We start from the raw sequence: 66,482 nt of genomic DNA on the forward strand, positions 1-66,482 counted from the left end.
TATCTTAAAAGACTACAACTATAAAAATTGTTTTATCTCTTCATGAGTCCATAGTTTAGCAAAACTTATTTCTCTTCCGAGTTCTAATATATATTTTTCTAAAATATAAGAACTAATATAAAATATTAACACAAATATACGGACTAAGGTTTGTTTATAGATCAATTTTTCTTTTTTTTTTAATTTTTTTCTTTTCGAGAAATTTACCTAAAAAATCTTCTTTTATATTGGGAAGATAAAAAAAAAACTAGCAAACAGATTCTGAGAAAGAACTAATAAGTTTGAGAATGATTAACAGATACCCTGATGATGAAGCAGGCGAAGTGCCCATGGCGTTTGTTGTAAGACAACCTCAAAGTTCTCTTGGCGCCGCAGAAGTTGTCGATTTTGTTGCCAAACAGGTCCTTTTCCCTTCTGCATTACTTGCTTTCTTCTGCACATTCAAATTTTAATCTATTAAGATAGATTCTCACAAACTTCCACCATTTATGAAAACAATAAATAACAAATGAAAGTGAGTTGGGTACCCTATTTAACACCTGCAATAATACCTGTCAAATCTTATAATGAATTTATTAATCACAAATGAAACTCACTGATGTATCACCTTAACAATATAATAGAATGACTGTTTATTAAAACAGTAATGATACTTAGGGTTTATTAAAACCCTAACCCTAATAATACTTACAACCTAATATATAATTGTGATTAATGATATAAAAAAATATTTTTGTCATTTTATGTAAAAATTGAAATTTAAAAAAAAATTAGACTTAGCAGTACAAGAAAATCATGAGATAAAAAACATTTTTTAGATACCAAAATAATTAATTGTAATAGTAACTAAATTAGAGACCATTTTAAAAACTAAATAAAAAATTGGTTTCTAAATTAGTTTCTATTATTGTTAAATAGTTTTTAAATTGATATCTAATTAGCAACCAAGGTTTTAACTACCAATTATTTAGTATCTAAATTTGGTCTCTAAAACCTTGGTTGCTAATTAGATATCAATTTAGAAACTATTTAACAATAATAGAAACCAATTTTTTATTTAGTTTCTAAAATGGTCTCTAATTTAGTTACTATTGCAACTAATTATTTTGGTCTCTAAAAATTGGTTTCTATTTCATGATTTTTTTTAGTAGCAAGTTATTAATATATCACTTCTTTTATTAAAATTATTTTTCTGGATAATTTTAAAGGATTAGAGTTTGGAATGTAAAATTTGTTTGAAGGACTAAAATATTATTAAATTAATACACTGAAAAACATATTTAAGCATTAAATAATTATGGTATAAAAAATGTTTCTACGTTTTGGTTTCAGGTTACACCGTACAAGAAAATAAGGCGTGTAGCATTTGTTGATTCCATACCCAAGAATGCTTCAGGGAAGATACTAAGAAAGGATCTATGTAAAATTGCACTCTCTAAGTTATAATGATTCGTTTTATTTTATTTTTTTCCTAAATGATGCATGGTTTTTCATTTTAGTTGACAATAAAGTGGTTCTTGATTCAGTCATTTGTTCCAAATAATAACAAAAAAGAATAATATTTGTTTGTATTCCATTTGTCTGTATATGGTTTATATGTAAAGAGCCAGATATTTTTAATGCAACTATTTCTTGCACATGATCAACACCTCCATATGCACATGATCAACACCTGATTTTTATATAAAATGATAAAAATATCTTTAAATAAAAAAAAATATAAATATTTTTGAAATTTCTTTTTTAAACATGTTTTTAGATTGAATTTTCAAAACACTTTTATGAATTTTAGAATTCCTTTTCCATAACACGTTTTTAAAAATATTTGAAATTTATTTTTGAAATATATTTTTCACATTTCAGAACTATATTTTCATAATAAAATTTTATTTTAAAATTTCATTTCTGGAATACAGTAATCTATTTCAGATTATTTTTTTTAAAGTTTGAACATAAAAGATAATTTAAAAGAAAAATGTGCATATCACAATTTGTAAGGTAGAGGAAGAATTTTTCAATTTTAAAATTGGTTTTGGACCTTGTCAAAATTTGCGTAGTATAGTAAGTTCTCCATCACATAATTTAGTTACAAAAACTTTTAAAATATGTGGAAGTGAAGACAAATTTAAATATGTTTTCACAATCTTAGAATTATAACCCTTTCAGATAAAAATGGTAAAGAATTATTCTTTGCATGATAGCTAGAATTTTAACATAAATGGGTATCTTAAATTATATAATGAAATAAAAGTTTTATAGTCAAGTCATAATATAGTCAACTAAGAGCTATAGGATTTGTTATTGGGCAGTGATAAGCTTTTCATGTAAAGGTCCAGTGATAAATGTTCGTGATTAAGTCTAACATTATAATTATAAATTAATAATTTCATAATATATATATATTTATTTATTACGTGAAAAATTTAGTAAAATTACATCTTTAATAACTTTTTATAAAATATAAATTTAATTCATAGTACTTACATTTTTTAATTTTGCTAATTAAATTATACAATTTTATAAAATGTTAAAATTATTTAGTTTTATTTCATCACTTAAATTTAGAATGTAACATAATTTTAAAATAAGTAAATATTCATTTTTAGATATGTCTATAAAAAATTAATTACGTAAAATTTGATGTACATATCATTACGAAACTATTATTAAAATCAATTGTTTGAAATAAAAAATTATTAAAATTGTAATTTAATTAAATTTTATGTTCTATATAAACTTATTGTCTAATTAAAAATAAATAATTCAATAGTATATCACTTATATGACATTAATTAATGACTAGAGTTATAAGATTATTCTGTACAAAATATATATGAACAAAACGGATATCAATAATTTTTTTTTGAGGAAAACCAATATCAATAATTTTAGAAATATAACTCTTAACATTATAAAAAAAATAGTATTCGGCATTATGCATATTATACACATATTTTATATATAAGTTAAATAAAGAAAAACATATAGTTGAGTAAAATATATATAAATTTTCAACGATCCAAATATATTTACTCATTTTCGAGTACATTAGAGAATAACAATAGATAAATTATAATAATTAATAATATTATTAATTATATTAACAACTCACTTATTACGAATAACTTAAGTTCCGTAATAAATTCAAAAAGATAATTTAGTCCAACTTAATTTTTTTCCATATTTATTTTTGGAGGTTAAAAAATTTATTTAAAAATCTCTTTAATTTTTTTGTTTTTTATTTATCATGTTTTAATCTCTTAGTGATTGAGTGTTAAAGAGTTTATTTATAGATGAACTTCATTTAGTTTTCAAAGAACCTTATTTAAAGTTCATCTTCTAAAGTTTACAACTCAATACAATGACTCGACCCTTTAAAAAATTTGTCAAATGTCAATTTCAGCACATGAAGCAACATACAAATAAGATCGAAATCAAAGATATTGAGTCTCAAACACATGCATCTCAAGTGCTAAGGCACACACAATTTTAATTATGATAAGATGCAAGTATTCCTTAAAGTCATGCCTAAGACACCCATGTTGAAAGAAAAGTTAGATATAGAAATAGGGGTGTTGAATATAGCTAAAATAATGCTTGGAAGATTTTCAAAACTTGTACAATTAGACACTCAAAGGAGGTCATATAAAGGTTTTATAAACGTGATCACAATAGCTTTTCTAAAAATGTTTTCATAAAAACCTAAGAGAAACAATGTACAAGTAATAAAAAGAGATAATAAACACTTTCAATTTTATACTGGTTTGCCCCAACCTAGGTTATATCTAGTTCTCCAATGCAAACTACAAAAGGTTTCACTAAAGAAATAAATGTTTACAAGCATTCTCTTTATCACTTTTGAGTTACTGGAGTACATAAAGCCTGATGAAAACCATTCGGCCTTGAAACTTTTGACGAAGAAGATAGACGAAGATCGAGATTTACTAAAGATATTGTAAAGTATTTTCCTTCTTCTTAACCTTGTAAAAATTGTATAGAGTAGTTAGGAAGTTACGGGCCTTGTATTTTGGGTCAAAGTAGAGTGTAAAATAGTAAAAGAGGGGTGCAAATAGAAATGTAGGCAAGGAAGGCATGATACTCCACATGTCTTCTCCTCAATGGAGAGGATTTGCACCAATAAGGTGGTGACACTTGTCACACTCATTTGAGAGGTTTTGAGAGACTTTCTCCTATAAATAAGAGCCTCTTGTACATAATTTTTAACTTTGATTTGAGTAATGAAATGTTGTCCAAATGAGACACTTTTACTTGTTCAAATTTCTCTCTAGAGTTGTCTTCTTGTTAGACAAATTTCTAGAGTCCTTCTAGTAGTGTTGGCCTAACCTCACTTAGATTCACAATAATAATTTTCATCTCTTCCAAATTTCTACAATTCTTCATGCTTTCGCAATAGTCTTCATCATCCATAGAAGATATTCAAAGCAAAACAATACGGAAGAAGATCTACAAATGAAGATGCAAACTATGATTGCATCAAAGCCTTTTAAGGTTGTCCACTAAACTCTTCCTAAGTTTAGCATCAGGTATACAATGCCTCTCCATGCTAATACACAAAGTCTTTATACGATAATACATAAAGCATCTCCAAAATATACAAAACCAAATTTGTGTTTATGAGGTTTCACACTTTGACAAAGAACAAAGCATGTGTCTACCATTCTTTGCATGCATGTGCTATGTTTTAATTATAGGTAGATTCTTTATTGACATTCATGCTATGTCTAAATTATTATAATATAGAATTTAAAAAATTGTAAATTAAAATTACTTATACATTAAAATGAAAATAGTAGTATATATATTTATAATTTAAATACTAAGAATGTAACTATTTAAAATAATGATATTAATGAAATGTGAGGAAATATATTTTTGATAGTTTTGTTATTTTGATATAAATTACACTAACACAATCTAAATTAAAATTTGATTATGTAATTAAATAAAATTAATAAAACTCATTTGCTAACTTTGTTTAATAAGCTAAAGACATGAGACTATAAATAGAGATCATTTAGCTTATTCATTTTTTTATAAATAATAATTCATAATGAATAATTTTACTTTTCTCTTTTTAGTATTTTTCCTATTCCATGGTTCTGCTAAAGGATTTGATTACGGGAAGATAACACAAACTTGGCAACCAAGCTTTTGTCACGAAAGTCCCTGCATACCAGGAAAAAGAAAACCTAATGAAGTTCACTATTCATGGTCTATGTCATCCACCAACTCCATCCCACAACCAGGAAACTGTAGAAATCAGATACTACCTTATGTAAGGTTTGTATTTAAATTTCTTAACATAAAATAATTAATATAAAATTAGTTAACACATATCAGATTCCTATGAAAATTCAATATTAGCAAGGTTTCCACACACATATAGTAAAATGTCACATGCAAAATTTCTACTTCAACAAATTGTTTGAGAAGGGGTTGAATAGAGTCTACACAAAAATTATAAATTAAAAGACAAAATAAAAGCATTGTCTAACAAGTAAGGAGAAGAGAAAAGTAAACAAAGACTTATATTGGTTCACCGTACTACTTGGGCTACATCCAATCCCACAAACTACTTAAGAGTTTTCACTAACCAAAACAATTTGCAATAATGAGTACACAAACCTCTTTAGATACAACGGGTTTTCACACATCTCCGAAAATAACGACTTTCCACACATCTTAAAGAATAATGAGTTTTCACATCTCTCAAGATACAACATGTATTCAGAGTTTTCTTGGTACCCTTCACATTTTTTTTTATGAAATTAAAGTTGAAGTCATTTGAACCCAAACTCTTACACCCATCACATTCCTATACATCTCTTTTCACCTCATCCTCTAATTTTTTTTTTATTAACATCTGATTTTCTATTTACATTTTCCCCACATGATACATTTTATACTTTCATTCCATCAAAGACATTTTTTTTTGCCTTTTTTCAATTGTATATTAGAAGAAAAAAATATAGTATTCGTATCCCTTTCGGTTATTTCACCAAACATTGATACGTGTTGTTACATTTAATAGGATTAAAATAATAACACCTCATGTATGTTATCAATAATGTGTATTCTATACAAATAAAATATATAACTTTAAAATTATAGGTGGATAGAAATTGTTCATCGACTATAAAATAGAAAATGACTTAGTGCATCAAATAATGATTCATGTGTACATACACTAAATTTTAAAAGCTTTTAAAAAATAGAAAAAGATAAAATTTTATGAAAGTAGAGAAAAATTAGATAAATTAATCACTATTATAATAATTTATATATACATTACAATATATATACTGGACAGTTTCTTATACTCACTTTTGTTCGGTTATGCTTTGAAGGATCTTCAATTATCCGATTTGTTTATAACCAAAATATCATGAAGAATCATCAATAATTATAGTAAAAAGGAGTCATAATAACTAATAAGGTGAGACGGATAAAAAATATAATCTCTTAATATTAATGTTAAATAATATATTTGATTAAATGCAAATATACTCAATATTATAATTTTATTTTTTATTGGTATGAATTTAATGTTTTTTGTGTTCTAAATTAAGTCTTCAATACTTTGTAATTCCAATTATTACTTATTGTTTCACTCTTTGACAAAGAACAAAGCATGTGTCTATCATTCTTTGCAAGCATGTGCTATGTTTAAATTATAGGTAGATTCTTTATTGACATTCATGCTATGTCTAAATTATTTTAATAGAGAATTTAAAAAATTGTAAGTTAAAATTATGTATACTTTAAAATGAAAATAATATTATATATATATATTTATAATTTAATTACTAAGAATGTAACGATTTAAAATAATGATATTAATGAAATGTGAGGAAATATCATTTTTGATAGTTTTGTTATTTTGATATAAATTACACTAACACGACCTAAATTAAAATTTGATTGTGTAATTAAACAAAATTAATAAAACTCATTTGCTAACTTTGTTTAATTAGCTAAAGATATGAGACTATAAATAAAGATCATTTAGCTTATTCATTCTTCATAAATATTCATTCATAATGAATAACTTTACTTTTTTCTTTTTAGTAATTTTCCTATTCCATTGGTTCTGCTAAAGGATTTGATTATTGGAAGATAACACAAACTTGACCACCAGACTTCTGTCACAAAAGTCCTTGCACACCAGGAAAAGAAAACCTAATGAAGTTCACTATTCATGGTCTATGGCCATCCACCTACTCCATCCCACGATTAGGAAACGATAGATATCAGACACTACCTCATGTAAGGTTTGTATTTAAATTTCTTAACATAAAATAATTAATATAATAAAATTAGTTAATACATATCAGATTCCTATGAAAATTTCAATATTAGCAAGATTTCCACACACATATAGTAAAATGTCACATGCAAAATTTCTACTTCAACAAATTGTTTGAGAAGGGGTTGAATGAAGTCTACACGCAAATTATAAATTAAAAGACAATGTAAAAGCATTGTCTAGCAAGTAAAGAAAAGAGAAAAGTAAACACAAATTTATATTGGTTCACCCTACTACTTGGTTTACATCCAATCCCGTAAACTACTTAAGACTTTTCACTAACCAAAACATTTGGCAATAATGAGTACACGTACCTCTTTAGATACAAACGGTTTTTCACACATCTCCGAAAATAACGACTTTTCACACCTTTTCATGAATAACAAGTTTTCACATCTCTCTAGATACAACATGTATCCAGAGTTTTCTAGGTACCCTTCACATTTTTTTTATGAAATTAAAGTTGAAGTCATCTAAACCTAAACTCTTACACCCATCACATTCCTATACTTCCCTTTTCACCTCATCCTCTAATTTTTTTTTTTTATTAACATCTGATTTCCTATTTACATTTTGCCCACATGATACATTTTATATTTTCATTCCACCAAACATTTTTTTTTTGCCTTTTTTCAATTGTATATTAGATGAAAAAATCTATTAGTCGTATCCCGTTCAGTTATTTCACCTAATATTGATATGTGGTGTTACATTTAATAAGATTTAAATAATAACACCTCATGTATGTTATCAATAATGTGTATGAGTTCTATACAAATAAAATATATAAATTTAAAATTATAGGTGGATAGAAATTGTCCATCGACTATAAAATAGAAAATGACTTAGTGCATCAAATAATGATTCATGTGTACATAGACTAAAATTTAAAAGCTTTTAAAAAATAGAAAAAGATAAAATTTTATGAAAGTAGAGGAAAATTAGATAAATTAATCACTATTACAATAATTTGTATATACATTACAATACTCACTTTTGTTCTATACTGGACAATTTCTTATACTCACTTTTGTTCGGTTGTGCTTTGAATGATCTACAATTATCATACTTGTTTATAATCAAAATATCATGAAGAATCATCAATAATTATAGTAAAAAAGGAGTCATGATAACTAATAATGTGAGACGGATAAAAAAAATAATCTCTTAATATTAATGTTAAATAATATATTTGATTAAATGTAATTATACTCAATATTATAATTTTATTTTTATTGGTATGAATTTAATGTTTTTTGTGTTCTAAATTAAGTCTTCAATACTTTGTAATTCCAATTATTACTTATTGTTTCACTCTTTGACAAATAACAAAGCATGTGTCTATCATTCTTTGCATGCATGTGCTATGTTTAAATTATAGGTAGATTCTTTATTGACATTCATGTTATGTCTTAGTTATTTTAATAGAGAATTTTAAAAATTGTAAGTTAAAATTATTTATACTTTAAAATGAAAATAATAATAATAATATATATATATATATATTTGTAATTTAAATTATAAGAATGTAACCATTTAAAATAATGATATTAATGAAATGTGAGAAAATATCATTTTTTATAGTTTTGTTATTTTGATATAAATTACACTGACACGATCTAAATTAAAATTTGATTGTGTAATTAAACAAAATTAATAAAACTCATTTGCTAACTTTGTTTAATTAGCTAAAGACATGAGATTATAAATAGAGATCATTTAGCTTATTCATTCTTCATAAATATTCATTCATAATGAATAACTTTACTTTTATCTTTTTAGTATTTTTCTTATTCCATGGTTCTGCTAAAGGATTTGATTACTGAAAGATAACACAAACTTGGCCACCCGACTTCTGTCACGAAAGTTCTTGCATACCAGGAAAAGAAAACCTAATGAAGTTCACATTCATGGTCTATGGCCATCCACCAACTTCATCCCACAACTAGGAAACTGTAGAAACCAGACACTACCTCATGTAAGGTTTGTATTTAAATTTTTTAATATAATAGTATTTTGATATGATATTGGAGAGATGATACTTTCTATTATTTATTTTGTTAGATGGGAGGAATAGAAAGTCAACTCAAACAATATTGGCCAAATTATCTTAATACGAATGACTCAAAATTTTGGTCTTTCGAGTGGGAGAAGCATGGAACTTGCTCTTATATGATGCCATTTGGTTTCTTTATGTTGGCATTAGATATTTATGCAATAAATTATCTCCAAACAATTCTTAACAATGCAAGTATATTAAGTGGTGACAACTATAATAGAAATCGTATAATCTCGACCATAAGCAAATTTGTGGGTGTTAAACCAGAAGTAATGTGTTCAAAAACATCATCTAAGCATGTAATTGAAATAAGATTATGTTTGAACACACCATATCCTCCAGTACATCAACAATCCTTCACAATGGTCCGCATGTGGTAAAGGTCAGTCTGTAAACTTTTTGTAATAATATACAATATACTAATTGATGAATAAAGATTAAATAATTCTATACAAATATACACAATTATATGTTGTATCTTGTTTTCTCCTGTAATTAGGTTTGTTGCTTACTAAGCTGGGATCAACAGGGTAATCCTTATATTATGTTGTATGTGACTAATAAAAATTTCAGTTGTGTTGCATTATGTGGTTATTTCAAGTTGTAAAATTTGGTTATTACATCATAAAAATCTATTTTGATGTTGTATTTGACTAATTATTGAATGTTACTAAGGAATTAAGAATTGGATTGGATGTAACATGCTTTCATACTTATTATTGGTTAATTTTCTTTCTTATAGTGTATTAATACTATATATATAAGCGCTGATTATTTTAATGTATATTTAACATAAATTAAGTTAAAATTAGTGTTAAAGTATACATATAGTTTATTATAAAAAATAATTTAAATACTTTACTTTCTCTCAACTATGGTTAATGTTAAACTTTATAATGGTAGTTATCCATTGCATAACATTGTAGTCATACTCATACCTTTCTAGTTGTTTATTACACTACAAATTAATATTAATTAAAAGTTAATACTGATATTTTGATAAACAATGAAGAAAGAAAGATGAACTAAAAACCGGACATTTCAGCAGTCAATTTCAATTTCCCAATTTAAAGTGATATAAGAATAAATTGCATAACCATATTCCCCAACACATGCATTTAAGATACTGCTACAAAATATATGACTATTCAATAATTATAGACAAAATTTTATATATTATTGAAGTTACAGTAAAATCAATTAATTCTTATTCTTAGCTAAGTGAATTCTTTCAATCCTAGGAACCAGAATCACAACACTAATAACTCCAATTCAAACTACTAGAAATACAAAACTAAACTAAAATATTAATATTTTAAGCGAATTTCTTTTACTTTTTAACTTAAAATATTAATATATGTTATTATATTATCAAAATAGTTGTTTAATTGTTGTAATTTATCGTGAGTGTTAAATATACTTTTCTAATAAATTATATTTTATAATTAAAGGTGATGATTTATAAAATAAGGCAGTACAAATGAGGGGGGCATTATTTTCTGTGAAAGTACAATGAAGAGAAGTCATACATGTTATGTTTGTCGTTATGCAACAAAAAAGTGAAAATGATATGAACTTTTGCAACAAAAGACGATCAATAACTTCTAGATCATATGAAAATAACATCAAGTTAAACTTCGAGTCCAATGTGATTGAGTTGAAGGCACTAGCTTAAAAGTTTCAACCATAACACAATAATGACAAAGCACAACATAGATGTCATCTTACTCCATTTGAGCATGCAAGTGAATCTAGTTGATACCAACATAATCTCAAGTCAAATGCCAATTTCAGCACATGAAGCAACATACAAATAAGATCGAAATCAAAGATATTGAGTCTCAAACACATGCATCTCAAGTGTTAAGGCAGACATAAGTTTAATTATGATAAGATGCAAGTGTTCCTTAAAGTCATGCCTAAGACACCCATGTTGAAAGAAAAGTTAGATATAGAAATAGGGGGTGTTGAATATAGCTAAAATGATGCTTGGAAGATTTTCAAAACTTGTACAATTAGACACTTGAAGAAGGTCATTTAAAGGTTTTATAAACGTGTTCACAATAGTTTTTCTAAAAATGTTTTCATAGACAACTAAGAGAAACAATGTACAAGTAATAAAAAGAGATAATAAACACTTTCAATTTTATATTGGTTTGCCCCAACCTAGGTTATATCTAGTTCTTCAATGCAAACTACAAAAGGTCCCACTAAAGAAATAAATGTTTGCAAGCATTTTTTCTGTCACTTTTGAGTTATTGGAGTACATAAAGCCTTTTAAGGTTGTCCACTAAACTCTTTGTAAGTTTAGCATCAAGTATATAATGTCTCTTCATGCTAATATACAAAGTCTTTCTAGGATAATGCACAAAGCACCTCCAAGATATACAACAACAAAGTTGTGTTTATGAGGTTTCACACTCAACCAAGTAGATATGAAATACACACTACAAGAAAATCATCAAATAAAAACTAATTTTAGAGAAAAATAATTAGTCATTATATTGACTAAATTATATATTATTTTAGAGAATAAAAAATTTATTGATATCTAAAGTAATTTCTATTATTAATGAAATTTATAAACTAGTTTATAAATGGGTATCTAATTAGCAACTAAGATTTTAACCACCAATTACTTTGGATTCTAAAGTTAGTAGTTAAAACCTTGATAGTTAATTAGATACCAATTTATAAACTAGTTTATAAATTTTATTAACAATAGAAACTATTGTGAGAGATGGGTGAAATAAAAATAACTAATTATTATATTCACTAAATCATAAATTATTTTATAAATTAAAAATTATTGATAATTAAATTAGTTTTTATTATTAATTAATAAAAACTTATGATATAAATAGAGATTATACTTTTTAATGACTAATGTCATAAAAACATATTGGTTTATATAGAAACAATTTTTTTTTGTCTCTAATTGAAATATAAATAGAAATATTTTTTAATTATTGTTAATTTATTTCAAGGACTAATGTTTTGTCGATAAAAAATAAAATTAGATATTAAATTTTTTCCCTAATTAATATATTTAAATTTTTAGTCCTTAAAATCTTAGTTTAGATATTATTTTTTTAGTATTTAAATTTTATAAAATTATGTACTAATTTTTGCTTTTATTTTTATTGTGATTTATAGACCAATTATATATAGACTAGTTAATTGAATATGTTATACAGAAACAACTTTAGTTATCAATATATTATTTCCATTAGTCTTTAAATAGTGAATATTTATTATCATAATACCATTTACTCCTTTATTTATTTACATAATTTTAAAATTTTAAAACTAATATATAAAATAAAATAATTAATATAATAAAATTAGTTAACACATATCACATTCCCGTGAACATTTCATTATTAGTTTTCACACACATGTAGTAAAATGTCACATGCAAAATTTCTACTTCAACAAATTGTTTAAGAAGGGGGTTGAATGGAGTCTACACGCAAATTATAAATTAAAAGACAATACAAAAACATTTTCTAACAAGTAAGGAGAAGAGAAAAGTATACACAGATTTATACTCTTCACCCTAGTACTTGGATTACATCCAATCCCGCAAACTACTTAAGAACTTTCACTAACCAAAACAGTTGGCTATAATGAGTACACAGACCTCTTTAGATACAACGGGTTTTCACACATATCCAGAAATAACGAGTTTCTACACCTCTTCAAGAATAACGAGTTTTCACATCTATCTAGATACAACATGTATTCAAAGTTTTTTAGGTACCTTCACATTTTTTTTATGAAATTAAAGTTGAAGTCATCTAAACCCACACTCTTACACCCATCACATTCCTATACATTCCTTTTCACCTCATCCTCTATTTTTTTTATTAACATCTGATTTTCCTATTTACATTTTCCCCACATGATACATTTTATACTTTCATTCCATCAAAGACATTTTTTTTTTCCTTTTTTCAATTGTATATTAGATGAAAAAATTGAGTATTCGTATCCCTTTCAATTATTTCACCTAACATTGATATGTGGTGTTACATTTAACAGGAACAAAATAATAACACCTCATATGTGTTATCAATAATGTGTATGAGTTCTATACAAATAAAATATATAACTCTAAAATTATAGGTGGACAGAAATTGTCCATCGACTATAAAATAGAAAATGACTTAGTGCATCAAATAATGATTCTTATGTACATTGACTAAAATTTTAAAAAAAATCAAAAATAGAAAAAGATAAAATTTGATGAAAGTAAAGGAAAAATAGATAAATTAATCATTATTATAATAATTTGCATATACATTACAATATATGCATTGGACAGTTTCTTATACTCTCTTTTGTTTCAGTTCTGCTTTGTAGGATCTTCAATTATCATATTTGTTTATAACCAAAATATCATGAAGAATCATCAATAATTATAGTAAAAAAGGAGTCTTAATAACTAATAAGGTGAGACTTGGTAACAAATATAATCTCTGAATATTAATGCTAAATAATATATTTGATTAAATGTAATTATACTCAATATTATAATTTTATTTTTCATTGGTATGAATTTAATGTTTTTTGTATTCTAAATTAAGTCTTCAATACTTTGTAATTCCAATTGTTACTTATTGTTTCACTTTTTGACAAAGAACAAAGCATATGTATATCATTTTATACATGTGCTATGTTTAAATTATAAGTAGGTTCTTTATTGACATTCTTACTATGTCTAAATTATTTTAATAGAGAATTTAAAAAATTGTAAGTTAAAATTATTTATACTTTAAAATGAAAATAATAGTATATATATTTATTTATTTTTAATTTAAATACTAAGAAGGTAACAATTTAAAATAATGATTGTAATGAAATGTGGGGAAATATCATTTTTTATACTTTTGTTATTTTGATATAAATTACACTAAATATAAATTACACTAACAGAATCTAATTTAAAATTTGATTGTGTAATTAAACAAAATTAATAAAACTCATTTGCTAACTTTGTTTAATTAGCTAAAGACAGACTATAAATAGAGATCATTTAGCTCATTCATTCTTCATAAATATTCATTCATAATGAATAACTTCACTTTTATTTTTATAGTATTTTTCCTATTCCATGGTTCTGCTAAAGGATTTGATTACTGGAAGATAACACAAACTTGATCACCAGGCTTTTGTCATGAAAATCTCTGCATACTAGGAAAAGCAAACCTAATGAAGTTTACTATTCATGGTCAGCAAACCTAATGAAGTTTACTATTCATGGTCTATGGCCATCCACCAACTCCATCCCACAACCAGGAAATTGTATAAATCAAACACTACCTCAGGTAAGGTTTGTATTTAAATTTCTTAATATAATGGTATTTTGATATGATATGGGAGAGATGATACTTTCTATTATTTATTTTGTTAGATGGGAGGAATAGAAAGTCAACTCAAACAAGATTGGGCAAATTATCTTAATACGAATGACTCAAAATTTTGGTCTTACGAGTGGGAGAAGTATGCAACCTGCTCTTATATGATGCCATTTGATTTCTTCATGTTGGCATTTGATATTTATGCAAGAAATGATCTTCAAGTAATTCTTAACAATGCAGATATATTAAGTGGTGACAACTATAATAGAAATCGTATCATCTTGACCATAAGCGAATCTATGGGTGTTAAACCAGAAGTAGTGTGTTCAAAAACATCACCTAAGCATGTAATTGAAATAAGATTATGTTTGAATAAAAACCATATCCTCCGGTACATTAATTGTCCTTCTCAATGGTCCACATGTGGTAAAGGTCCGTGTGTAAACTTTCTATAATAATATACAATATAACTAATTGATGAATAAAGATTAAATAATTCTATACAAATATACATAATTATTTGTTGTATCTTGTTTTCTCCTATGATTAGGTCTGCACTGACTAAGTTGAGATCAACAGGGTAATCCTTATATTATGTTGTATGTGACTAATGAAAATTTCAGTTGTGTTGCATTATGTGGTTATTTCAGGTTGTAAAATTGGGTTATTACATCAAAAAAATCTATTTGATGTTGTATTTGACTAATTATTGTATGTTACTATGGAGTTAAGAATTGGATTGGATGTAACATGCTTTTCATATTTATTATTGGTTAATTTTCTTTCTTATAGTCTATTAATAATATATAAGCGTCGATTATTTTAGTGTATATTTAACATAAATTAAGTTGAAATTAGTGTTAAAGTATACATAAAGTTTATTATAAAAAATAATTTAAATATTATTTACCTTCTTCCAACTTCTGTTAATGTTAAACTTTATAATGGTAGCTATCCATTGCATAACATAGCAATCACACTCATACCCTCCTAGTTGTTTATTACACTACAAATCAATATTGATTAAAAGTTAATATTGATATTTTAACAAACAATGAAGAAAGGAAGACAAAATACCTACAAGTACTTAGTTAAAACATAATAAATAATTTAATATAATAAAGTAAATATGATATAGGAGGAAAAGACTTACATCATAAAAAACTGAATGATGGATATATTCAACTCTTGGTTCTTTGTTGAAAGCTCTAACACATTCATTATGTATATGTATTGAATTAAACTGAATTTTTAATTTTCAGTTTGAACATAAAAGATAATTTTAAAAAAATGTGCATATCACAATTTGTAAGGTAGAGGAAGAATTTGTCAATTTTAAAATTGGTTTTGGACCTTGTCAAAATTTGCTTAGTATAGTAAGTTCTCTATCACATAATTTAGTTACAAAAGTTTTAAATTGTGTGGAAGTGAAGACAAATTTAAATATGTTTTCACAATCTTAGAATTATAACCCTTTGAGAGAAAAATGGTAAAGAATTATTCTTTGTATGATAGATAGAATTTTAACATAAATGGGTATCTTAAATTATATAATGAAATAAAAGTTTTATAGTCAAGTCATAATATAGTCAACTAAGAGCTATAGGATTTGTTATTGGGCAGTGATAAGCTTTTCATGTAAAGGTCCAGTGATAAATGTTCGTGATTAAGTCTAACATTATAATTATAAATTAATAATTTCATAATATATATATTTATTTATTACGTGAAAAATTTAGTAAAATTACATCTTTAATAACTTTTTATAACATATAAATTTAATTCATAGTACTTACATTTTTTAATTTTGCTAATTAAATTATACATAATTTTATAAAATGTTAAAATTATTTAGTTTTATTTCATCGCTTAAATTTAGAATGTAACATAATTTTAAAATATGTAAATATTCATTTTTAGATATGTCTATAAAAAATTAATTACGTAAAATTTGATGTACATGTCATTACGAAACTATTATTAAAATCAATTGTTTGAAATAGAAATTTATCAAAATTGTAATTTAATTAACTTTTATGTTCTATATAAACTTATTGTCTAATTAAAAATAAATAATTCAATAGTATATCACTTATATGACATTAATTGATGACTAGAGTTATAAGATTATTCTGTACAAAATATATATGAACAAAACGGATATCAATAATTTTTTTAGGAAAACCAATATCAATAATTTTAGAAATATAACTCTTAACATTATAAAAAATAGTATTCGGCATTATGCATATTATACCCATATTTTATATATAAGTCAAATAAAAACATAGTTGAGTAAAATATATGTAAATTTTCAACGATCCAAATATATTTACTCATTTTCGAGTACATTAGAGAATAACAATAGATAAATTATTATAATTGATAATATTATTAATTATATTACGAATAACTTAAGTTCCGTAATAAATTCAAAAAGATAATTTAGTCCAACTTAATTTTTTTCCATCTTTATTTTTGGAGGTTAAAAAATTTATTTAAAAATCTCTTTATTAAGAAGTATAATTTCATTATTTTTTTTTGTTTTTTATTTATCATATTTTAATATCTTACTGATTGAGAGTTTTTTTTATAGATGAACTTTCATTTAGTTCTCAAAGAACCTTATTTAAAACTCATCTTCTAAAGTTTACAACTCAACACAATGACTCAACCCTTTAAAAAATTTGTCTTCAAACTTTTCTATAAATATATTTGGTACCTACCATGGAGTTTGGGCAAATTTTTTTCTAGGCCACCACAATTTATGGTTCTTACTAAAAGTCAAAGTACACCTCCTTTTCATCAAATGATGGATAAATCTTTCTATTCATAGTTAAAAACTTCAAAACACATATGGTTGAATTGCTATAAAAGAATGAAGAAGTCATACATGTTATGTTTGCCGTTATGCAACAAAAAAGTGAAAATGACATGAACTTTTGCAACAAAAGACGATCAATAATCTCTAGGTCATATGAAAATAACATCAAGTTAAGTTTCGAGTCCAGTGTGATTGAGTTGAAGGCACTAGCTTAAAAGCTTCAACCATAACACAATAATGACAAAGCACAACATAGATGTCATCTTACTCCATTTGAGCATGCAAGTGAATCTAGTTGATACCGACATAATCTCAAGTCAAATGCCAATTTCAGCACATGAAGCAACATACAAATAAAATCGAAATCAAAGTTATTGAGTCTCAAACACATGCATCTCAAGTGCTAAGGCACACACAAGTGTAATTATGATAAGATGCAAGTGTTCCTTAAAGTCATGCCTAAGACACCCATGTTGAAAGAAAAGTTAGATATAGAAATAGGGGTGTTGAATATAGCTAAAATAATGCTTGGAAGATTTTCAAAACTTGTACAATTAGACACTCAAAGGAGGTCATCTAAAGGTTTTATAAACATGTTCACAATAGCTTTTCTAAAAATGTTTTCATAAACAACTAAGAGAAACAATGTACAGGTAATAAAAAGAGATAATAAACACTTTCTATTTTATAATGGTTTGCCCCAACCTAGGTTATATCTAGTTCTCCAATGCAAACTACAAAAGGTTTCACTAAAGAAATAAATGTTTGCAAGCATTCTCTCTGTCACTTTTGAGTTACTGGAGTACATAAAGCTCGATGAAAACCATTCGGCCTTGAAACTTTTGGGTAAGAAGATAGACGAAGATCGAGATTTACTGAAGATATTGTAAATTATTTTCCTTCTTCTTAACCTTATAAAAATTGTATAGGGTAGTTAGGAAGTTACGGACCTTGTATTTTGGGCCAAAGTAGAGAATGATGTAAATAGAAAAGAAAGTAGAGTGTAAAATAGTAAAAGAGGGGTGCAAATAGAAATGTAGGCAAGGAAGGCATGAGGTAGGGAAGGAAGGCATGATACTCCACATGACTTCTCCTCAATGGAGAGGATTTACACCAATAAGGTGGTGACACTTGTCACACTCATTTGAGAGATTTTGAGAGACTTTCTCCTATAAATAAGAGCTTCTTGTACATAATTTTTAACTTTGATTTGAGTAATGAAATGTTGTCCAATTGAGGCACTTTTACTTGCTCGAATTTCTCTTTAGAGTTGTCTTCTTGATAGACAAATTTCTAGAGTCCTTCTAGTAGTGTTGGCCTAACCTCACTTAGATTCACAATAATAATTTTCATCTCTTCCAAATTTCTACAATTCTTCATGCTTCCACAATAGTCTTCATCATCCATAGAAGATATTCAAAGCAAAACAATAAAGAAGAAGATCTACAAATGAAGATGCAACCTATGATTGCATCAAAGCCTTTTAAGTTTGTCCACTAAACTCTTCCTAAGTTTAGCATCAGGTATACAATGCCTCTGCACGCTAATACACAAAGTCTTTATAGGATAATACACAAAGCATCTCCAAGATATACAAAACCAAATTTGTGTTTATGAGGTTTCACTATTTGACAAAGAACAAAGCATGTGTCTATCATTCTTTGCATGCATGTGCTATGTTTAAATTATAGGTAGATTCTTTAATGACATTCAAGCTATGTATAAATTATTTTAATAGAGAATTTAAAAAATTGTAAGTTAAAATTATTTATATTTAAAATGAAAATAATAGTATATATATTTATAATTTAAATACTAAGAATGTAACTATTTAAAATAATGATACTAATGAAATGTGAGGAAATATCATTTTTGATAGTTTTGTTATTTTGTAATAAATTACACTAACACAATCTAAATTAAAATTTGATTGTGTAATTAAACAAAATTAATAAAACTCATTTGCTAACTTTGTTTAATTAGCTAAAGACATGAGACTATAAATAGAGATCATTTAGCTTATTCATTCTTTATAAATAATAATTCATAATGAATAATTTTACTTTTCTTTTTTTAGTATTTTTCCTATTCCATGGTTCTGCTAAAGGATTTGATTATGGGAATATAACACAAAAGTCCCTGCATACCAGGAAAAAGCAAACCTAATGAAGTTCACTATTCATGGTCTATGTCATCCACCAACCCATCCCACAACCAGGAAATTGTAGAAATCAAACACTACCTCATGTAAGGTTTGTATTTAAATTTCTTAACATAAAATAATTAATATAAAATTAGTTAACACATATTAGATTCCTATGAAAATTTCAATATTAGCAAAGTTTCCACACACATATGGTAAAATGTCACATGCAAAATTTCTACTTCAACAAATTGTTTGAGAAGAGGTTGAATAGAGTCTACACGCAAATTATAAATTAAAAGTCAATATAAAAGCATTGTCTAACAAGTAAGGAGAAGAGAAAAGTAAACAAAGATTTATACTGGTTCACCGTACTACTTGGGCTACATCCAATCTCGCAAACTACTTAAGAGCTTTCACTAACCAAAACAATTTGCAATAATGAGCACACAGACCCCTTTAGATACAACGGGTTTTCACACATCTCCAAAAATAACGACTTTCCACACCTATTCAAGAATAACGAGCTTTCACATTTGTCAAGATACAACATTACCCTTCACATTTTTTTTATGAAATTAAAGTTGAAGTCATTTGAACCCAAACTCTTACACCCATCACATTGCTATACATCCTTTTTCAACTCATCCTCTAATTTTTTTTATTAAAATCTGATTTCCTATTTACATTTTCCCCACATGATACATTTTATACTTTCACTCCATCAAAGACATTTTTTTTGCCTTTTTTAATTGTATATTAGATGAAAAAATATAGTATTTGTATCCCTTTCAGTTATTTCACCTAACATTGATACGTGGTGTTACATTTAATATGATTAAAATAATAACACCTCATGTATGTTATCAATAATGCGTATGAGTTCTATACAAATAAAATATATAACTTTAAAATTATAGGTGGAAAGAAATTGTTCATCGACTATAAAATAGAAAATGACTTAGTGCATCAAATAATGATTCATGTGTACATAGACTAAAATTTAAAAGCTTTTAAAAAATAGAAAAAGATAAAATTTTATGAAAGTAGAGGAAAATTAGATAAATTAATCACTATTGTAATAATTTGTATATACATTGCAATATATATTGGATAGTTTCTTACACTCACTTTTGTTCGGTTCTGCTTTGAAGGATCTTCAATTATTCGATTTGTTTATAACCAAAATATCATGAAGAATCATCAATAATTATAGTAAAAATGGGTCATAATAACTAATAAGGTGACACAGATAAAAAATATAATCTCTTAATATTAATGTTAAATAATATATTTGATTAAATGTAATTATACTCAATATTACAATTTTTATTTTTATTGGTATGAATTTAATGTTTTTTGTGTTCTAAAGTAAGTCTCAAAATACTTTGTCATTCCAATTATTACTCATTGTTTCACCCTTTGACAAAGAACAAAGCATGTGTCTATCATTCTATGCATGCATGTGCTATGTTTAAATTATAGGTAGATTCTTTATTGACATTCATGCTATGTCTAAATTATTTTAATAGAGAATTTAAAAAATTGTAAGTTAAAATTATTTATACTTTAAAATGAAAATAATATTATATATATGTATATATATTTATTTATTTATTTATAATTTAAATACTAAGAATGTAACGATTTAAAATAATGATATTAATGAAATGTGAGGAAATATCATTTTTGATAGTTTTGTTATTTTGATATAAATTACACTAACACGATCTAAATTAAAATTTGATTGTGTAATTAAAAAAAATTAATAAAACTCATTTGTGTTTAATTAGCTAAAGACATGAGACTATAAATAGAGATCATTTAGCTTATTCATTCTTCGTAAATATTCATTCATAATGAATAACATTACTTTTTTCTTTTTAGTAATTTTCCTATCCCATGGTTATGCTAAAAGATTTGATTATTAGAAGATAACACAAACTTTGCCACCAGGCTTATGTCACGAAAGTCCTTGTATACCAGGAAAAGCAAACCTAATGAAGTTCACTATTCATGGTCTATGGCCATCCACCAACTCCATCCCACAATCAGGAAACTATAGAAATCAGACACTACCTCATGTAAGATTTGTATTTAAATTTCTTAACATAAAATAACTAATATAATAAAATTAGTTAATACATATCATATTCCTATGAAAATTTCAATATTAGCAAGATTTCCACACACATATAGTAAAATGTCACATGCAAAATTTCTACTTCAACAAATTGTTTGAGAAGGGGTTGAATGGAATCTACACACAAATTAGAAATTAAAAGACAATGTAAAACCATTGTCTAACAAGTAAGGAAAAGAGAAAAGTAAACACAGATTTATATTGGTTCACCCCACTACTTGGTTTCCATCCAATCCCGCAAACTACTTAAGACCGTTCATTAACCAAAAAATATTTGGCAATAATGAGTACACATACCTCTTTAGATACAAACGGGTTTTCACACATCTCCGAAAATAACGACTTTTCACACCTTTTCAAGAATAACGAGTTTTCACATCTCTCTGGATACAACATGCATTCAGAGTTTTCTAGTTACCCTTCACATTTTTTTTTATGAAATTAAAGTTGAAGTCATCTGAACCTAAACTCTTTCACTCATCACATTCCTATACATCCCTTTTCACCCCATCCTCTAATTTTTTTTATTATTAACATCTGATTTCCTATTTACATTTTGCCCACATGATATATTTTATACTTTCATTCCATCAAACATTTTTTTTTGCCTTTTTTCAATTGTATATTAGATGAAAAAATTTATTAGTCGTATCCCTTTCAGTTATTTCACCTAATATTGATATGTGGTGTTACATTTAATAAGATTTAAATAATAACACCTCATGTATGTTATCAATAATGTGTATGATTTCTATACAAATAAAATATATAAATTTAAAATTATAGGTGGATAGAAATTGCCCATCGACTATAAAATAGAAAATGACTTAGTGCATCAAATAATGATTCATGTGTACATAGATTAAAATTTAAAAGCTTTTAAAAATTAGAAAAAGATAAAATTTTATGAAAGTAGAGGAAAATTAGATAAATTAATCACTATTATAATAATTTGTATATACATTGCAATATATATGCCGGACAATTTCTTATACTCACTTTTGTTCGGTTCTGCTTTGAAGGATCTTCAATTATCATATTTCTTTATAACCAAAATATCATGAAGAATCATCAATAATTATAGTAAAAAATGAGTCATAATAACTAATAAGGTGAGACGGATAAAAAATATAATCTCTTAATATTAATGTTAAATAATATCTTTGATTAAATGTAATTATACTCAATATTATAATTTTATTTTTATTGGTATGAATTTAATGTTTTTTGTGTTCTAAATTAAGTCTTTAATACTTTATAATTCCAATTATTACTTATTGTTTCACTCTTTGACAAAGAACAAAGCAAAGCATGTGTCTATCATTCTTTGCATGCATATGCTATGTTTAAATTATAGGTAGATTCTTTATTGACATTCATGTTATGTCTAAATTATTTTAATAGAGAATTTAAAAAATTGTAAGTTAAAATTATTTATACTTTAAAATGAAAATAATAGTATATATATATATATATATATTTCTAATTTAAATTTTAAGAATGTAACTATTTAAAATAATGATATTAATGAAATGTGAGAAAATATCATTTTGTATAGTTTTGTTATTTTGATATAAATTACACTAACACGATCTAAATTAAAATTTGATTGTGTAATTAAACAAAATTAATAAAACTCATTTGCTAACTTTGTTTAATTAACTAAAGACATGAGACTATAAATAGAGATCATTTAGCTTATTCATTCTTCATAAATATTCATTCATAATGAATAACTATACTTTTATCTTTTTAGTATTTTTTCTATTCCATGGTTTTGCTAAAGGATTTGATTACTGAAAGATAACACAAACTTGGCCACGAGGCTTCTATCACGAAAATCCTTGCATACTAGGAAAAGCAAATTTAATGAAGTTCACTATTTATGGTCTATGGCCATCCACCAACTTCATCCCATAACCAGGAAACTGTAGAAATCAGACACTACCTCATCTAAGGTTTTGTATTTAAATTTTTTAATATAATAGTATTTTGATATGATATTGGAGAGATGATAATTTCTATTATATATTTTGTTAGATGGGAGGAATAGAAAGTCAACTCAAACAAGATTGGTCAAATTATCTTAATATGAATGACTCAAAGTTTTGGTCTTCCGAGTGAGAGAACCATGGAACTTTCTCTTATATGATGTCATTTGATTTCTTCATGTTGGCATTAGATATTTATGCAATAAATGATCTTAAAGCAATTCTTAACAATGCAGGTATATTAAGTGGTGGAAACTATAATAGAAATCGTATCATCTCACCTGAAGTGTAGTGTGTTCAAAAACATCACCTAAGCATGTAATTGAAATAAGATTATGTTTGAAAACAAACCATATCCTCCCGTACATCAACTGTCCTTCACAATGGTTCGCATGTGGTAAAGGTCATTCTGTAAACTTTCTATAATAATATACAATATAACTAATTGATGAATAAAGATTAAATATTTCTATATAAATATACCCAATTATATGTTGTATCTTGTTTTCTCCTGTGATTAGGTCTGTTGCTGACTAAGCTGAGATCAGCAGGGTAATTCTTATATTATGTTGTATGTGACTAATAAAAAATTCAGATGTGTTGCATAATGTGGTTATTTTAGGTTTTAAAATTGGGTTATTACATCATAAAAATCTATTTGAATGTTGTATTTGACTAATTATTGAATGTTACTATGGAATTAAGATTTGGATTGGATGTAACATGCTTTCATACTTATTATTGGTTAATTTTCTTTCTTATAGTCTATTAATACTATATAAGCATCGATTATTTTGGTTTATATTTAACATAAATTAAGTTGAAATTAGTGTTAAAGTATACATAAAGTTTATTATAAAAAATAATTTAAATATTATTACCTTCTTCCAAAATCTGATAATGTTAAACTTTATAATGGTAGCTATCCATTGCCTAACATAACAATCATACTCATACCCTCGTAGTTGTTTATTACACTACAAATCAATATTAATTAAAAGTTAATATTGATATTTTGACAAACAATGAAGAAAGGAAGACAAAATACCTACAAGTACTTAGTTAAAACATAATAAATAATTTAATATAATAAAGTAAATATGATATAGGTGGAAGAGACTTACATCATAAAAAACTGAATGATGGATATATTAAGCTCCTGGTTCTTTATTGTAAGCTCTAACACATTCGTTATGTATATGTATAGAGGGATGTCACTATTTCTTCCAAAAATAGTGTCATCGCACGAAACCTCCATTGGGTTTGTACTTATACATGTAGCAACCTCTAATAAAGATGATTTTATAAATAAATAGATATAACATTCATCAATCAACAAAATATATCAAAATATTGATAAAAATATAACAAAATGTATCAAGTAAACACATTGAAATTCAAACTTAGATACAAAATATGATATAAGATGAATAGTATTATGAAGTACTACAAATTAAAACATAACATATTGGTCAAAAATCATTTCCATATTAGACTATATTCTTCAAAAATTACATATGCTCCTCTTGATGTCCAGAATTTATTGACACATTCCATTGATCAAAACCTATAATATAAACATATAAAATAACTTTTTTACTCTAGTGTGCAAACATAGATTTCCATAATTGATGGATTCTAATTCAAATGATATTTTAAGTGAATTTCTTTTACTTTTTAACTTAAAATATTAATATATATTATTATATTATCAAAATAGTTGTTTAATTGTTGTAATTTCTCTTTGGGTGAGTGTTAAATATACTTTTCTAATAAATTATACTTTAAAATTAAAGGTGATGATTTATAAACAAAGAAGTACAAACGAGGGGCATTAATTTCTTTGAAAGTACAATGAAGAGAAAGGAACAACAAAAAAAGTTACAATAATTTATATAATAAATTATTAAATGATACCTTGATAAATGAAAAGGGAAAGATAAGAAAAGAAAAAGCGAAATAGATGTATGATGTAAAAAAGGGTAAATATTTGATCCTCTTTCCCAATATAAGAAGACCAAAGACCAAAGACATAGGAGTGGAATAGAAGCACCCCTAAACCAGAGTTCAAGATATATGGTATGATGACATTCTCCATAACTTCTTTTGTCATCATTCCTTCTCTGCACTTTCTTGCAGGAACCCACCAATGCCCTTAGAAAGGCAAACAAGCTCTGTATTGCATTCCTCCACCATTGTTTCTTATTCAACTATTTTCAGTGTTAATCTATTCAACAAATGTAACATAAAACATTTCATCATGGATACTATGTTTTCATACCTACATTGTGTATTGATGGCTTTTTACGGCAAGTGTACCGTATTGTGAGAAGTAATAATTTGTCCTTAAGAACGAATATCAAATCCACAATGAACAATTGAATCATTAAGTAAAAGATTCACTAAATATAAAATAGAATAATAAAAGTTTGTTGGGATTTGTTATGTTGGCAATGATTAACAAGAAGAAAACAAGTCAATGAGTTGTTACTTTAATTAAAAAATAGGGATTGAGTTTCATCTTTCTCACTCTTTTGTATTTTGATTAGATGACACTATTGTGTCCTTTGATTGATATTGATGGCCAAATCATTTATATTGATTCCTCGCATATAAAATTATTAATATGCTTTCTAAATATCGATTTCTCGCATATTTATAAAAACAACTTATCCTTAAGATTAGATGTTGATCGCAATTAACATTTCAAATATATTCCTTGTATTCAAATATGTTAAGTATTATCATTTAGGTCAGAACCTTACAAGTACTTTTCAATCAAATTTAAGATTTTAGATCATGGTACACCAAGCATTACAAACAAAACAATAATAGCAATCATCAATCAAGAACAAAATATTATATTTAGATATTACCTCAATACATAAGAGTTTGAACATATTATTTCTAATCCCAAAGGGTAGATTAGCCACACATGATGACTGTTACAAGTAGGGAGAGCAAGAAAAGAAGATCCAAAATGCTTATCCTTAACAACTACCTTCTCTTATTCTCCCAATTGGGTTACAGTTTACTCAATTGTGTTTTTCTCTCAATCTTGCACCTAGGATTGTGACTCAAGCCTCCTATTTAACCTAATTGGTTTGGGTTATGTGTAGCGTGTCAAACTTTCTGATTAGGGTGGTTTCTACTTTTCACCCTTTTTTGGGCAAATTCTTCATGCATCTCCATTAGTTCTTTCTGCACCTTCATATATTTTTTAAACACCAAATGTACCATGTTTTTTAAAATAAATGCCAAATTGAGGTTCCATATTGGGCCAATCCGGTATTATTTAAAAAAAGTATTCATTCTGCCACTCAATATTGACAAAAGGTTCTTCACATATAATGAAATGAGATGTTGCTATAGCCACAAGCTAAAAGCAAACACTTTACACCTCCAACAATGTGAAACATGGATCAAAACTCGTTGAAAGAAAAATGGCTCAAACTTGATTACTTGGAATACATGGTTAACCTCACATTCGTTTCGCAACTTTATTAATGGGTACATAAAAAATGCCTCTTTATCTCTTCAAAATCCAAAGCACATGGCTTCTTCTACTAGCACTAGACACTAGCATCTGCTCAAGATTTTGCACCTCCTCTTTCTTCATACAAATTGCAAACCTAGTTTCAATTCTCAATATATTTTTTTAAAATAGATATTGGATTGGCCAATCTGGAACCTCAAACTAGATCTGAGATTGTGCACTGAATTGTACAATCTGGTTTGTGTTTTAAATTTACAAACTAGATTGTACAATCCGATACACAATCCCGAATCCAGTTTTAGGTTCTATATTGACCAATCTAGTATTCATTTAAAATAATAAGGGTATATTTGATATTTATAAATTATATGGAGGTGCAGGGAGAATTTGCCTTTTTTTTTATCATATGATATTTTTTTTAAAAGCATGGGCCCATTTAAATGACCAAGAGTCTTTATTATTTGAAACACGTTTTTTATACGCACCATCAACTTTTTGGAAAAGCTTGACCCCGTTCAAATGACTCAACATTTTTATTATTTGCAGCACGTTTTTTTTTTATATATATGCATCAGCTTTGAAAATCATGACCTCATTCATTTAGCTTGACATTTTTATAATTTGCAACACATTTTTTTCTATATATGCACCCTCATTTTTCTGAAAAAGCCTTAACCCATTTGTTTAGCCTAAATTTTTATTACTAATTGACACGTTTTGTCTTTTTAGAGACTGTTTCTTCTTGCACCTCCATATGTTCTTCTGCCACTTCATATAAAATATGAAAATATTTTTTTATCCTTTTTGTGTCACCTCCCATATTCCAGATTACATAATTCGAAAGTTAATCTTGGATTTGAAAATAACTTACAGATTATGTAATCTGGAATATATTTTTAAAAAAAGGTATTTTTGGATTATATAATCCAGAAGTTTGGATTTGAGAGTAGTTTCCTGCTATCATAATCGACCAACACCCTTTGTGGGATCTAGGTTAGCGTGCAGTTGGGCACTATAACCCAACTTTCGGTTCATCCCGTCCACTTGGAGCTCTTGATTCCATGACACGACTCAACAGAGCAGTCGCATCGTCCTACCTATTTAAATTTTGGGAATAGGTCGAGGGCGTTGCGCCCCTGATGCCTATAATCATTGGCTTTACCCGATAGAACTTGTCCGCGGGCTCCAGCTATCTTGAGGGAAACTTCTGAGGGAACCAACTACTAGACGGTTCGATTAGTCTTTCGCCTCTATACCCAAGTTAAACGAACGATTTGCACGTCAGTATCGCTGCGGGCCTCCTGATTACATAATCCATAAGCTAATTACGAATTTGGAGAAAGACTTTCGGATTATGTAATTCAAAATACCACAAAGGAACATTTTTAAAATATCAAAAAATTATGAAGGTAGAAGAACAACATATGGAGGTGCATGAAGAAATAGTCCTTTTTACATAAAGGACATGGTTTGACCAATGAGTAAGTGATTGATGAGTTCTATCTGCGGATAAATGTAGAGTATTGAATAATGTTTCTAAATTATTATTACGAGTGAAGAGAAATTTAGGAATTAAATAAATGTTTTAAAGCCTAAAATTTAAAAATCATATTAATAATAGAAACCAACGTGTACTAATAATAAAAATATAGATAATAATGCCTAAATCAGTAGAATATAGATCATATAACTAGGTAAAAAAACCATTGAATCACATGCTTTATATTTTTTATTTTTTATTAGTGTTTCATACTATATGTTTTTTTTATTGGTATTAAATTGAATTGTAAAATATTATTTAATTTAATTAAATAATCATTTTTATATTTAATTTGATTTTTTTAAGTCAAACTGATTTTATTAATAGTTTTAGATTTTCAATATAACTTTTAAAGAATTATTATAAAATTAAACGCTTTTAATTGTGTAACAATTTATTATTAAATCTTAGTATATTTTAATTTTAATATTATTTATATTTAATCACGATTCAATTTATCTAATGATTACAATTTAATTTTAAAATTGAAATGGGCATTCACACACACATTATGAGTATTTATTTTTCATATTTTATCTTCTGAGTGTTTAACTTAACCCATTACTCTATAAAATAATACTTAGATTTTGAAAAAAATTATAACACTAATTAATGCAATGTAATAAGTTCATTGAATACATTGTTTGACGATTTTTGTAACTACATAATAAAAAAAATAATTAGTGACATAAAGCTAAAATCTGTCAATTTTATTCATTCATAGTACTTAAATATACAATAGATGTAGAAACAATAAAAGTGGTAGTTGTTTTATACCTTTCTCCTTGCAACTTTATTGTTAACTTCATTCTCATACCTTTGTTTAGAAGTTAATGAATCGCCAAGTAAATTATAAGATTTGTGTGATTTACAAATTTTTGCTTCCTTTGTTATAATTTTATTTTTTCTATATGTCTTAGTATCTTATGTTTGCAACTTGAAGTTAATATATAAATACCTTTCTATATTTATCTGTACAAATTATCTTATTATTTACTAACTCCGTTTTTTTTAATGTAGTTTTATAAAAAAAAATAGAATTAAAAATTATATAGTTTTATTTATAAAAGAAAACATTTAGTTATTTTAAAATAATGAAAAATTATTTGATTATTTATTTTTAAGTAAATAAATAAATTATTTTTAAATTATTAAAAAGTAAAATTATCTAACTAAAAATAAATATAAATAATTATTTTGATAATATTAGTTAGGTTTCGATCACAATATATAAATAATGGACTTATAAAAATTTTGTGTCTTATCTATATTCGTATTTATTAAAATAACTATAAATTTAGATATAAATATGTGTATAATAACTAGATATAAATTTAGATGGTCAATATAAATATGTGTATAATAACTAGATGTAAATGAGACACAACAGAAAATATGTTTCCGCTAGTTTAATTATAAACAAAATATAAAAACAAAAGCAGAAACTAGAAAGACATGAATTACAATAAATAAAATTACAATAAAAATAAAAGATAATTCAAATAAAATAAAAAGATGTTAGATATTATTTATTACCATTTTTCACTGAATTTACACAATTAATTTAACATCCATGAATTTAAGAATATTTTGAATTAGTATAAAATGATTGATTTTTATAATTAAAATAATAAAAAGCATTTATCGTTTTATATTAACCACAATTACACAATATTATAAAATAAGACAATAACTACATTACCTAATTAACACAAAAATTAAACTAAAAAATCAATTCACAAATATAAATTCTTTTTATACTAGACATACTAAACAAATTTAACACCAACTTAATTATGAAAGACAGGAAACTTAAACATTTAATTTCTAATATAATAACACTTATGATAATTATTTTAAATTATTAAATCACCACACATTTTTATTTTATCAAATTAATTAAATTTATTATATTTTTTAATAACTAATAAGGTGAGACTGGTAAAAAATATAATATCTGAATATTAATGTTAAATACTATATTTGATTAAATGTAATTATACTTAATATTATAATTTTATTTTTTTATTGGTGTGCATTTAATACTTTTTGTGTTCTAAATTATGTCTTCAATACTTTGTAATTCCAATTATTACTTATTGTTTCACTTTTGACAAAGAACAAAGTATGTGTCTATCCTTTTTTGCATGCATGTGCTATCTTTAAATTATAGGTAGATTTTTTTATTGACATTCATGCTATGTCTAAGTTATTTTAATAGAAAATTTAAAAAAATTTAAGTTAAAATTATTTATACTTTAAAATGAAAATAATAGTATATATATATATATATAATTTTAAGAATGTAACGATTTAAAATAATGATATTAATGAAATGTGAGGAAATATCATTTTTATAGTTTTGTTATTTTGATATAAATTACACTAACACGATCTAAATTAAAATTTGATTGTGTAATTAAACAAAATTAATAAAACTCATTTGCTAACTTTGTTTAATTAGCTAAAGACATGAGACTATAAATAGAGATCATTTAGCTTATTCATTCTTCATAAATATTCATTCATAATGAATAATTTTATTTTTATCTTTATGGTATTTTTCCCATTCCATGGTTCTACTAAAGGATTACTGGAATATAACACAAACTTGGCCACCAGGCTTCTGTCACGAAAGTCCTTGTATACCAGGCAAAACAAACCTAACAAAATTCACTATTCATACTATTCATGGTCTATGTCATCCACCAACTCCATCCCAACTCGTAAACTGTAGAAATCAGACACTACCTCATTTAAGGTTTGTATTTAAATTTCTTAACATAAAATAATTAATATCATAAAATTAGTTAACACATATCACATTCCTATGAAAATTTCAATAGTAGCAAGGTTTCCACACAAATATAGTAAAATGTCACATGCAAAATTTATACTTCAACAAATTGTTTGAGAAGGGGTTGAACGGAGTCTACATGCAAATTATAAATTAAAAGACAATATAAAAGCATTGTCTAACAAGTAAGAAGAAGAGAAAAGTAAACACAAATGTATATTGGTTCACCCTACTACTTGGGTTACATCCAATCCTGCAAACTACTTAAGAGATTTCACTAACCAAAACATTTGGAAATAATGAGTACACAGACCTCTTTAGATACAACGAATTTTCACACAACTCCATAAATAATGACTTTCCACACCTCTTCAAGAATAACGAGTTTTCATATCTCTTTAGATACAACATGTATTTAGAGTTTTCTAGGTACCCTTCACATTTTTTTATGAAATTAAAGTTGAAGTCATCTGAATTCAAACTCTTACACCCATCACATTCCTATACATCCCTTTTTACCTCATCCTCTAATTTTATTTTATTTTATTAACATTTGATTTCCTATTTACATTTTTCCCACATGATACATTTTATACTTTCATTCCATCAAACACATTTTGTTTTGCCTTTTTTCAATTGTATATTAGATGAAAAAATCTAGTGTATTCTATCATTTTCACTTATTTCACCTAACATTGATATGTGGTGTTACATTTAATAGGATTTAAATAATAACACCTCAGGTATGTTATCAATAATGTGTATGAGTTCTATACAAATAAAATATATAACTTTAAAATTATAGATGGATAGAAATTATCCATCGACTATAAAATAGAAAATGACTTAAGTGCATTAAATAATGATTCCTTTGTACATAGACTAAAATTTAAATTTTTTTCAAAAATAGAAAAAAGATAAAATTTGATGAAAGTAATGGAAATTAGATAAACTAATCACTACTATAATAATTTGTATATACATTGCAATATATGTATTGAACAATTTCTTGTACTCACTTTTTTTGGGTTATGTTTTGGAGGATCTTCAATTATCAGATTTGTTTATAACTAAAATATCATCAAGAATCATCAATAATTATAGTAAAAAAGAGTCATAATAACTAATAAGGCGAGACTGATAAAAAATATAATCTCTTAATATTAATGTTAAATAATATATTTGATTAAATGTAATTATACTTAATATTATAATTTTATTTTTTATTGGTATGAATTTAATATTTTTTGTGTTCTAAATTAAGTCTTCAATTCTTTGTAATTCCAATTATTACTTATTGTTTCACTTTTTGACAAAGAACAAAGCATGTGTCTATCATTCTTTTCATGCATGTGCTATGTTTAAATTATAGATAGATTCTTTATTCACATTCATGTTATGGCTAAGTTATTTTAATAGATAATTTAAACAATTGTATGTTAAAATTATTTATACTTTAAAATGAAAATAATAGTATATATATATATATATATATATATATATTTATAATTTAAATACTAAGAATGTAATGATTTAAAATAATGATATTAATGAAATGTGAGGAAAGTTCACGGTTCTGCTAAAGGATTTGATCACTAGAAGATAACACAAACTTGACCACCAGGCTTCGATCACGAAAGTCCTTGCATACTAGGAAAAACAAATATAATGAAGTTCACTATTCATTGTGTATGGCCATCCACCAACTTCATCCCACAAACGGGAAACTGTAGAAATCAGACGCTACCTCATGTAAGGTTTGTATTTAATTTTTTTAATATAATAGTATTTTGATATGATATTGGAGAGATGATACTTTCAATTATTTATTTTTTTAGATGGGAGGAATAGAAAGTCAACTCAAACAAGATTGGCCAAATTATCTTAATACGAATTACTCAAAATTTTGGTCTTCCGAGTGGGACAAGCATGGAACTTGCTCTTATATGATGCCATGTTATTTCTTCATGTTGGCATTAGATATTTATGCAATAAATTATCTTCAAGCATATCTTAACAATGCAAGTATATTAAGTGGTAGCAACTATAATAGAAATCGTATCATCTCGACCATAAGCAGATTTGTGGGTGTTAAACCAGAAGTAGTGTGTTCAAAAACATCACCTAACCATGTAATTGAAATAAGATTATGTTTGAACACAAACCATATCCTCCAGTACATCAATTGTCCTTCACAATGGTTCGCCCGTGGTAAAGGTCAGTATGTAAACTTTCTACAATAATATACAATATAACTAATTGATGAATAAAGATTAAATATTTCTATATAAATATACACAATTATATGTTGTTTTCTCCTGTGATTAGCTCTGCTGCTGACAAAGTTGAGATCAATAGGGTAATCTTTTTGTTATGTTGTATATGACTAATAAAAAATTCAGTTGTGTTGCATTATGTTGTTACTTCAAGTTGTAAAATTGGGTTATTACATCCTAAAAAGCTATTTGATGTTGTATTTGACTAATTATTGAATGTTACTAGGGATTTAAGAATTGGATTGGATGTAACATGCTTTCATACTTATTATTGGTTAATTTTTTTTCTTATAGTCTATTAATACTATATAAGTGTCGATTATTTTAGTGTATATTTAACATAAATCAAGTTGAAATTATTGTTAATGTATACATAAATTTTATTATAAAAAATAATTTAAATATTATTACCTTATCCCAACTTTTTTTAATGTTAAACTTTATAATGGTAGTTATCCATTGCATACATAACAGTCACACTCATACCCTCCTAGTAATTTATTACACTACAAATCAATATTAATTCAAAGTTAATATTGATATTTTAACAAACAATGAAGAAAGGAAGACAAAATACCTACAAGTACTTAGTTAAAACATAATAAATAATTTAATATAATAAAGTAAATATGATATAGGTGGAAGAGACTTACATCATAAAAAACCGAATGATGGGTATATCCAGCTCCTGATTCTTTGTTGAAAGCTCTAACACATTCGTTATGTATATGTATAGAGGGATGTCACCATTTCTTCCAAAAATAGTGTCATCCCACGAAACTTCCATTGGGTTTATACCTATAGCTGTAGCAACCTGTAATAATGATGATTTTAAAAAGAAATAGATATAATATTCATTAATCGACAAAATATATAAAAATATTGATAAAAATATAACAAAATATATCAAGTAAACACATTAAAATTCAAACTTAGATACAAAATGAGTTAAAAAAAAGTATGAGGAAAGAATATAAGATGAATATGAAGTACTACAAATTAAAACATAACATATTGGTCAAAAATCATTTTCCTATTAGACTATATTCTTCAAAAATTACATATGCTCCTTTTGATATCCAAAATTTATTGATATACTCCATTGATTAAAACCTATAATATAAACATATAAATTAGTTTTTTTACACTAGTGTGCAAACATAGTTTAAAATTTTAAGTGAATTTTTTTTACTTTTTAACTTAAAATATTAATATATATTATTATATTATCAAAATAGTTTAATTGTTGTAATTTTTCTTTGGGTGAATGTTAAATATACTTTTCTAATAAATTATACTTTAAAATTAAAGGTGATGATTTATAAAATAAGGAAGTACAAATGAGGGGGCATTAATTTCTTTGAAAGTACAATGAAGAAAACGAACAACAAAAAAAGGTTACAATAATTTATATAATAAATTATTAAATGATAACATGATAAATGAAAAGTGAAAGATAAGAAAAAAAAAGTGAAATAGATGTATGATGTAAAAAAGGGTAAATATTTGATCCTCTTTCCCAATGTAAGAAGAGCAGAGGCATAAGAGTGGAATAAAGGCACCCCTAAGCAAGAGTTCTAGATACATGGGTATGATGACATTCTCCATAACTTCTTTTGTCATCATTCCTTCTCTGCATTTTCTTGCAGGAACCCACCAATGCCTTTAAAAAGGCAAACAAGCTCTATATTGCATTCCTCCACCACGGTTTCTTATTCAACTATTTTTAGTGTTAATTTATTCAACAAATGTAACATCAAACATTTCATCGTACCTACAAACAAAACAATAATATCAATCATCAATCAAGAACAAAATATTATATTTAGATATTACCTCAAATACATAAGAGTTTGAACAAATTATTCTCAATCTCAAAGGATAGAATTAGCTACACATGATGTCTATTACATGTAGGGAGAGCAAGAAAAGAAAATCCAAGATGTTTATCTTAACGACTACCTCTTCTAATGTTTCTCACACCTCTTATTCTCCCAATTAGGTTACAATTTACTCAATGATGTTTTTCTCTCAATCTTGCACCTAGGGTTGTGCCTCAAGCCTCCTATTTAACCTAATTGGCTTGGATTATGTGTAGCGTATCTAACTTTTTTACTAGGGTGGTTTCTAGGGTCCCTTTTCACCCTTTTTTGGGCAAATTCTTCCTGCATCTCCATTGGTTCTTTTTGCACCTTCATATATTTTTAAAACACCAAATGTACCATCTTTTTTTAAAATAAATGCTAGATTGAGATTCCATATCCGGTTTGAGATTCGAGATTGACCAATCCGGTATTATTTAAAAAAATTATTAATTCTGCTACTCAATATTGACAAAAGGTTCTTAGCATATAATGAAATGAGATGTTGCTATAGCCACAAGCTAAAAACAAATACTTTACACCTCCAACAATGTGAAACATGGATCAAAACTTGTTGAGACAAAAATGGCTCAAACTTGATTACTTGGAATACATGGTTAACCTCACATTCATTTCCTTTGCAACTTTATTAATGGGTACATAAAAAATGCTTCTTTATCTCCTCAAAATCCAAAGCACATGGCTTCTTCTACTAGCACTAAACACTAGCATTTGCTCAATATTTTGCACCTCCTCTTTCTTCACACAAATCGCAAATCTAGTTTCAATCCCCAATATATTTTTTTAAAATAGATATCGGATTGGTCAATCCGGAACCTCAAACTAGATCTGAGATTGCACACCGAATTGTACAATCCGATTTGTGTTTTAAATTTACAAACCGGATTATACAATCCGATACACAATCCTGAATTCAGTTTTAGGTTTTGTATTGGCCAATCTAGTATTCATTTAAAATAGAAGGGTATATTTGATATTTAAAAATTATATGGAGGTGCAGGGAGAATTTGCCTTTTTTTAATTATATGATCATGTTTTTTTAAAGCATGGGCCCATTTAAATGACCAAGAGTTTTTATTAAGGCTGCACCCCTATATCCTTTGAAAATACCAAAATTATTCTTTACAGTTTTAGGTGTTTCCAGAAGAGTGGTTTTGTAGCAAATGATTTTTCCAGAATAGAGAATCTGGAAAGCAAAAAATCATTCTGAAACATCTTTTCTGAACACATTTTTTATTTATTTCTGGAATTCATAAAACATGTTCTGGAAAAGATGTTCCGGAAATATTTCGGAAAGAACAATCTGGAAGTCATATTTTAAAGGGGCAAAACAGTCTTATCTGAAAATGATGGGGTGCAGGAAGAAATTTGTAGAAGTGCAGGAAGAAGTTGCCTTTTATTATTTGCAACACGCTTTTTATACTACGCACCATCAACTTTTTGGAAAAGCCCGTTCAAATGACTCAACATTTTTATTATTTGCAGCACATGTTTTCTATGTATGCACCCTCAGCTTTGAAAAGCATGACCTCATTCATTCGACTCGACATTTTTATAATTTGCAACACATTTTTTCTATATATGCACCCTCAATTTTCTGAAAAAGCCTGAACCCATTTGTTTAGCCTAAATTTTTATTACCTGTCACTCACATTTTTATTTAAAAATCATAATAATAATAGGAACCAACGTGTACTAATAATAAAAATATAGATAATAATGCTTAAATCAATACAATGTAGATCATATAACTAGGTAAAAAAACATAGAATTACATGTTTTATATTTATTATTTATTATTAGTGTTCTATACTATATGTTTTTATTTTTTATTGATATTAAATTGAATTGTAAAATATTATTTAATTTGATTAAATTTTATCTTTAATTAAATTAAATTAAATAATATTTTTATATTTGATTAATTTTTTTAAATCAAACTGATTTTATTAATAGTTTTAGATTTTCAATATAACTTTTAAAGAATTATTATAAAATTAAACGCTTTTAATTGTGTAACAATTTATTATTAAATCTTACTATATTTTAATTTTAATATTATTTATATTTAACCACGATTAAATTTATCTAATGATTACAATTTAATTTTAAAATTGAAATGAAATTCACACACACATTATTATGAGTGTTTATTTTTCATATTTTACTATTTTATCTTCTGAGTGTTTAACTTAACCCATTACTCTATAAAATAATACTTAGATTTTGAAAAAAATTATAACACTAATTAATGCAATGTAATAAGTTCATTGAATACATTGTTTGACAATTTTTGTAACTACATAATAATAAAAAATAGTGACATAGCTAAATCTGTCAATTTTATTCATTCATAGTACTTAAATAAACAATAGAAACAATAGAAGTGGTAATTGTTAACTTCATTCTCATACCTTATTTAGAAGTCAGTGAATGCCAAGTAAATTATAAGGTTTGTGTGATTTACAAATTTTTGATTCCTTTCCTTTGTTATAGTTTTATTTTTTCTATATGCCTTACTATCTTATGTTTGTAACTTGAAGTTAATATATAAATACCTTTCTATATTTATATTTATCTGTACAAATTATCTTATTATTTGTTAACTCGGTTTATTTAATGTAGTTTTATAAAAAAAATAGTATTAAAAATTATATAGTTTTATTTATAAAAGAAAATATTTAGTTATTTTAAAATAATAAAAAATTATTTGATTATTTATTTTTAAGTAAATAAATGAATTATTTTTAAATTATTAAAAAGTAAAATTGTATATTTGTATTTATTAAAATAACTATAAATTTAGATTATCAATATAAATATGTGTATAATAACTAGATATAAAATTAGATGGTAAATATAAATAACTAGATGTAAATGAAACACAACAGAAAATATGTTTCCGCTAGTTTAATTATAAAGAAAATATAAAAAAAAAATTATATAAAATCAAAAGCATAAATTAGAAAGACATGAATTAAAATAAATAAAATAAAAATAAAAATAAAGGATAATTCAAATAAAATAAAAAGATGTTAGATATTATTTATCGACATTTTCCACTCAATTTACACAATTAATTTAACATCCATGAATTTAAGAATATTTGGAATTAGTATAAAATGATTGATTTTATAATTAAAATAATAAAAATCATCTATCATTTTATATTAACCACAAGTAAACAATATTATAAAATAAGATAATAACTATATTACCTAATTAACACAAAAATTAAACTAAAAAATCAATTCACAAATATTAATTCTTTTGATACTAGGCACACTACACAAATTTAACACCAACTTAATTATGAAAGACATGAAACTCAAACATTTAATTTCTAATATAATAACACTTATGATAATTATTTTAAATTATTAAATCATCACACATTTTTATTTTATCAAATTAATTAAATTAAATTTTCATTTTTTTTTACTTTCCAATTCAAACAAAATATTAAAAATATTTAGTTATGAAAAAACCATCTGTCTCTTTGTGCATTTTTGTTTCCCTGTAAACCAAAACAATTTGCAATAATGAGTACACAAACCACTTTAGATACAACGGGTTTTCACACATCTCCAAAAATAACGACTTTCCACACCTCTTCAAGAATAATGAGTTTTCACATCTCTCAAGATACAACATGTATTCAGAGCTTTCTAGGTACCCTTCACATTATTTTTTTATGAAATTAAAGTTGAAGTCATTTGAACCCAAACTCTTACACCCATCACATTCCTATACATCTCTTTTCACCTCATCCTCTAATTTTTTTTTTATTAACATCTGATTTCCTATTTACATTTTCACCACATGATACATTTTATACTTTCCTTCCATTCAAGACATTTTTTTTGCCTTTTTTCAATTGTATATTAGATGAAAAAATCTAGTATTCGTATCCCTTTCGGTTAGTTCACCAAACATTGATATGTGGTGTTACATTTAATAGGATTAAAATAATAACACCTCATGTATGTTATCAATAATGTGTATGATTTCTATACAAATAAAATATATAACTTTAAAATTATAGGTGGATAGAAATTGTCCATTGACTATAAAATAGAAAATGACTTAGTGCATCAAATAATGATTCATGTGTACATAGACTAAAATTTAAAAGCTTTTAAAAAATAGAAAAAGATAAAATTTTATGAAAGTAGAGAAAAATTAGATAAATTAATCACTATTATAATAATTTGTATATACATTACAATATATATACTGGACAGTTTCTTATACTCACTTTTGTTCGGTGCTGCTTTGAAGGATCTTCAATTATCCGATTTGTTTATAACCAAAATATCATGAAGAATCATCAATAGTTATAGTAAAAAGGAGTCACAATAACTAATAAGGTGAGACGGATAAAAAATATAATCTCTTAATATTAATGTTAAATAATATATTTGATTAAATGTAATTATACACAATATTATAATTTCATTTTTTATTGGTATGAATTTAATGTTTTTTGTGTTCTAAATTAAGTCTTCAATACTTTGTAATTCCAATTATTACTTATTGTTTCACTCTTTGACAAAGAACAAAGCATGTGTCTATCATTCTTTGCATGCATGTGCTATGTTTAAATTATAGGTAGATTCTTTATTGATATTCATGCTATGTCTAAATTATTTTAATAGAGAATTTAAAAAATTGTAAGTTAAAATTATTTATGAAAATAATATTATATATATATTTATAATTTAAATACTAAGAATGTAACGATTTAAAATAATGATATTAATGAAATGTTAGGAAATATCATTTTTGATAGTTTTGTTATTTTGATATAAATTACACTAACATGATCAAAATTAAAATTTGATAGTGTAATTAAACAAAATTAATAAAAACTCATTTGCTAACTTTGTTTAATTAGCTAAAGATATGATACTATAAATAGAGATTATTTAGCTTATTCATTCTTCATAAATATTCATTCATAATGAATAACTTTACTTTTTTCTTTTTAGTAATTTTCCTATTCCATGTTTCTGCTACAGGATTTGATTATTGGAAAATAACACAAACTTGACCACCAGGCTTCTTTCACGAAAGTCCTTGCATACCTGGAAAAGAAAACCTAATGAAGTTCACTATTCGTGGTCTATGGCCATCCACCAACTCCATCCCACAATTAGGAAACTGTAGATATCAGACACTACCTCATGTAAGGTTTGTATTTAAATATCTTAACATAAAATAATTAATATAATAAAATTAGTTAATACATATCAAATTCCTATGAAAATTTCAATATTAGCAAGATTTCCACACACATATAGTAAAATGTCACATGCAAAATTCTACTTCAACAAATTGTTTGAGAAGGGGTTGAATGGAGTCCACACGCAAATGATAAATTAAAAGACAATGTAAAAGCATTGTCTAGCAAGTAAGGAAAAGAAAAAAGTAAACACAGATTTATATTGGTTCACCTTACTACTTGGTTTACATCCAATCCCGCAAACTACTTAAGACTTTTCACTAACCAAAACATTTGGCAATAATGAGTACACATACCTCTTTAGATACAAGCGGGTTTTCACACATCTCCGAAAATAACGAATTTTCACACCTTTTCAAGAATAACGAGTTTTCACATCTCTCAAGATACAACATGTATTCAGAGTTTTCTATGTACCTTTCACATTTTTTTTTATGAAATTAAAGTTGAAGTCATCTAAACCTAATCTCTTACACCCATCACTTTCCTATACATCCCTTTTCACCTCATGCTCTAATTTTATTTTTTTTATTAACATCTGATTTTCTATTTACATTTTCCCCACATGATACATTTTATACTTTCATTCCATCAAACATATTTTATTTTTTTGTTTTGCCTTTTTTCAATTGTATATTAGATGAAAAAATCTAGTAGTCGTATCCCTTTCAGTTATTTCACCTAATATTGATATATGGTGTTGCATTTAATAAGATTAAAATAATAACACCTCATGTATGTTATCAATAATGTGTATAATTTCTATACAAATAAAATATATAAATTTAAAATTATAGGTGGATAGAAATTGTCCATCGACTATAAAATAGAAAATGACTTAGTGCATCAAATAATGATTCATGTGTACATAGACTAAAATTTAAAAGCTTTTAAAAAATAGAACAAGATAAAATTTTATGAAAGTAGAGGAAAATTAGATAAATTAATCACTATTACAATAATTTGTATATACATTGCAATATATATACTAGACAATTTCTTATACTCACTTGTGGGTTTATGACTCACCTTTACCGTTATCTTGGCATAAATGGGAGGTTAATTGCCACAATCAATTGCAATCAATGGGAGGTTAATTGCCGCAATCAATTGCAATCAATGGGAGGTTAATTACCATTAATTGTATTTATTATTGTTGTCTCCTAGAACCACTATATATAGTGGCTTCCTTCAAGCAATGTAACACACTACAAACAAGCAACTCACACTTGCTTCCTCTCTCTTCTCATATACTCTCTATTTTTGTTCTTGGGTGTAAGTGTTTAACCCATATAGAGAGGATTTGTTTTAGGACTCTTTATCTATTAGTTGGAGAGGAATTCATTGTACTCCCAGTATCATTATAGTGAAAGTTTTGGCTCTCTCGCCGGTGGTTTTTTACCTCTATTTAAAGGGTTTTCCACCTAAAAATTCTGGTATCATTCTCACTTTACTTGTTACTTTAATTTCTCATAATCTTTGGTTGAAATTATCACGCTTCCGCACACGATATCCCTACAAATTGGCATCAGAGCTTTTCGATAATTCCACCAGGATCTATTGTTCAATAATGTCAAAATTGGATATTGAGAAATTTGATGGTAAAATCAGCTTTGCTATCTGGCGAGTCCAGATGCTAGCTGTTCTCACCCAGAATGGTTTAAAGAAAGTTCTAGCAGGTAAAATGATGAGACCAACCACTATGACGGAGGAGCAGTGGGATGAGATGGATGAAAAGGCATTGTCTGCAATCCAGTTATGCTTGTCCCGTGAGGTGTTGCGTGAGGTCATCAACGAGAAAAGTACAACAGGCATATGGAGTAAATTGGAGTCTTTATACATGACCAAAAGTCTTGCAAACAAACTCCGGTTAAAGGAGCGACTCTTTACACTCCGAATGTCTGAAGGTACTCCCATCCAATCTCACCTTGATGAATTTAATTCCATCATAATTGATTTGGAAAATTTGGATGTTAAAATTGATGATGAGGATAAAGCTGTTCTACTTATTGTTTCTCTACCACCCTCGCATCGACAATTCAAAGAAATTATGTTATACGGTAATTATCTTACCTTAAGCTTTGATGATGTCAAGACTAATTTACTAGCCAAAGAAAAATTTGATACTCAAATCCATTCTGAAAGTTCTGGTGAAGGATTAGTAGTTAGAAGGAGAAACCAAGAGAAATGTAAGAACAATAAGTATAAATCTAGGTCAAAATCTAGAGGCAAGAACTCCAAATATTGTCGTTATTGCAAGAAAAAGGGACACGAGATCTCTGACTGTTATAAATTGAAAAATAAGCAAGATAGAGAAGATAAGGGAAATGGTAAACAACCAGAAAAATTTGCCGAAGCTAGTATTGTTGAAACTGAATCTGATGGGGATTGTTTTGTAGCTTCCAACACTGAACAAAGGTCTAGAAATGAATGGATTCTTGATTCTGGTTGTACTTTTCACATGTCTCACAATAGAGATTGGTTTACCACATATGAACCAGTTTATAATGGTCTTGTTTTGATGGGAAACGATGCTCAATGCAAAGTTGTTGGTGAAGGAACAATCAAAATCAAGACACATGATGGAATTGTTAGAACTTTAACAGGTGTCAGATATGTCCCTGAGTTGAAACGGAATCTCATTTCCTTAGGCACCCTTGAATCTCATGGGTGTAGATACTCAGCTGAAGGTGGAGTTTTAAAAGTGTCTAAAGGAGCTCTTGTGTTACTAAAGGCAATTCGATGTGATAGTTTGTATGTGCTGCAGGGTTCAACTGTTACAGGTTCTGCAGCTGTTGCCTCACCCAACAAAGATAACACCAAGTTGTGGCATATGAGATTAGGCCACATGAGTGAGAAGGGAATTCTAATCCTCAAGAAGAAGGGTCACCTTGGTAACCACTGTACTGGAAAGGTTGATTTCTGTGAACATTGCATTTTTGGTAAGCAGAAAAAGGTTAGTTTTTCTAAAGCCATACACAGAACCAAAGGTACCTTGGATTACATTCACTCGGATCTTTGGGGTCCGTCAAAAGTTCCCTCCAAAGGTAAATGTCGTTATATGATGACAATTATTGATGACTTCTCACGAAAACTGTGGGTGTATTTCCTTAAACATAAGAATGAAGCATTTTCCACTTTTAAAGAGTGGAAATTATTGATTGAGAATCAGACTGGCAAGAAGATAAAAAGGTTAAGGACAGACAATGGCCTTGAGTTCTGTTCGAATGAATTCAATGATTTCTGCAAGAAGGAAGGCATTTCCAGACACTTCACCATCCCAAGTACTCCACAACAGAACGGGGTTGCAGAAAGAATGAATAGAACTATCCTGGAGAGAGTTCGTTGCATGTTCTCTCATTCTGGTTTGAGCAAATCTTTTTGGGCTGAAGCGGCTTCAACGGCATGTTATCTGATAAACCGCTCTCCTAACAGATCAATTGATTGCAACATTCCAGAAGAAGTTTGGTCAGGTAACCTTGTTGATTATTCTAATCTTAAAATATTTGGTTGCCCTGCTTATTCTCATGTAAACGAGGGAAAATTAGAACCTCGTGCTAAGAAGTGCATTTTCTTGGGTTATGGCTCAGGGGTTAAAGGCTATCGTTTATATGACCCAGAATCTCATAAAGTAATTCACAGTCGGAATGTGACCTTTAATGAAAATGCTATGCTCTCTTCTGCAAAAGATACTGTTATTTCCTCAATTGATACAGGTGACCAGGAAGATGCTCGAGAGAAGGTGGAGTTTGAGATTAAAACACCCGCTCATGAGGAAGACGTTCCCAATTCCTCTAGTACTCAAGGTGATCAAGTCATTGTTACTGATGGTACAAATGAACATTTGAATCCACATGAGCAATGTCCACCTAAACGACGAGGATTACCACAGCCATGGTCTATGGCTCAAGAACTTCCACAACAGAGACCAAGAAAACCGACTCAAAGATTAATTGCAGAATCAGCCAACATTGCTTATGCTTTAACTATTTCACAAGAGATGGGTGAAGAAGGTGAACCCAAGAATTACTCTGAAGCTATCTCTGGTGACGACTCAACAAAGTGGATTGCTGCTATGCAAGAAGAAGTTGAGAGTCTTCTCAAAAACGAAACATGGGAATTGGTGAAGTTACCAGAAGGAAAACGAGTCATTAGTTGCAAGTGGATCTTTAAGAGAAAAGAAGGGATCCCTGGTGTTGAGAGTACAAGGAATAAAGCAAGATTTGTTGTAAGAGGTTTTGATCAAGAGAAAGGTATTGACTTTAATGAAGTTTTTTCTCCTGTTGTTCGTCATACTTCAATACGTATATTACTTGCTTTAGTTGCCTTGTATGATTTGGAGCTGGAACAGTTAGATGTGAAAACTGCTTTTCTTCATGGTAATCTTGAGGAAGAGATTTACATCCAGCAGCCTGAGGGCTTCGTTGTTCCTGGAAAGGAGGACCATGTATGTCGTTTGAAGAAATCTCTATACGGCTTGAAGCAATCACCAAGACAATGGTATAAGAGGTTTGATTCTTTCATGATTGGACATGGATACTCCAGAAGTAGCTATGATAACTGTGTTTATTTTCAAAAGACATCTGATGGGTCTTTTGTATACTTGTTGCTATATGTTGACGACATGTTGATTGCTGCAAGAGATAAATTTTTAGTTAACAAGTTAAAGGCTCAGCTTAGCAGTGAATTTGATATGAAGGACTTAGGTCCTGCCAAGAAAATTTTGGGAATGGAGATCAACAGAGATCGTCAAGCTGGAAAACTTTTTCTATCACAAAAGAAGTATGTTCTTAAGATGCTTGACAAATTTGGAATGCGAGATTGCAAAGCTGTTAATACTCCAATTGCCGCCCACTTCAAGTTGTCATCAGATCAGTGTCCAAAATCAGACGAGGACAAAAGACGCATGTCACATGTCCCGTATTCAAATGCAATTGGAAGTCTCATGTATGCAATGGTATGTACTAGACCTGATTTAGCTTATGCTGTTAGCATTGTTAGCAGGTTCATGCATAATCCAGGCAAGGCACACTGGGAAGCCGTTAAATGGATACTTCGTTATCTGAAAGGTTATCCAGATCTTGGTTTGGTATTTGATCAACATAGAGCCGATCCCGGAGGAGCAGTTGGCTATGTTGATGCTGACTATGGTGGTGATTTAGATCGGAGAAGGTCACTTTCAGCTTACATCTTTACCCTATGTGGGTCTGCTATCAGTTGGTATTCTTCACTTCAAGCAATTGCGGTTTTGTCCACCACTGAAGCAGAATATATTGCTGCTACAGAAGGTATGAAAGAGGCTATATGGCTTCGAGGCTTGGTAAGTGAACTTGGTCTTCAACAAGATGTTCTTGTTATATTTTGTGATAGTCAGAGTGTTGTCCACTTGACCAGGAACAGTAAGTATCACTCAAGGACCAAGCACATTGAAATCAAACACCATTCTATCCGAGACATTGTTGATACAGGAGATATAATTGTTGAAAAAATTCATACGACCGAAAATCCTGCAGACATGTTGACCAAGCCACTTCCATCGGCTAAGTTCGATCATTGCCTGAACTTAGCTGGTATTATCCATACTTAATCAAGGCTTCATGGCGAGAGAGTGTTCCAGTCAAAGGCAAGTCAAGGTGGAGATTTGTGGGTTTATGACTCACCTTTACCGTTATCTTGGCATAAATGGGAGGTTAATTGCCACAATCAATTGCAATCAATGGGAGGTTAATTACCATTAATTGTATTTATTATTGTTGTCTCCTAGAACCACTATATATAGTGGCTTCCTTCAAGCAATGTAACACACTACAAACAAGCAACTCACACTTGCTTCCTCTCTCTTCTCATATACTCTCTATTTTTGTTCTTGGGTGTAAGTGTTTAACCCATATAGAGAGGATTTGTTTTAGGACTCTTTATCTATTAGTTGGAGAGGAATTCATTGTACTCCCAGTATCATTATAGTGAAAGTTTTGGCTCTCTCGCCGGTGGTTTTTTACCTCTATTTAAAGGGGTTTTCCACCTAAAAATTCTGGTATCATTCTCACTTTACTTGTTACTTTAATTTCTCATAATCTTTGGTTGAAATTATCACGCTTCCGCACACGATATCCCTACATCACTTTTTTTCAGTTGTGCTTTGAAGGATCTACAATTATCATATTTGTTTATAACCAAAATATTATGGAGAATCATCAATAACTATAGTAAAAAAGGATTCATAATAACTAATAAGGTGAGACGGATAAAAAATATAATCTTTTAATATTAATGATAAATAATATATTTGATTAAATGTAATTATACTCAATATTATAATTTTATTTTTATTGGTATGAATTTAATGTTTTTTGTGTTCTAAATTAAGTCTTCAATACTTTGTAATTCCAATCATTACTTATTGTTTCACTCTTTGACAAAGAACAAAGCATGTGTCTATCATTCTTTGCACGCATGTGCTATGTTTAAATTATAGGTAGATTCTTTATTGACATTCATGTTATGTCTAAGTTATTTTAATAGAGAATTTAAAAAATTGTAAGTTAAAATTATTTATACTTTAAAATGAATATAATAGTATATATATATGTATATATATTTCTAATTTAAATTATAAGAATGTAACGATTTAAAATAATGATATTAATGAAATGTGAGAAAATATCATTTTTTATAGTTTTGTTATTTTGATATAAATTACACTAACACGATCTAAATTAAAATTTGATTGTGTAATTTAACAAAATTAATAAAACTCATTTGCTAACTTTGTTTAATTAGCTAAAGACTTGAGATTATAAATAGAGATCATTTAGCTTATTCATTCTTCATAAATATTCATTCATAATGAATAACTTTACTTTTATCTTTTTAGTATTTTTCCTATTCCATGGTTCTACTAAAGGATTTGATTACTGGAAGATAACACAAACTTGGCCACTAGACTTCTGTCACGAAAGTCCTTGCATACCTGGAAAAGAAAACCTAATGAAGTTCACATTCATGGTCTATGGCCATCCACCAACTCCATCCCACAACCAGGAAACTGTAGAAATCAGACATTACCTCATGTGAGGTTTGTTTTTAAATTTTTTAATATAATAGTATTTTGATATGATATTGGAGAGATCATACTTTCTATTATTTATTTTGTTAGATGGGAGGAATAGAAAGTCAACTCAAACAAGATTGGCCAAATTATCTTAATACGAATGACTCAAAATTTTGGTCTTCCGAGTGGGAGAAGCATGGAACTTGCTCTTATATGATGTCATTTGATTTCTTCATGTTGGCATTAGATATTTATGCAATAAATGATCTTCAAGCAATTCTTAACAATGCAGGTATATTAAGTGGTGGCAGCTATAATAGAAATCGTATCATCTCGACCATAAGCAAATTTGTGGGTGTTAAACCAGAAGTAATGTGTTCAAAATATCACCTAAGCATGTAATTGAAATAAGATTATGTTTGAACACAAACCATATCCTCCAGTACATCAACAATCCTTCACAATGCTCCGCATGTGGTAAAGGTCAGTCTATAAACTTTCTGTAATAATATACAATATAACTAATTGATGAATAAAGATTAAATAATTCTATACAAATATACACAATTATACTTTGTATTTTGTTTTCTCGTGTGATTAGGTTTGCTGCTGACTAAACTGGGATCAACAGGGTAATCCTTATATTATGTTGTACGTGACTAATAAAAATTTCAATTGTGTTGCAATATGTGGTTATTTCAAGTTGTAAAATTTGGTTATTACATCATAAAAATCTATTTTGATGTTGTATTTGACTAATTATTGAATGTTACTATGGAATTAAGAATTGGATTGGATGTAACATGCTTTCATACTTATTATTGGTTAATTTTCTTTCTTATAGTGTATTAATACTATATAAGCGTTGATTATTTTAGTGTATATTTAACATAAATTAAGTTAAAATTAGTGTTAAAGTATACATATAGTTTACTATAAAAAATAATTTAAATATTTTACCTTCTCCCAACTTTTGTTAATGTTAAACTTTATAATGGTAGTTATACATTGCATAACATTGTAGTCACACTCATACTCTTCTAGTTGTTTATTACACTACAAATCAATATTAAAAGTTAATATTTGATATTTTGATAAACAATGAAGAAAGAAAGACAAAATATCTACAAGTACTTAGTTAAAACATAATAAATAATTTAATATAATAAAGTAAATATGATATAGGTGGAAGAGACTTACATCATAAAAAACTGAATGATGGATATATTCAGCTCCTGATTTTATGTTGAAAGCTCTAACACATTCGTTATCTATATGTATAGAGGGATGTCACTATTTCTTCCAAAAATAGTGTCATCCCACGAAACTTCCATTAGGTTTGTACCTATAGCTGTAGCAACCTCTAATAAGATGATTTCATAAATAAATAGATATAACATTCATCAATCGAGAAAATATATCAAAATATTGATAAAAATATAACAAAATATATCAAGTAAACACATTAAAATTAAAATTCAGACATAAAATATGAGTTAAAAAAGTATGAGAAAAGAATGAATATAAGATGAATAGTACTTTGAAGTACTACAAATTAAAACATAATATATTGGTAAAAAATCATTTCCATATTAGACTATATTCTTTAAAAATTACATATGCTCCTCTTTATGTCCATAATTTATTGACACACTTCATTAATCAAAACCTACAATATAAACATATAAAATAGTTTTTTACACTAGTGTGCTAACATAGATTTCCATAATTGATCGATTCTAATTCAAATGTCTTCAATAAATAATCAATTTTCTTATGAACAAGCCTTTAGCAAAAACAATTCTCAAAAGCACAAGAGCAACTAAAAACCGGACATTTCAATAGTCAATTTCAATTTCCCAATTTAAAGGGATATAAGAATAAATTGCATAACCATATTCTCGACCACATGCATTTTAGATACTGCTACAAAATATATGACTAATCAATAATTCAATAATTATAGACAACATTTTATATATATTATAGAAGTTACAGTAAAATCAATTAATTCTTATTCTTAGCTAAGTGAATTCTTTCAATCCTAGGAACCAGAATCACAACACTAATAACTCCAATTCAAACTACGCGAAATACAAAACTAAACTAAAATATTAATATTTTAAGCGAATTTCTTTTACTTTTTAACTTAAAATATTAATATATGTTATTATATTATCACAATAGTTGTTTAATTGTTGTAATTTCTCTTTGGGTGAGTGTTAAATATATTTTTCTAATAAATTATATTTTAAAATTAAAGGTGATGATTTATAAAATAAGGCAGTACAAATGAGGGGCATTAATTTCTTTGAAAGTACAATGAAGAGAAAGGAATAACAAAAAAAGGTTACAATAATTTATATAATAAATTATTAAATGATATGATCATAAATGAAAAGGGAAAGATAAGAAAAGAAAAAGTGAAATAGATGTATGATGTAAAAAAGGGTAAATATTAATCCCTCTTTTCCAATATAAGAAGAGCAGAAGTGGGATAGAGGCACCCTAAACAAGAGTTCAAGATAAATGGGTATGATGACATTCTCCATAACTTCTTCTATCATCATTCCTTCTCTGCACTTTCTTGAAGGAACCCACCAATGCCCTTAGAAAGGCAAACAAGCTTTGTATAGCATTCCTCCACCACTATTTCTTATTCAACTATTTTCAGTGTTAATCTATTCAACAAATAACAAATGGAACATATAACATTTCATCATCGTACTCTGTTTTCATACGTATAGTGATGGCTTTTTATGGTAATTCTATTGTTAGAAGTAATAATTTGTTCCTTAGAACGAATATCGAATCCACAGAAAATAGTTGAGAAAATAGTTGAATAATTAAGTAAAAGATTCACTAAATATAAAACAAAATAATAAAGTTTGTTGAGATTTATTATGGCAATGATTAACAAGAAAACAAGTCAAAGAGTTGTTGCTTCAATTGGAAAATATAGGGATTGAGTTTCATCTAACTCACTCTTTTGTATTTTGATTAGCATGACAATATTGTGTCCTTTGATTGATAATGATGTCAATATAAAAATCATTTATATCGATTTTTCGCATATTTATAAAAACAAATTATCCTTAAGATCAGACGTTAATAGCAATTAACATTTCAAATATATTCCTAGTATTTAAAAAAATGTTAAGTATTATCATTTAGGTCAGCACCTTAGAAGTACTTTCCAGTCAAATTTAAGATTTTAGATCATGGTAAACTAAGCATTACAAACAAAACAATAATACCAATCATCAATCAAGAACCAAATATTATATTTAGATATCACCTCAATACATAAAAGTTTGAATAGATTATTCTCAATTCCAAAAGGTAGAATTAGTCACACATGATGATTGTTACAAGTAGGGAGAGCAATAAAAGAAGATCTAAGATGCTTATCCTTTACGGCTACCTCCTCTAATGTTTCTCACACCTCCTATTCTCCCAATTGGGTTACAATTTACCCAATGATGTTTTTCTCTCAATCTTGCACCTAGGGTTGTGCCTCAAGTCTCCTATTTAACCTATTTGGCTTGGGTTATGTGTAGCGTATCTAAATTTTTTATTAGGGTAGTTTCTAGGGTTCATTTTCACCCTTTTTTGGGCAAATTCTTCTTGCATCTCCACTGGTTCTTTCTGCACCTTCATAATATATTTTAAATATCAAATGTATCATTTTTTTTAAATGAATGTCAGATTGACTAATTTGAAACTTCAAACAGAATTCAGGATTGTGTATGGAATTGTACAATCCAAATTGTAAACTTAAAACACAAACCTGATTGTACAATTCGATACACAATTCTTGATTTGGTTTGAGGTTCCAGATTGGCCAATCCAATATTATCTAAAAAAGTATTCATTCCGTCACTCAATATTGACAAAGGTTCTTCGCATATATTGAAATGAGATGTTGTTATAGCCACAAGCCAAAAACAAACACTTTACACGTCAAACAATGTGAAACATGGATCAAAACTCGTTGAGAGAAAAATGATTCAAACTTGATTACTTGGAATACATGGTTAACCTCACATTCATTTCCTTCACAACTTTATTAATGGGTACATAAAAAATCTTCTTTATCTCCTCAAAATCCAAAGCATATGGCTTTTTCTACTAGCACTAGACACTAACATCTGCTCAATATTTTGCACCTCCTCTTTCTTCATACAAATCGCACAATATTTTCTTCACACAATCCGAAACCTCAAATTAAATATGAGATTGTGCACCGAATTGTACAATCCGATTTGTGTTTTAAATTTACAAACCAGATTGTACAATCCGATACGCAATACCAAATCTAGTTTTAGGTTCCGTATTGGTCAATCTAGTATTCATTTAAAAAAGAAGGGTATATTGATATTTAAAAATTATATGGAAGTGTAGAGAGAATTTGCATTTTTTTTTATCATATGATCATGTTTTTTTAAAAGCATGGGCCCATTTAAATGACCCAGAATTTTTATTATTTGCAACACGCTTTTTATACGCACAATCAGCTTTTTGGAAAAGCTTGAGTCCATTCAAATGACTCAACATTTTTATTATTTGCAGCACATTTTTTTTCTATATATGCACCCTCAGCTTTGAAAAGCATGACCTCATTCATTCGGCTAGACATTTTTATAATTTGCAACACATTTTTTCTATATATGTACCCGCAATTTTCTGAAAAAGCTGAACCCATTTGTTTAGCCTAGATTTTTAGACTGTTTGTTCCTGCACCTCCATACCTTCTCTCACCTCCATAAGTTTTCAAATTTCTAAAAATACCCCTTTACATTATTTCGGATCACGTAATTCGAAAGTCATTTTTCAAATAATTAGCTACCGGATTACATAATCCGGAAGCTATTTTTCAGATGCATGATTATTCTCTGGATTACATAATCCGGAAGTCTTATTTAACTTTTGGTTTATGTAATCCGGAAGTCGTTTTTCAAATGAGTTTCCAAATTACATAATCCGAAAACTACTCTATGGGATGATACAAGAAGGACAAAAATGTATTTTTATTTTGAGTATGGAGGTGACAGAATAAGATATGGAGAATAAGATATGGAGGTACAAGAAACCGTCAGATTTTTATTATCTGTCACTGCATTTTTATTTTATTGGGCAGTTCGTTCGGCCCACTGTTTCGTTATTTGTCACATTTTTGTTTTTTTACATATACGACATGGTTTGACCAATGAGTGAGTAAATAATGTATTTTATGTGAAAATTGTAGGGAGTAAATAAATGTTTTAAAGCGTTAAATTTAAAAATCATATTAATAATAAGAACCAATTTGTAGTAATAATAAAAATATTGACAATAATGCCTAAATCAGTATAATATACATATCATATAACTAGGTAATTAAAATAATGAAAAATTATTTGATTATTTATTTATAAGTAAATAAATAAATTATTTTTAAATTATTAAAAAGTAAAATTGTCTAACTAAAATAAATATAAATAATTATTTTGATAATTTACATTATATTTATAAATTTATTATATATAATTATGTTTTGATGACAATATATAATATAAGGAGATGCATGTTTAAGATTTGTGTGTCTTTGTGTTTTTGTATTTATTAAAATAATTATATGTATAATAATATATGTAAATGAGGCACGATGAAAAAGATATGTTTTCACTAATTTAATTATAAAGAAAATATAAAAAAATTAAAATTTGATATAAAAACAAAGGCATAAATTAGAAAGACATGAATTAAAATAAATAAAATTACAGTAAAAATAAAGGATAATTCAAATAAAATAAAAAGATGTTAGATATTATTTATTACCATTTTCCATTCAATTTACACAATTAATTTAACGATCCATGAATTTAAGAATATTTTGAATTAGTATAAAATGATTGATTTTTATAATTAAAATAATAAAAAACATTTATCCATTTATATTAACCACAAGTAAACAATATTAAAAAAATAAGATAATAACTAAATTACCTAATTAACACAAAAATTAAACTAAAAAATCAATTCACAAATATAAGTTATTTTGATACTAGACATACTAAACAAATTTAACACCAACTCAATTATGAAAAACATGAAACTTAAACCTTTAATTTCTAATATAATAACACTTATGATAATTATTTTAAATTATTAAATCATCACACATTTTTATTTTATCAAATCAATTAAATTAAATTTTCATTTTTTTTCTTTCACTTTCTAATTGAAACAAAATATTAAAAAAAATTAGTTATGAAAACACCAGCTGTCTCTTTGTGCATTTTTGTTTCCCTGTAAACCAAATTCTCATCTCTTTTTCATGGTCTTATCCTTCTCCACTGCATTCACAACACTAACCAAAATATCTCTTTAACTCAACATCTTCAACAAACACTTCTTCTTGCACCCAATTTCGTAAAACCCTAATCCCATGGAACTCTCGCGCCTCTTTGTTTCCGACACCTGCTTCTTCTCCCCTCCGATTCGCTATTCCCCTTCGCCGGCGGCGCTATCCACCTTTTTCGCCGTAAACCTACGCATTAACCGCCGGAGGAGGAGGACCTTTTACTCCGCCTCCAACAACGACACCTTAATCGCCGGCGGCGGTCCTGCGGTTGCCGGCGCCGGAGAGAAGCACGAGGAGGACCTTAAATCTTGGATGCACAAACACGGTCTCCCGCCGTGCAAGGTTGTTCTCAAAGATAAACCTTGCCACAATGATCCCCATAAGCCTATACATTACGTTGCAGCGAGTCAAGATCTTCAGGTTCATTCACCCCTCAAAAATATTATTATTGTTGTTATTGTGTGTGTGATTGTTTCATGAACAAAAGACACTGATACCCCTGTTTCTTCGAAATTTACACTCTTTTTAACTTTACATTAACCTCCTTCGCATAGAATATAATGTGTTCTGGGTGAGCAGGGAGTGTTCTTGTAATGTATTTCAAACATTAAAGGGTCTGTTATAGGAATAGCAAGGTAGGAGAATGTGTGAATTTGGGGAAAGCCACAGTAGTGTTGATGTAATTTGGTCTTTCTTTGATGGGGGTTTTGTGATGATTTACTTGGGGTTGTCTTTCTCTCGTTGCAGGTTGGCGATGTTGCATTCTCCGTTCCTAATTCCTTGGTTGTTACGCTGGAGAGGGTATTGGGAAATGAGACTGTTGGTAATTGTGCAATGTTTTTATTCTTTGGTCTTGGCTTTGTCTTGCGCCTATTCCCATAATTATACAATGCAATTGCATGTGTTTCGATTTTTTTAAATTTTATTTACTAATTTGCTAACAAGTGATGGAAATTAGAATATCTGCAAAAAGGGAAAACATCTTGGCCTTGTTTGTTTATTGCTTTTAAAAGCACTTTTTTGTATCTTCTAAATTTTTTTGTTTAATCCTTAGGAAGCTTATTTGTAAGTGTTTGTCGCTTGAGTGTATTTTTGCTTTATGGAAGTTTGTTCCTTAATTATTTGAACAGAACATTTGAATGAACCAAAAGAAGAGGATGAGAAAACATCACCCAACTGTTTTTCTTTTTAGTTTTTAAGAATTTTCAAAATTTAGTAGAATTTGCATGAGAAATTAATCATCAGATACTAAGATGTGTGGATGGATTTTTGCTTTTTACTTCTTACAGGTCACAGTCATTCTTAATTTGAACACTCTAGATCTTAGAAAAACGAAGTTGATGATCCTTCCGAAGTGTTTAATTGTTTTGAACTCTATGCTTACCATTGGTTGTTATTGAAAATGTAGAAAATAGACCAAATCGAAAATGATTATCACGTATAAGAACACAAAATATAGTATTTATTGATAATTTGCGTGTATAAGCTCTCAATTTATATTTAGTATTTAAACTTTACTATGTTAAAATTTTCTTTTTGGATTAATTTTGATAACATAATATTGAATATTAGCCTTTTTTTGGGACATTGATTAGCAATATTCACTTTTTGCAGCTAGCAAAGATAAGGGCAATGGTTGGTTTTTAGTATGTCATGGCTTATATGGTGTTAACTTCATTGATATAGAGGACTATTCACAAGCTTAAATTATTTTATTAGATTAGTGATAGGTATTTTTGGTGGCAGAATGGCATGCTCCTTTTGTTAATCATTTTTTGTGTTAACAAGACATTGGAAATTGTTTGGAGTAGGTATGGTCACTTTGGGCAACAAAATATGTATAGTCATGGAAATGAATCTGGAAAACACCTAAAAGTGAATTATTTTGCACAGTGGGAAAGACAGTTTATGTTCTTTGTACTACTTGTTGCTATTGATTTGTGTATCAGTGTTGTCCAGGTGTAATTAAAACAAGGTATCAATTGATTTGGGGTGTATTAAATATTTAAATGTTTCAAAATTGGAATTAATACCTTGTGATTTTTATCCTTATTGCAGCTGAGCTATTGACAACAAACAAATTGTCCGAATTGGCGTGCTTGGCATTATATCTGATGTATGAGAAAAAACAGGGGAAGAAGTCTTTCTGGTATCCATACATCAGGGAGCTCGATCGTCAACGAGGTAGGGGCCAGCTGTCAGTGGAATCACCTCTTCTATGGTCAAAATCTGAGCTGGACTACCTGTCAGGAAGTCCAATTAAGGTTAGCCCCTCCCCTCTCTTCTCGTTAATGATGTTACTATTATTCCATATCCATTGTATTGATGAGCAGCAATATTAGGTTAGTTTAATGCTTGATATTTTTCAAATATAACTAACCAGACTAAATTATGATGTCTGTGATTTAGGATGAAGTTATTGAAAGGACAGAAGCAATAAGAAAAGAGTATAACGAACTTGACACAGTTTGGTTCATGGCAGGATCTCTGTTTCAGGTGGTAAAAAGTACACTAGAACAAGTTCAGTTACTGAAATAGTGATTTACATTTTGACATTTAGTTCTTACATTATGTGCTTAAATATAATGCAGCAATATCCGTATGATATTCCCACTGAGGCTTTTTCATTTGAGATTTTCAAACAAGCCTTTGCTGCTATTCAGTCTTGTGTAGTGCATTTACAGGTAAAATTTCCTTGTTATCCATTACATATCTATGCAGGTAAACACCAAATTAAACAGTGGCTGTTTAATCATTTGTTCATGGAATCAAATTACCTAAATCTAAAATGTTGTAATCTTCTATGGTACAATTAAAAAAGTTTTACTTATTTTATCTAATTTGTATATATATTTTAAGTGATTGTTGGATTTTTTTAGATGAAATGATAATTAATAGAAAAATGTACTATTAGTATTGTTACTATGGAATGTGTTTGAGGTTTTGCTAGGCAGGGAAATAATGAGAAAGTGGAAGGTGTATTATAGAAGGAAATTTAAAAATAAGTAGTTAGGATGTTAGCTGTACGGGGGAGAGATTTTGTGCGAAAGTCTATATGTAGTTCATCCATGATAGGGGGTGGGGGTTACGAGAGCCTTTGGTTGTTGTAAACAGGGAATACCCTGTGTGAAAGGAATTATCTTCCTTTGTAAGTGGATGTTAGTGTACAGATTTGTATTTTTGGGCTGGAATAATACTACACAGACTTGGCTTTATGTTCTTGGGTTGGTGTTATCTTTTCACTGACGAGGCATGCATTAGTTTCAGTAAGTATGCATGGATATTATTATAGATCTAATTTCTTTTACACAGTGCAGTAATTTTTGTGCGGTCCTCGGATAGCTGTTGCCATTAAATTTGGTTATTACTTTAATATTTCATGCTAGACTTCTCAATGATTTTTTTTTGGGTAAAATATGTTTTTGTCCTCTCTAAAATATGTAAATTTCATTTTAGTCCCTTTCTAAGTTGTTTAGATAGTGTTTTATTAAAGTAAAAAAGGGGTTTAGAGGGACCTCAAACTGACATTTTCGAGGGAATAAATATGAACATTACTTATTTTAGAGGGACCAAAAATATATTTTACCCCTTTTTTGTGAATATTCACGTTGATAGATTGTGTTTTGCTTCTGCTATTTAATGCGTGCTGGGAGCTCAGTGCTCTTCTTCTGTCTGGACATAAAGATTCCCTTATTTTTTCTGCAACTGGCACAAATTGACTGCTTATCCTTTTTGAAATCAGAAAGTTAGTTTAGCTCGGAGATTTGCTTTAGTTCCCCTGGGACCTCCTTTACTTTCCTACCAAAGCAACTGCAAGGCAATGTTAACTGCTGTTGATGGCGCTGTTGAGCTTGCAGTTGATCGCCCATATAAAGCTGGGGACCCAATTGTTGTCTGGTATGTTACTTCATTTTATTGAATGTAATTGGAATAAGCACATGGTTTGAGGACTTTTTTTGTTCTGTGTAGGAACTAGGTTATAATATTTGCAGTTGGTCATTTTCAGGTGTGGCCCACAACCTAACTCAAAGTTACTTATAAACTATGGTTTTGTTGATGAAAATAATTCCAATGATCGTCTTATAGTTGAGGTATGAGTTGGACTTTTACTTTTGTTTTTTCCAGTATTTTGTTTAAATTCAAATTTAACCTTGTTGATACAACTGTTCCAGGCAGCTTTAGATACTGAAGATCCACAATATCAAGATAAAAGAATTGTAGCTCAAAGGAACGGAAAGTTATCAGTTCAAGTTTTTCGTGTATTGATACTGAACCTACTCTTGTTTAAGGTTATTTAGTGAATTTGATCATTAATTCCTTATTTCAACCTTTGTGCAGGTATATTCTGGGAAGGAAAGAGAAGCTATTTTAGATATGCTTCCTTATCTGCGTTTGGGCTATGTTTCAGATCCTTCTGAGATGCAAACTGTGATCTCCTCTCAAGGTCCAGTTTGTCCTGTAAGTTTGTTTCATCCTTTCCTTTCCTTGTTTGAATTTTAAGAATGTCATTGTCACAGTCGAGTATTTGTCTTATCCATATGCCTCTTTCATATATTGATATTTCATTACATGAGGGTTTGTTCTTGGAAGTTCTGTTATTAATTAGATTATGATTTTATTCCCTTTTCCAAAACAAAATTATTCTTATTTAAATAGAGAGAGGAACTCTTTGATGTGAAAAGTTGATTCTATTTATACATTATAGGTAAGCCCTTGTATGGAACGGGCTGTGTTGGACCAGCTGACAGATTATTTCAAGACTCGGCTGGCTAGGTACCCTACAACGTTGGCTGAAGACGAATCTATGGTACTGTTTTCTATCATTAGAAGTTGACTATAATGTAATGTTAGACTTGTCAACTTTTTCATTGAGAATTTATGTCTTTCATTAGCTGACAGATGGTAATCTGAATCCAAAGAAGCGAGTTGCTACCCAATTTGTTAGGCTGGAAAAAAAAATGCTTCATGCCTGTTTGCATGCAACAACTGATTTCATAAATCAGCTTCCAGATCACAGTATATCTCCCTGCCCGGCTCCCTATGCACCTTTATTAAAATGAAAGGTTAGACTCTTGTTTGAAACAGCATAATCATGTTCTTAGGGTTTGTTTGAATGATCTTTTCTGTAAACATTAATAGGAGAAGAAATCAAGAAGGAAAAAAGAAAAAAAGCTTTTCCATAAACTAAAATTAGCAAATTATTATAGATGTCATCTTAGCTTCTCTAGAAAGTAAATGTTAACTAAAGCATAAGCTAATTTTAGTTTATGGAGAAACTTTTTTCGTTTTTCTTTTTATTTTAGTGTCCTATAACTGCTCATGGGGCAATTTATCCAAATAGACCCATAATGAATTGAAAATTTCTGCAACGAAGTTCCTTAACTTTTGTCATGTACTTTGTAGGAACTGGATGTCTGTACTGTACAAATATATGAATTTGGTGAACCAGGTCAGTAAAAATATATGTTCTTGATGTGGACCCTATTAGAAATCCCGAGTTAAGGGAATATGTAGTTAATCCTCCTCAGCTTTGGTTTAAATGTGAATGTAGATTAGACTTCAAGATTTGATATGATGCTCGTGTTTCTTTAAACTTCTAGCTGTGTGCAAAAAGCATCCTTCGTTATGCAAACCGGTAAATATCTACTGAATTTAAGATGATAATATCTTTGAATTACAAAATAAATAAAGTTAAGAAAGAGTTTACATTGCATAATCCATTTTTTTATATATAAAATGTTGTGCTGGGTTGATTGGTAGTTATATAATTAGGATTTTCTTTTCTCAGATTTCTAACTTGCTTAGTAGATACATATGCATTATGAGTTTCAGGTCCCGTATCTAAAAGAAAATTAGTTCATGAAGTTTGATTTTGGAAAACCATGGTGCATAGAACAAAGTAATTTCTGAATACTATGATGGATTTCGTAGGTCAATACAATCATATATTTGAATCACAGGTCAACCAGCAATGATGCAAGAGTTCTGGATTTAAAAGGTTACGGCGGCTGTGCTTTTACCTCTGAAGATAAAATTTCAATGTGTTTTTTCGTGTCCGTTGAATCAGGCGTTGCTTCACTCCCTAGGTAAGTAAGGAAGCATCATTTGATCAAATTTTTATTTTACCGTCTTAGTGTAGTTACACTGATCATTATATTTGAGTGTTGGAACGACAACTTCTGTAAATGGAAACATGAATCACAATATCTAATTCAATTGTGTACATAGTTCTATTAATTTTTCACGTCAAGCCATCTGATTGTAGTTTACTTAAAAAGTTATATATAACATGTAATATGTTCTTCCTAAAAGTAATTTGGAGCAATAGAACTAACAAATTTTTAAGTGATACTAAGAAATTTACGAAGAGAAGAAAATGTGGAAGAGAAATTTTGTTGAAACCTTCACTAAAATATCCATTGGAAATAATTGAAAGGATCTTTAAAACATTTTGAGGGGATAGGGGAAGCCAGATAGATTTAAATGACTGAGCAAACTAAATATTTGTTTTTAGTGATCACTCGACAATTTTCTTACTAAAATAAAGAATTAATATTTTAAAAAACAAAATATGCAACGTTATCCCACATATATTAAAAGCTTAAAGAAAAAATTTAAAGAAAATATAAGAAATTATTGGATGCTTTATCTCTTGGATGTAATGTGCTAATTATGACAGCAACCTATATGTACTAGAATTAGACTGATAGGATTTAACATATTGAAACTGGTATATAAACAAAAAATACTCGGTGTATTCTTATCGCTTGCGAGAAGAATGTATTTCTTGTTGGGGGTGAGAATGCGGGCTGGTTCATCCTTCGTTTAGTTTGCAAAATGCATGCGAGTCGGGTTGGCTCGTCTCGCATTAGAAGTGCCGACTCATTTAATTGGTATGTCCCCCATAAGAAGTAACTTGCAGGTCTCTGCGCTAGTTCATATAAGTATCATTTTTTTAAAAAATTAAAATTTCATTAACTATAAAAAAACTTATTGCTACTTTTGAAAAATTAAAATTTTATCCGTATTTCAATTTACTTAAGATAAAAATATAAATTCAAGATGAGGGTTGTTAGAAAGTTTAATTAAAAATAATTAAAGTTTTGCTTTGCATCTATTTTTTCCTATATATGTATGTAAATGTACAAGAGTATCTTATCAAAGTTTTGTTACAAAATATTTTAATGAAGATGACTAATTTTTTAACTATCCTATTGAAATTTCTTCTTTATATTATTTTTTTATTAACAAATTTTAAATATAAGACTTAAAATTAAATCCAATATCACTCTTAATACTAACTCCTTTAGATGATTAAAATAAAATATTTTTTTAGTACATTAAATTCAACTGTTTTAAAATAAAATAAAATAAAGGTCACACTGCAATAATAGGTGAATGGAGTATGATTTTTTTTTTTAAAATAATTATTTTTTTATTTACGCAGACCAACCTGCCCCTGGTCCACTGTTGGCTCGTGCGAGGGACAGGCCAAAGCGGGTCATCAGACTAGAATAGTGAGCTTGTCTCGCACTTTTTGGTAGCGGGCAACAAATTGACCCGCGTGGTCCATCCCGCATTGCCACCCTTAATTTCTTGGACATATTTTTATTATGTTGTTTTGTTAGTTAAGTCTTGCCAATTGGTTTGTTCTCTTTACACTATATAAAGATAGGTAAATATGTTGTAAAATAATACAAAATTAGCATTTTTGTTTGTTTGTTGTTCTCGTTTTTCCCTTTCCTATGATCTTCATAAATGTTTTAGTGAAACTAGACGATTTAATGATTCAGTTTCTTACTTTGGATGCAAAAAGTGAAGCCATGCATTAAATCATATTATCCTCTTCAAAATTTTGTAGATAATCCGTTGCGCCTTGGTTTCTTAGTGAAGAAGATTGTGATGTTGGAAAAGTCAATCCAACGTATAGTGTTTGGAAATAACTAGAGTAAATGTATTGATATGGTTATATTATTCATTATTCTGATCTTTCCTCTCTCTTGTTCTTTGCAATATTCATTCCTACGAGGTTTGGGATAAAATATGAGTATTTTCTTCAATAAATGAGAGTTAGAGTGTTTGAGAGTGATATTGTTCAGTCCTTTAAGGATTATCTTATCCTTACTATCTTTTGTATTTGATAATCCATCTACATTAAAAGATCATTATTCTTGTTTTCCCCTTAGTTGGAGAAGTTCATTGAGGAATGAGAAAGGAATTGGGTTTTCATGCAACCTTAACTTTCAAACTGTAATCCAAACTCAATAATTTTATTGACCATGTTGTCATTCTTTTAGCGGACTCCGACTTTTGTAACACTTGTTTGATGGGATAGCCAATCTATATGATAATTTTCAAAGTTGTGAAAATATTGGTGTAGTCTTGCACTAGCTTATCAATCACTTGATAACACTCTTTAGTGGATTGCAAAGTGAAACTCATAAAGTAAATAGGGCTTTGTTTTTTTTTTTTTTTACCTTTTTCAAAATACTAGTACTAAGCCTATAGTTGAGTTTGACATTACTAAGTAAAGGATGAAAATGGTGAAAAATAGGAAAAACATAAGAAGGAAAAGTTGAATTGTGATTTCAATTAACTTTGAAAAATTTTCAAAAAATATCATTTGATTTGTCATGGTAAAGAATGTGATTTGATTTGTGAAACAAACAAAAATATTTTTATTATATATCTCATGTTAGACATACTTTATCAGTCTCTTAGAATCATTAGTCTAGATATTTTATTATTCATTTAGATTAAGGAATTGACTATAACTTTTTTGTTTGGGAGACAACATTTGATGTATACTTGACTTATGAAGGAATTTTAATGGATCCAATATTGAAGTGAAATCTTTTTGCAAATACATTATAATGTGTTTCGTTTGATGAAGGTAAACATTTATTTTTGTGAAAAACCCATAACAACTATAGTAAGACGATCATAATCAAAGACTTAATTTAAACTAAACTTTTCTAGCACAATGGGGTAATATCAGACACAGTTTTATAACACAATTAAATCACTTGACCAACATACGTTTATATTTACTTTAACAATTAATTAGATCATAATCTCAGTGTTTGACTAACTGATGCGTGTGTATATTAGCTACTTAGTTCAAAATATTTAATAAAACATTTTTTAACAAGTTCTCTTGTATTAACTCTCCTTTTTGAGTTAGTTCATATGATAATAATATGCAATGTAAATAGACTAATGTTGTTGACTATTATTTGGGCTCGTAGTTGCAATGTAAATTCTCTTCATGTAGAATTAAATGCATTTTTCCTCTTTACGCAACTCTCTAATGCACGACATGACTTATCAGACCTAGGTTAAGTAACCTTTTCCAAACTCGAGAAAAATGTAAGACCTAACAAGGTTGATTGTTTTCATCGAACTACCATTCTACTTTTTCATAAAAGTTTGTGTGAAGCATCTTTTGGTGCTTTCTTCAAGAGATATATGATATAAACACTTCATTTTGAGATCCTCTTGTAAGAAACAAAGAGACAAACATTCTCTGCAAATATAGAATATACATTTATAAGTGTTTTACGTGTACATGAAATGCTTCAGACTACATATGCTTATTGTGTCTCCAAGCAACAAGCTTATCAGACAAAGTTATATGAGCAAAAATGTTGTGTGTCCATTTGGTCACACGAAACGTTTGTTTATGTTAAGATTTGGTGCTTATTAAATCATGTTTTATACTTTGTTGACTAAATGTAGATTCGGTTGAATTTGATCTAACCCTCTATCTTTTACTCAAATTAGCTCAAGGAAGAGAGAGTGTGGATTGCAAAATATAACAATTTGAGGTTGAATTCCTTTGTATAATTGTATCCCAACTAGCATTGAGCAAGGTATACATGTTGTACCTCCTTATGTGTAGGGACTTGGATGTTGTAGATAAGTTTGGGGCAGTAAAGAAAGATGGATTTCTAGCATCCTTCATTGATACTTTCACATCTTCATATTTTCTTTAATTCTTACATATTGAACCCATTGGTCATGAAGATCATTCATGTTTTTAGATGGTTCAACAAAAAGACTTTGCAGAAATCGACTTGGTCATAGTCCTATTAATATTGCATGCATGGATACCTCCAAATGGAGGTCATGAATATTGAGCAACACTTTAACAAAATGATAGATGTATTGTTAAAGGGGTTCATTTTTTTCCTTAAGTGATATTATTTAAGGTGGCTAAATTTGCAACTATTGGTTTGCTAATCGTAAATTGTGCTGAAAATCTTGCACAAAAGTTTGCAAGGAGTCTATTGAGTTTCTTGTAAAGGAATAATATCATTATAACACTGACATTGTGAGGATGATTGAAAATATTCTACAATGTCTAGCCAAATAATTGGAAAAAAGAGTTAGTTTAGTCATATTCATGCCTTCAAATGCACACTTAGATGTGATGAACCATCGTACTTCTTAATAGTAGGACACTTTCACTTGGGAGAAGTGAGAAATTCATGATATCAAAAGTGAATGGATTGAAACCACCAAGAATATGCTCTATAAAGTAATACAACAGGAGCATTGGAATGACCTTGAAGTGTCGTCATTTATCATATTCATTAGATTGTTTTTGTAACTTAGTACCGTGCTTTTATGTTTGAGCTTCTGCATATATTCTTTACGTATGATCCTTGGTGCACTATTTTAGTGTGAGTACATTGGTACTATATGCCTTTGATAATGAGCTTCTATAGTTTGTCGTTTGGTACTCTTAGCATGTTTTTTCTTTACATGAGTGTCCCATTTTGGTCGAGATTTAGTGACATGTTGTATATGCTTATGGAGCTCTACTTTGTTGATCGTTCTCATAATTTCATGTTTGTTGGTTCCAAATGAGGATGACTAGTTGATCATGTAAGGTATGTAATTTGGTGTTGGTTTTGCACACATTTTGAGCCTTTATAAAGTTTTCCCTATAATTGTTCCTAAAGTTGTTTTGGATCCTATGATTCTCCTCAACTTCTTGTTGTTGTATGTTGACTACCTTATTCCGGATGGTTTTTTCATTACTTTATTGAAGATTTCCCATATATATTTTGAGGATATTCACCGACGAGGGGTCCATCTCAAGATTGTATGTTCTGTTTCTAGTAAGAACCATAAACCTACTGGCTAGGAACATTTTACTCGAGCTCTACGCTAACACCGAATATTCTTACCATAAAGAAGAACGTTGTTTGTCCAGTGTTTAAAGAATGATGTCATTAGATATTTGAGTTGACTCTTACCAATTTCAAAAGGTGTTTTTTTTTTAATTTATAATAAATAAATAAAAAATTAATAACTCTGTTATCATCTTATAAGAAATTATAATATGTTATTATAATATGTTACTGGTGATGAATTATAAAAATACTTTATTATTAAATGATTAATTAACATTTGAATAATAAATAAAGTAGTAAAATAATTCAAAAATAAATAAACAAAAGCATATATTTTAAATACGTATAAATTAAAATAAAAACAATTTAAAATCAAGAAATATCAAATGAAACAAAAAAAATAAGGAATACAGTAATGTGGTCAAAACACATACATAACAATAACAATTAATTTTTCATTAGCATAACCATAGATGTTTTAGAATTTACAATGTAATACATTTTTTTTTTCAAACTTCAAATGTCACTTATTCTAATGTGCATATATAAAATTACTTTATTTTTCTATACTATATGTCTCTAAGTCATTCATAACTTTCCTCTATTTAGTTGTGCTTTGCAACTTTCGTTTAGACATTTTAATTATCGAAATATTCTTATATTTGTTACTCTCTTATTTAATTTAGTCAATTATGTGTAATATCAAGTCATATCTCATCGATTTTTCTCAAAAGAAAATCGACCAATCTCACCTCATATAACTTTTTTTTTTTTTTTTTCTTTCTATCTATGTTCAATATATTATATCCTATATTTTCAAGATTTAACATATAACAATGTCATGTAGCCATAGTATG

At 27.8% G+C, this 66,482-nt stretch overlaps 2 protein-coding genes across 6 annotated transcripts in view; both read left to right on the plus strand.

Moving 5' to 3' along the window:
* Nucleotides 1-1,646, plus strand: part of LOC137837131 (4-coumarate--CoA ligase-like 9) — a 10,500-nt gene extending 8,854 nt beyond the window's left edge. The window contains exons 5-6 of the mRNA XM_068646000.1: nucleotides 299-401; nucleotides 1,333-1,646. Coding sequence (XP_068502101.1) covers nucleotides 299-401; nucleotides 1,333-1,446 — 217 coding nt within the window. The 3' untranslated portion in view covers nucleotides 1,447-1,646. The remainder of the gene's footprint in view (nucleotides 1-298; nucleotides 402-1,332) is intronic.
* A 52,755-nt stretch (nucleotides 1,647-54,401) lies between these two features.
* On the plus strand, nucleotides 54,402-60,721 carry LOC137837132 (fructose-bisphosphate aldolase-lysine N-methyltransferase, chloroplastic). 5 transcript variants are annotated; one of them, XR_011085367.1, is made up of 14 exons: nucleotides 54,406-54,904; nucleotides 55,232-55,307; nucleotides 56,543-56,748; nucleotides 56,894-56,980; nucleotides 57,076-57,168; nucleotides 58,227-58,381; nucleotides 58,491-58,575; nucleotides 58,657-58,743; nucleotides 58,823-58,942; nucleotides 59,190-59,291; nucleotides 59,377-59,547; nucleotides 59,888-59,933; nucleotides 60,036-60,119; nucleotides 60,416-60,721. XR_011085367.1 is itself a non-coding variant. In XM_068646001.1 (13 exons), the coding sequence occupies exons 1-11, from the start codon at nucleotides 54,569-54,571 to the stop codon at nucleotides 59,542-59,544; spliced, it is 1,515 nt and encodes a 504-aa protein (XP_068502102.1). In that variant the 5' UTR covers nucleotides 54,402-54,568; the 3' UTR covers nucleotides 59,545-59,547; nucleotides 59,888-59,933; nucleotides 60,416-60,721. The 5 variants fall into 5 exon arrangements, 3 of the variants coding, with proteins under 3 accessions (XP_068502102.1, XP_068502103.1, XP_068502104.1); XR_011085368.1 differs by having other exon boundaries at nucleotides 60,445-60,721; XM_068646001.1 differs by lacking the exon at nucleotides 60,036-60,119 and having other exon boundaries at nucleotides 54,402-54,904.
* The last annotated feature ends 5,761 nt before the right edge of the window (nucleotides 60,722-66,482 follow it).

This window comes from Phaseolus vulgaris, chromosome 4 (genome assembly GCF_000499845.2).
Source record: "Phaseolus vulgaris cultivar G19833 chromosome 4, P. vulgaris v2.0, whole genome shotgun sequence".
In the NCBI taxonomy this organism is placed as follows: domain Eukaryota; kingdom Viridiplantae; phylum Streptophyta; class Magnoliopsida; order Fabales; family Fabaceae; genus Phaseolus; species Phaseolus vulgaris.

Excerpts from the sequence above, each read along its gene's own strand:
- LOC137837132 (XM_068646001.1), top strand. The coding sequence starts at position 54,569 with ATGGAACTCTCGCGCCTCTTTGTTTCCGACACCTGCTTCTTCTCCCCT. Across the intron at positions 56,749-56,893 it reads TGTCAGGAAGTCCAATTAAG|GATGAAGTTATTGAAAGGAC; the intron begins GTTAGCCCCTCC and ends TCTGTGATTTAG. Across the intron at positions 58,576-58,656 it reads ATGATCGTCTTATAGTTGAG|GCAGCTTTAGATACTGAAGA; the intron begins GTATGAGTTGGA and ends CAACTGTTCCAG.